The sequence below is a fragment of the Scomber scombrus genome, chromosome 18 (assembly GCF_963691925.1).
Source record: "Scomber scombrus chromosome 18, fScoSco1.1, whole genome shotgun sequence".
NCBI classification, from domain to species: domain Eukaryota; kingdom Metazoa; phylum Chordata; class Actinopteri; order Scombriformes; family Scombridae; genus Scomber; species Scomber scombrus.
In genome coordinates, this window is record NC_084987.1 from 9677173 (window position 1) to 9738560 (window position 61388).

Genomic DNA, 61388 nt, shown 5'->3' on the forward strand with positions numbered 1-61388 from the left:
CCAACAGCTGTAACAAAACTTAATAAGGGAACAATATTCATGAAAAATATGGAATTTAATTATTTGATGGTGTTAAACCAGTGACTGTGGTTGTTATCAAAGGTTTGGCACAAATTAAGTCTCGAAAGCATTAACAATCTAATGTTCAGTATTTTTCTTGGAATAAACATAAACTTTGCAACAGATTTCTGAATAATCCATAGAAGAAATGTAATTTATGTGCCAGACAGTGCCTCTCATCATCAAATTCATTTGTGCAGGTCTGTTTAATATTTGAGGTCCGGCACCTTTGACACAGACTGCTCATCTGAAGGAAGATAGGAGAAATAGTAATATTTTGTATATTCATTTTCTGCTTCTTTTTTGCAATGATGGATCACCTTTGCACAGCACTGTAAGCGTGCAAGTTGTTTTTATTAGTTTTTGGTACACAGTGGGAGTGACTGGGATCTGTAAACACAGACGGAGACCATTGAATTCGATTGTGTCTTTTCCGCTAGTGTGAAACAATGCTGGTAATAACCCAAAGATAAAAAGAGTCCATCCATTATACAGTATGATGATTATTTGAATCCATTCATCAGGACATGGGGGATATAGGAATACAGTCATAGCCAATCATAAAGAAGCTGTGTATCTTATTTCAGCTTTAATTTCTGACACACCCATTCTCCTTAAAAGGTGATTACGGTGACACTTGAAGCAGTGTTATGAAGTTGATATTAATATCTGAAAACCGGTAGGTGAATCAGTATGGAATTAGAGAGCAAACCATACACCATTTAAACCACTTTATTTTATACAATTGACATTAAATATACTGTAAATAATATATATTGTTTCACTGTTTGTTTGGGATAAATGGCAAAAATTTTCTGAATATAAATTATTTTGTACCTAAAAGACACACAGTAACCCTGAAGACTCAAACCCTTCAAGTCCTTATGATGTCTAGGTTTGATATAAAAAAATCCAGATGACTGTAAGACATTTAATTGCCTAAGAAGATGGTTTATTTAAACGTTTCTGCCAAAGTGAACATCACTTTAAATCATTAATAAACAACTTGAACTAAAAAATGCACCCATATGCCAAAAAGTGCTCTCTTTGCCATGTTTTCAAGGTTTCCATGTGAAATTACAGATAAATAATAGAAATGGCAATGACCTGTCATGATACTGAGGGATACATCCACAATAATATAAATCTAACTGCAGTAATCCAAATAAATACACACAGTCTTCTCACCAATTTCAAGCAAAAATAATTGCATGTACTCAATTCAAGAGACCACTGTTAGAGTGTGATTGTCAATTTCTGTGTATCAGCCCACACAGAGTATGAACACACAATAGACACGCACAGTATGTAGCCGCATCCAATGTCCTATACACAGACATACATTTAGATGCTTTGTTTTTAGCTGATTTTGGATGCATGCAGCAAATTAGCAAAGCCCACATATGTGGGATGCATTTCTTCATAGCAATACAATGTTTCTTTGGGCTCTCATTGATGGAATGTGTATCTTTGACAGCTTGATGTGCCTCCAGTAATTCTCTTAAATTGTCCTTTTGGAATAAAGCCCAAGACGGAAGCCCAGTAATGCCTGAACTACATTAAAACTGGGCTTTAACCCTTTGGCACTGTTTCAGGTTATGCAATAGCTAATCATTCTGAGTGCTTAAGAGTTTATTAGGATGCTTCCATACTTAGAGTAACATGACAGGACCACACTGAAGTGCACAGCTTGTGTACCAGGATATAGTGCCTTTTAAACGGTTAGTTTCTCTGTGCATGTGAACCCTGAATATGAAATCTTGTTAGAGCATAACAGCTAAATAGTACTTCTGTAAATTGAATCCCTATTATAGGAGCCATACAGTGACTTAATTATCACATTTATTGACATTGACAGTTGCTACCAGTCAAACATTTGTAAACACTTTTTCATTCAAGTGATAGAGAAGGAGTGCCCAAAATTTTGACTGGTGCTGTATATTCATAGATAAGTCAGACAATGTTTAGAGAAAACTTAAAAATGACAGCACTTTGGTCAATTGACATTTCATACTGAAAACGTGTGAGTTTAATGACTGTGGATTTGATGGCAAAAGTTTAAAGACAGGTTAAAATTACTTTCATTTAAACCATGCCAAGATACTGTCATGCTGTGAGGGCCAGCAGCAGCATGCAGGGAGACACAGTGTAAGTCCTATCATTCCTGTTGGTGGCAGGAAGTCAATTAAACGGAGAGAGAAACTACAGTATTGGGCTGCAATAGCTACTTTTGAGGGAATTTCACTTTTTAAACTGTATAAAAGTGTTCAAATATGCTCACAGTTTAGATTTCACACAGTGAGACACCAAATATCTGCTCCTGACTCACCCAATTTAACACCTGCATCCATTCGACAAAATATCATCTATATAACATAATAATATAGTATTTGTGATAATCACCTTACATTCAAAGGAATATAATAGCAATAGAACACAGACTGACATTTAATATCTTTATGTGTATGCTCATGCTGCTCAAAGTGCTTTACAACAAAAGAAATTACATGCACCAAGTGCTTCATATCAAAAAAGACATAAAATGAACATCATGTCACTGTAAAGGGTGGAAAATAAAAACCCACTTGATAATATTATGAAATATGAGATAAAATAAAGTGAAAATAGAGTACATAGCATACAAACTTCAGTGGTGGCAATTTGAGACTTTATTAGCAAAAGCTCAGCAGGTATTTCACCGCGTCTACACAATCTGTAAATCGGCGCTCAGGTCTCTCAAGCTATAAGCATAACAGACCCTCCCTTTTCCCAACGGACACAGACTCACCATTGGTTTTCATTAACTGAAATAAGCCTCTTTCAGCTTACCCCAGAACGTCTTCCCACGGGTTTAACCTCACTGTGGGTCTTATCTGTGTCAGGGTCAACCTGAAGCTGCTGTGAAAAAAGAAAGCCACACCCCTAATGGCACAGCAGGGGTTAAAAAACACACACCACAGTCTTTTTTCTCAACCACTGACCTCAGCACCCATGTAACATAATAATAAGAGTAGAGGTAAGCAATAAGATAACATATTATCACTGATTTATAAACTCACTTACATTTTCTTTATCCCATACTTTTGAGAATTTGCATTTCACATAATACAAACCGTTGAATCTGGTCAGAAGAGGCGACTGAGCCCAGAAATCTGGTGGGTGCATTCTCAGGTATTGGCCTTTACAGATAATATTTGCAAGCACACAGAGTTTTGAGGCAGAGAGGGCAAACAATTTGTGAACTGAGTTGGATCACATCTTGCTTTGAAAGTTGTTTGGATGGGACTTCTTTTTTGTACACATGTGCTGTATATCAGCCAGTATGCCAAACCCACTGGTTTACCGGTCTGAGGAAAACGAGGGAAGCTGAACTGTTTGTGCAGTGAATTCATGCTCTGTGTGTGTGTGCGTGTGTTTGTGTGTGTTTAAGTCCTTGCTTTTGCTTGCCAGAGTTAGTTTTGGGGGGTTTTGCTGCTCACTCAAAATGTCTACAGGAGCAACAATTACATATTAACTTCAGCCATAACATGCTTCTTGAGTTTATGTACTACACATAACAATCATCTTATTTTTGGTAGATTGTTCATCTTTTTTTAGTGCCATTTTTGTGTTCCTCTTCTCTGATTTGGCAGCTCTGTCTTGAAAGCCGCATGGGTATATTTTAGTAGAAGTGCTTCCCAGGTTGCAGCCTTTGACAAGAGCTTTGAATTCAAATGTCAGCTTTCACTCAGAGAGAAACAAAGATTTCTGCAATGGATAAATGATGTAGCAATGTTACATTTTGCAGGTGTTTCCACATTGTGTTCAACAAAACACAAGATTGCTTTCTGTAATTGCTACTAAAATGATTATATTTATTCATTATTTTTACTAAATGTTAAGTGAACTAGATTGAAATTAGTGGCAACATTTTTCCTTTTTTCTATTCTAAAGAAAACAAATGAGCTGGTTAATGTCTATATGGAGGATATTGTGAGAAAAATGCAGTTATATAATGTATTCTCTAGCAAATACTTGCATTTTCATTGCAACTTGAGGCCATTTTATGTTTTCATGTGTTCAATTTATGTGTGTGGGAGTTTGGATGACAGTTATGCCATGATGTTATGAATGTTCCTTTGCATCTACATTTGCATGAATGTTCCTGTAATTTTTATTTTATTAAAATGTTGAAATAACGATTCAAACGATATTTCACTGTGTGTGACTGTGTCTTACTTTTCTGTAGCAGAGCAACATTGATTTCGACTCATTTTCACAGTTTTATTGCTGTGAGCACTGTTCTGATTTCTCTTGAGACATTATATTTGAGATCAAATACTGCATGGAGAAATGTGACTTGAGCTTGGAGGTCGGATGGATGACAACTGCACAGACTTTGCCCACGCAAGTCTGATATCTTGAAACATAAAGAGTACTTTCAAGTCCAACACCATAGCAACACTTCTGCTTCTGCTTACCTGCTCTACCCACACATGACTCAGTCCATATAATCCACAACAGTAATCCTTCCTGTGATGCTAATAAACATTTCGTCAAAGAGCTGATAATATTGTGAGAAAAAAGGAAGAATTTGGAATAGTAGTTGATTTATTTTAATATTTTACTGAACTGACATTGACATCTATTGAATTGACATGCTTTGACATCCTCTTGTGATAATTAATGAACCTATGCACCCAAAAAGAGGCGAAATCACACCCAATTTGGATGATGTAAACAATGTTTTCAATGGAAAAACAGCAGAATAGTTTATCCACCCAGAGAAGTGATAAGAGGTGTAAAAGGTGCAAAAGGAAATTTCATCATATTGGTTAAGCATTTTATTCATGCATGACTTGAGCCTTGAAATCAGCTCATTGCCTACAGATGCTATCAGATTGCAGATAGCAAAGATTAATATCGCTTGCAAAGTAAATAAATGAATCGGAATGATAATAATTACAATGAGGCCGCCTGTTGATCTCCCTTGTGGCTGTGCTAACTCCTGTGGTTTCAGACATGGATTATTCATAACTGCAGTTCCATCATTAGAAATCTCTAATTAATTGTTGAAGAGCTCTGGGGCCTGAACTCACTTTCAGCTAGAGCAAAGTTAACATTTTTCTACAGCTTTCCTGGGGACGAAGTGTTGTAAAAATGAGCTGGAGAAGTTGTTGGCATTTGCCTTCGGTGGTTCTAAAGCTTTTTTGAAGGGGGTATTCAGAGGAGACTTTTAGGTTATACTCCAAGCACAAAAAATGCACTGTTACAGTAATGTTGAACACTGGGTTTTCGTGGTTGGGATTGTCAGCCCTCTTCACAAAAAGACCACTGATGGTGACTTGATTTACAGTCACACTTTTTTATTAATTAGTCCTACAATATCAGCACATGGCAACAGCTGCACAGTAAAGTGTGCTTAAGGTAGGCAATTAAAGTCTGTTAAACTCGGGGAAAGATTGTCATCAAAAGTTTTAAGAAAATTACATTAATTAAGAATTACTTGCAAACCCCAGGCTCTTGTCTTAAACTTGGAGGTGATATACATAAATCCGCCACCAAAGTATTACTCCACACCCTTAGTTTCCCTCACAGGAAAAAGCATAAAAAGTTGTATGATTTTTCTCACAATGCAGATCAGATGATTTTATCAGTTTTGTTTAATGAGTCCAGCCACCTAAAATAAGCCCTTTTTTAACTTTTTGCTCAGCACAGATGTTGCAATAACCTGCCAAAATGTCAACTTTGTTGTTGCGCTTTTATGTTTTTGGCTCGCTGCACTAGCTACTGTATGTTCTGTCATGTAATTTTTATTTTATTTTATTTTTTACAAAAAAGGACTGAAGCCCAGCAGCTGATGTCAGGCAACTCAAAAGTTTCTGTTTAAGCAAATACAATGAGTCAGTACCTCTGAATGAATCAAGATTAAGCTGTCTGTTCCTCAAATGATTGAATGGATAACATCCTTTTTACCTAAAAAAAGAAACTCCACCCAAATGTATTATCTTAGTATCAAATACTAAAGCTTAAAAGACTGCCGTAAAAGTTACATTTGAATTTATGTCAGTTACAATGTTACAATCAGCACTTACAAGTTACTTTAAAGCAGCAGTGTGTATAATGTAGTCGCACCTAGTCAAACAGACTCTGCAGAAACGGAATAAAATATTCATAAGTATGTTTTAATGAGTGTATAATCACCTAAAACTAAGAATTGTTGTGTTTTCATTATCATAGAATGAGCCCTTTGTATCTACATATGGAGCGTGTCCTCTTTCACAGAGTCTGCCATGTTGCACCGCCATGTTTCTACAGTAGCCCAGAATGGACAAACCAAACGCTGACTCTAGAGAGGGTCTTTTAGGTTTTTTGAAAGCTTCGTGGCCACTGTAGGTTCTCATACATTCTTGGAAGGGGAGTGTAAGGGAAGGGTTATTCAGTTGCAATGTGCAACCTCAACGCTAGTTGCCACTAAATCCTGCACACTAAAACTTCCATGTAATCTTCAAATCTCCTCCATCCATGCGTTAAGCAAAGATGCAGTTTGCATAAATATGGATAAAAACATGCTGCTTCCATTTGCTGCATCGAGGCTGACATGCTTTGTGCCTTAGATACCAAGCTGTCTGAACTTGAGGCTGTACAGACCGCAAATTGTTGAGCTGTTTTTATATGAAATCCAGCAGAGTAATAGGGGCCTCTTTTTGGTTTGGTGGATGCTTTATGTTTGTGGTTGTACATGCAACCAATACAATAAATTATATAACATTAACAGGATCTCAATTTCCTATACAGTTACAGTATACAATTAATTTGACAGTGATACATTGAGGTGAGTGTTGGGTTTCCAGTTTGAATTCATCATTTCCTGTTGTGTTTTATTCACATGACTCATTTTCTTCCTGCCCTCATGGCTTGAGGGCTATTGATTAAAACTGTTTTCTTTTTGGAATATAGCGAGCACCCATTACTGCCTAAAGTGGATTCTTAACCCATTCTCTTTAAGTTTATTTCATATACTGTGGCAGTCTTCATTTGAATAATTTAATAACAAAAAATGCCTTTCAGTGAAAAGTAAATTAAAATATGAGTAGGATACTACCAAGGGGCAGATAAGAACAGGCGAAGTCAAACATAATGTTCCTGTTCAGTGAGCACATTAAACTGGCAGATTTTTTGCTCTGTGTGCCTGAAGAGCTCTGGACACTGGGTACACTCAAAGAAACACAGCTTCGAACATTCAAGGTTTTTCTGGGAGTCTTTTCAAAACAGATTGTAAACCAAAGCAAACACCGCAGAGACCGACAGAGATACACACCTCCCTAACCTCATCAGCCACTACCCTCTGTCTCTTTACACCTCCATTCATGCACACACACACAAACACGCACACCAACACACAGTGCTCCATTGATGCTCTGATGCCTTTGTGAATGATGACAGGCAGTGTGCTCCCACTCTGAATTGCCCCTGCCATGTTGTTAATTTAGTGGAGCTCTAAAGGAGAATTAAAAATATGGCTGGTGGAAAGCTTGATTTGCTGAGTAACACAAAATCCCAGTATCCTAAAGCAGAACTTGAATGTAGGTTAGTGCTTACAAAGCTTACAGCACTGGAAATGTGCCATGGACTTCCTGGAATAACCAGTAACATAATTGTACTAACTGTTGCATGTAAAACAGATTTGTGCATATCTAAAAGAGACACTGAGTAATCACTGAATGTCTTAAAAAAATCCACAGGGCATGTCACTGTAATTGTCTAAAAGGAGTTTTTTAAAAGCCACAAACTGTTAAGTCTGGTGGGATAATTATGGTGCTATCAGGTGCCCAACACATCAAACACAGCTTCTAAATTCTAACTCTGCAATAGGAAATAATAAAGAACGTTGTGGTTCAATCAAAGATTCAACAATCACATGCGCACAGCAATGCAGTGAGTAACAACAGTGAAGGCGCTCATATTTATTTATTTATTTCAGTTTTATTTATATAAAGCCAAATCACAACAAAAGTATCTCAAGGCACTTTCCACATAGAGCAGGTCTAGACCAAACTCTTTAATTTAATTTAAAGAGACCCAACATTCCCCCATTAGCAAGCACTTGGCAAGAGCAGCAAGGAAGAACTCCCCTCAAGCAGAACAGGGCTGTAGGTGAGTGGCCGTTTGCCTTGAACGGTTGGGATGAGAGAGAAAGAAGGAGACAGGAGAGAGAGACAGAGAGGCACAATAACAACAACAATTATAATAAGAATAGGAGTATGACTAATGATGATAATAAACGCAGGACAGGGTCGACATCCCTGACCCCTGACTTCTGCAGCGATCAGCGACTTCTGGGGAAGTTAAGTTAGGGGTTAAGTTAGTAACATACATTAACATTTATGATATTTGGCTCTTCGAACTCCAGTTCCAACTAAAGTACTAAGTAAAATATTAGCAATTGTAAAGAGGGAGAAAGATACAATGTTTTGGGTTAAGTGCCTTGCTCAAGGGCAGCTCCATGGTGGTAATAAGGGGCAGCCAGTCAGGCAGAGTAAATCTGGTCAGTAGCCTGCTTCTCTAAGCCTCTATGCCCCCAATTTATGAAGCAGTAAAGGAATAATTTAATTCTCTTAACTAACCTTCATTTATAATTAAATTTTTTTCTCACATAAATATACATTGTTTCTTTGATCAGTACATTTCATCAATATACCTACCTATGTTTACTTATATGATCAGTTTGAGTCATTTACCAAAGATGTAGCCTTGAATGAATTCTGTGTATGTTATTGCACATACGTCATGATGTCATAAAGACGATCCCATTCACAGGCCAGCTGCACGACCATGAGTGACAACCTTCAGGAGTGAATGAGAAGAGCTCTCATCTTTACAACTGCAAATACTTGTGAATCAGTATTGTGGAACGCTTTTTCCATCGATAAATTTAGCTTTATTGTAAAGAACAAAAAAACATATAACTTTGACACAGCTTTAAGTTTACTGGAATAATTTCAACCCACTGGACTTTTATAGCCCAATTTGCCTCAGATAACTTAACAATCTGTGCATCTTCATCCATCCTCAGCATCCTCTAACCTAAGACCCTTGATTCAGATAAGAAAAAGTCCCCCAAAAAGAACTTTAACAGGGAAAAATTGTTAAACTTCAATACCTCAATTCATGAATGTCACATCAAGCATTATAAACCCACATTTATTAATAAAATCAAACTTTGATGCTAGATAACCACATAATCAAAAGTTAAACAGGTGGTAAAGATATTTTCATCACCCTCCTGTTATTCTTAATTCCCAGAGGAGTTAAAAGAAATAATTTATTGACCAGATTTATGTAACACAGTGAAAGTCCTGGTCTTAAAGTAACAATCTCAATTAAAGCCGCAAGCGGCGATGGCGGGCCCTCGCTCACCCATGCCACCGCGGGGCCTGAGGCATGGCGGGGCTGTGGCGTGAAGCAGAAAGTGAGAAAAAACCTGGAAGGAGGCCAAAAATGCAATGTTTCGTTCATCCAGTAGGGGGCAGTCACAGGTAGTTACACATATGGTCTGGTGTGGTCTGGTGTGTTCAGGGCGGCCACTCATCAGTCATGTGAAGTTTGGAGTGAATTGGACAAAGCATGAAGGAGTTATGAGAGGTTGATGGTTCATCCACCAGGGGACAGTAGAGTGTAACAAAACACAAGCGGTTGCATTCAGGGTGGGACAGTGATTACACAAGTGAAGTTTTGTGGAAATCGCACAATGATGATGTAAAATATGGAACTTCCTGTTTCCACTAGGGGGCGACACGAGTGAGATCGCCTATGAGCAAATGGAGACGTTGAGGTCGGCACCCTGGACCTGTGTACCAATTTTCATGATGATACGAGTTCAATAAAGCCATCAAAAATCCAAACGTATTTTCATGGCGAGGAATTGATGGTCGCCGCGTCGCCACACGGACGCCATTACTCGTAGCTTCACAGTCTTCATAATATAGCTTCATCAACTGGTTCTGAATGAAGTTGATGGGGCAAAGTATGTAATTTTAATGAATCTTAGTTAACTTCCTGTTACCATCGGGGGGAGCTATGAGTTACGTGGGAAGTTAATATATCGGGACGTTCAGGGCGGAGCCATCATCATGTCCAGCAAGTTTGGAGCTGATTGGATGAAGTATGTGGGCGTGAGAGCCACTCGTATGTACATGGCGAGCACGCCAAAGTTAGTTGAGCCCTGGCAGACACGCCCTTTGACCTACGGATGCGCAGAGCACAACTTAAGCTCAGCTAGGTCTGGAGATGTTGCGTACTTAATTTGAACTTGATCGGCCGAACGCTGTGGGAGGAGTTAATTTTAGGCGGGAAAAATCAAAACCAAAATGGCCGACTTCCTGTTGGGTGAGGTCATGAGGTCAAGAGGCTTTTTTGCATATGTGGGTATAATACATATGTGTACCGAATTTTGTGAGCATAGGACAAAGTTAGCAAAATTCCCTATGGGCATTTTTGGACTTTGTAGGGGGCGCTATTCCGCCATTCTGCGTCGACCATGTGCGACCAAAATATCCGAAAATATCGAATTTCGGATGAGGCCGGACGTCCGTGCAAAAGTATAAGCATTTTCGCATTTGGGAAAGGGGCGAAATTGGGGCACGAAATGTCGGAAGAATAATAATAATAATAATAATAATAATAAACATTACAATTTCAATATAGCATTTTTCCCAGGGGGTCTTCCATACCACATGATTACTTGATTACTTGATTACTTTGGGGTCACTTGCACTTTGGGGTCACTTGCACGTTGGGGCATGAACGAATTTCAATAGGGCTTTCGCCAGGCGAATTGCAGTCGCCGCTCGGGCCCTAAAAATCTATGTTTTGTTCTCTTTAGTGGCACCTAGGGCGATAAGCGGTAATTGCAGTTCTGTTTTTGGAAGCCACTTTACCCTGACTTGACCTACATCCTAGAGATCCAAACAGTGTCATCTGTGGGACGTCATGCTAGCAGAGACCAGATCACAGCTTCACACCACAAGTGAGTTAAAGAGTGAGTCTGTTGCGTTAGCTCCTCCTACCCACTCTGTACAACCATCGCTAGGTGATGGAAAATATTTCACTAACTGTGTACTGCCTTTCAATTTTACCCTGGATGACACCCAGTTTGTAATAATCACAATACTGCACAGTGGGCCATAGGCTCATCACCAATGTGTTACCTCATTCGACATTAGATAGTGACTTAACAGACGTTTGTTTAAATCTAATCTTCAAGATTATTACTTTAAATCAGAGCCCGCAGTTCAGATCAGCCCTACAGTGTGGCAAATCAGATAACATATAGCGGTAACAGAGACCAGTAATGGGATGGGGAGGCAATTTGCCACTGTTCTCCATTTCTCTCTGTGACCTTTTCTCAGGTGTGTATCTGTGTGCCTCCTGCTGTTCTAAATAATGCCAAGGCAGAATCACAGACCTGCCAGTGTACCTGCAATCAGTCTTCACAAAATGCCACCCAGTCATCAAACAGAGGCTCCCAGATTGATGAATGAATTTAGGGTGGTCCGCCTATAAAGACATTGCCATGTCACTGTAAAATATTCTGCCCATTATGTCTCGTGAAAAACAATGCCCAAATGATCTCATGTGTTCATCAAACTACACACTGAATACCAGCCAAATGCAAGATTAATGCCGCAACTGATACAATGATGGCAAGCAAAATGTAAAAAGCTTAATAAAGGCAAGTATTTAAAAATGAGGATCTTCATTTCAAATTAGCATAAATGTTATATATTACAGAAGCATTCCTATTTCAGTTCATTTCAGTTCATTCTTCTTGAGTTAATTTTTTTCTGTTGAGTCCTGACACTATTCTCGATGTGTGTGAACCACCATCACAGTGGTGATAAATCATGCAAAAATGACACACAACAGCTGCGCTGAAACACCCAGCACAACTACAAAAATGACACGCAATTTTCACTAAAATGAAGGATGCTTGTTAAGACCGCATTACAGACTAAATCTCCCTGTCTCAGCCCAAAACTCTGTTCACAATGTTTGAATCTTTTGCGAATATTCAGTGAGGACATGCAATGATCCAAACATTATGAACCTGCTGCCAGTGTTGTGCATGAACGCGTTCATTGAACGAAAGTTCATGAACTCGTTCATAATTTTGGTGAACTTGAACGAACGAACGGTATTTCTGCCTGATGAACGATACTATGAACGCGTTCATTCTGGTGTCCGTGAACGTCACGTTCACTCTTTTTAAATTTCGTTCAATAAGTGTTGCCCAACCGTTGCGTGTACTTCTTTGTCTGTGCCAGATTATGCCTAAAAAGTCCGAGAGCGCCACAGTTGAGTAGAGCTATCTGGCAACCATAGGCAAAGGCAGCCAGTGTCGCACTGCTCCATGCGTCATCAAAACAAAACAAAACAAAAAACAGCATGGAAGCAGCATGGAAGCGACAACAGCATGTGGACATAAGGAGGTCTCATATAATTATCTCAGCGATTTTTATGAGAAAATCGACAAGGAAGGGAACAATCTAACGTTTATGTGCAAACTCTGCCCACCGGCTTTTTCAGTGTTAAACTAATGAAATAATTGCTGGCTGTGGCAACAGTTTTAAAAGAGTATAGTTCGCAACGTATTGAAAAAAAGAACTGAACTAGTTCATTTTTTGGAGCTGTGAACTTAGTTCATAATTTGGAATTATGAACTATGAACTGAACTAGTTCATTTTAAAATGTGTGAACTATGAACTGAACTAGTTCATGTAGAAAGTGAACTTTCCCAACACTGCCTGCTGCCACGGCGGTCTTCAAGACCACATCTCTGATTAAAAGGCTTCTTTGTCTCCAACAAAACCGTTTCTCTCCCCATTGTACACAAGGACAGGTGACAGATAACCAAGCTCCCTGTGACAAGCCTCCTCCCAGGCAGCAATACTGACTACTGAAAAATTGAGTGCTGTGCAGCGGCTGATCTGGGCAGGGAAATTAAAAGCACCCATTCTCACAGAAGCCGCAAGTGTTGTTTTATTCATTGATTGTTTTGAGGTTCAACTCATGTTGGCTGAACCTTCCGGCTGCATCGAGCCAAACGTATAGCAAATGGAATCACTTCTTCACATGAAGCATTCAGATCTGAATTGCCTGCAAAGAGTAATGCATGGGTGAGAACTCTCATCTCTCTGAAATATGCATATCATGTATGTTTTGATCCAACATGAAATACCATCCCGTCCCCTGCCTGGATGGGAAAGGTCTTACAAGATACAGTATCTTGTTTTATGTTCTTCATTAACCCCCACAGCTCTGCTTTTTTGTGTGTGTTTATAACTGAATCAATCACATTGAATTATCCTTTTCTAGTGTCAGATTATAAAGTAGAGAGTTTCAGAGTGCTCCACATTTTAATGGTCCTCATTTCCTACCTCTTTAGGGATTTGAAAATGTCTCAGCATGTTCAATTAAAGGCCAAGTCATTAAAATATGTAGCCACCTTCATACAGGGTCCTTAGTGAGCTGCTTTGGATTCGCCTCGTGTTTCAGTGTACACAAATCAAAGCATACACTGCTTTAATTGTCCAGATTCTACAGGGATATTTGCAGTAACAATTAAAACAAATGTAGACTGTGGAAATTTGAGCCTGTGCCTAGAAAATGTAGACCAATTATAACAGTTGCAATCAAATCAACAACAACGACAAAAAGAAAATAATAATAATAATAACGTGTTCTTTTTTTCTTATTTTTTTATGCCTGAAGAATAATTTTAAGAAAGCAGTATGAATATAAGAAAACATCATGCTGAATAAAATGCTGAAGTTAACTTATTTAAACAAAATACAATGTTGGTACTTACATACTTTACCACCATCTTAGACAACTTTTAATTTAAAATTATTTCAAGTACTGTATAATTGAGAAATTTCACTAAAAATACTGTAACTATCACACTGGCAATTAAATTTAAGTTGTACAAAGGTGTAATGTAAAACAAACAAATCAAAGTTTTGTAATGCATCATCCCTTTCTCTAAAAAAATGCATAAAAAAGACAACGTTTTCTCAAATCTCTGGTTATATTTCAATCTCCATTCTTGCAGGCACACAAACATGGTACCAACCCGGTGATGAGGCACAACAAGTTCTGAAAGGTGCAAAGAAGGTGAGAAAATCCTGCGACTTTCAAGCAAGTGTTTTTCTCTCCAACACGCAGCTGTTGACATCGGACTCTGCTAAAGAGATTTCTTTTTGTAAACACATTCAGAGTTCACTGTAATGACAGCAAATCCAACTGCAAACTGCAAATGATTAATCATAATTTCAACACAGGCCTGATCTGAACCGTGGATGTTTAATAAGAAGCTCAGAACGCTTTGTTTGCAAAGTCCCGTTAACTTCTCCTTATGTCAGGTAATTTGTGCAAGACCACAATTGGTTTGCTTGCATGGGTTTTTAACGTTGTCCACTTGCATATTAACATCGAATTTGGAATTTGAACAAAGAGTGAAAACATGAAAAAAAATTCCACCCGTATTGTTTGTTTATGTAGACTTCGAAGGTGGCAGAGGTCTAACGAAGGACAGCTTCCAGAAGCTGGCCAATCAGAACAGAGTGGACTCATCGGGAGCAGGCCTTAAAGAGACAGAAGCTAAAACAACCTGCAGTGGTTCAACTCTGATGCTGTTTAAAGGACAATTATACTTTTTTTTTTTACTGTAAATCATGCAAAGATATTCCAGCAGGGCTCCAGAATATAAATATAGACCTGTAAATCTGCCACTCTGCTCTGTGCAGGGGCAGGGTGGAGTTTCAGGGCTTTGCCGACTGACTCTGACAGCATGTCAGGGAGAGACCGAGGCGTGACACGAGTCATAGAAAAGAGAAAAGTAGACAGCGAAAACAAATCAAGAATGCTTAGCCTGTGTCTTGACAGAGAGTGTAGTGTTGGCAGCATGTTTAGCAGATCATTAGCAGGAGTGTCTACACAGGAGGCGTTCAGGTAAATGGTTAAGCGTAGGTCACCCATGTTTTGGAAGCATTGAGTCCAGTACACAATGACTGTAGCTATGCACATAAAACAAAGTAAATAATTTCCACAGGCAGTTTAAAACCAGTTTGTCTCATATGTTGAGAACCAGTACAGACCAAGCACACACATACCCACTCAAATCTGAACTGAAGGCACAGAAAAGAATGATCTAAGAGCCCCAAGATCAATCCACTTTGTTTTAAGATGTTTCCATTATGTTGGGCTTCTTGAAATGAGAAAATATCATTTATTCACTGTTAGGGTATTTATTATTTTTAACATTTGTGTATAATAGAATTCTTTCTTGTTGGTGTATATACTCATTTACACCTCAACTGTATTAATTTTTCGAACAGTCACATTTTTAACAAACACTGTGCTAGTTAGATATAAGTAGCTTTCAGCAATGAATATTGCATATTTGGGTCTGGAATCTTTCTTATTCAGAACACAGACAAATGTAAAGTCTCATTGAAATGTTTAATTTACTGGCAAAACCCCTTGTAAAAAATCACATTTTGATCAGGTTTCAAAGAAAAAGGAGGACATCTTTTACCTGTTTTCAATCATACAGGGAAAAATCCACTGTAAGAGAGCCAGAGGTGTAGCTTCAGGATGCAGTCACAGAAAAATGCTGTGTTTTAACCAACAGTCATATTTCAGACTTAATCTGGACTGACCAGCTGTACAGTAATTACATGATCATACAGCCACCTTTGATTGAAAGCAATAACTTTATGTCCGTTCTCCTGGGAGCTGTTGCAATCATCCTGGGAACCGAAGAACATCAGTCACTTTAGTTAGAGGAGGGAGTTACACTAACATCCACTAACATGACAGACTGATAGTATCTAACAGTATAAGAATAACATGCTTACATATAACATATGCAACTCATTATTCATTCCAATTAAAATATTAATGAGTGCACAAATTAAAACATAATAACTTTACATTGCTCCACACATTCATAACTATCAGTTAGAGCCATTGTCTTCCAACAATAATATAAATAGTTAATATTACATATTTAACCATCATGTCCTAAAAACTAAATTTCAAGAGGATATGTGTATTTTCTGAGCTCCTTGATGCATGTTGTGGAGAATTTGATGCAGCACACACATTTTCACAATACAAGATTGTTTTCTAAACCGCAGGTGTGATATGGGAGGTGTGTCTGTGTGTGTGTGTTTGTGCACGCCTACAGTTTTTCCAGGAGCCCTTGAGTGTCCTGGTATCAATACAGTCTGAAGGTGTGTGGTGAATTCTCCATGGGACTACTCAGCGACATTGTGGAAAACTAATGGATGCCATTTGAGTCAAGTTCCTGAGGCATCAAGGAAAAAATAACTCTTTCCCATTACCATCTGCGAAAATGCATGGGTTGTACTTTTATGTACTTTTTCTACATGCACTTTTTTATACTTCCTCCCCTGCAATTTTTATGTTGTCCTCAAGAATAAGTAAGTGCACTTTATTATGTCAGCTGTGACAACTGGAGTGCATTGCTGGTGTAAAATTATAACTTCTTTTCAGGTTCACTGTTTCTTTGCAAGAATTGAATGGAAGTTTCAAATATGTTTCAGTGCACGTTTAATAATTCAATTAGGAGCTGTGTTGCTTCACATCACGCCTACTGAATATCAATATTAATTGTTTAGAATATTTAATTTCTCAGTTAGACTGCGATGAATGCCTTCTGGCCGGTCTTATCTAATGAGGTGCTGAATCACAGACCAGGCAGATAATCAGTGGCACAAATTAACAAAGTTATTGGAATTAATCAAGTGACACATTTGTGTGACAACACTAAAGGGCATGCTGCTTATGTTTCATTTACATGCATGTGTCAAGCAGCCGTTGAATCTGATTACCGTTAATGAACTCATCAACCAAATTTGCTCAACTATTTAGACGGCATCAGAGAAACCCCAGCTATATCTCCTGATTTTGGTGACATTAATTCCATCTTGTGTTAACTATTGTATTTTCATAATTGACCAAGTGTGGCTCTCAGCCTGCATAGCAAGCATGCCTGGACATAGATAAAATAACTTAAAACCTAATGAAGGTCGTTAGTGAAGATGAATGACCACAAATACAAGACTGAGGACGAAATACTGCTGTTTAATGTGTGAGAACAATGGAAATTTGAAGCACTTAATATATTAAGCACCCCTGTGATGAGGGCAATTTGTTTAAAGCAAAATATTCCTTACTTCTGAACATATTCTTGATCAGAGGTGAAAAATGTGAAGCATTTGCAAATACTGTAATGCAGAGGAGGCTAACAATGATTGCTTTGTAAAGTATACATCCACTGTTGAGCCGAATACTGAGGAATCTGAAGGTGCTGAAGGGTTACCAGTTATATAACACCTTGCACTTGCAACCAGGTTTCACTTTCAACATGATGGAAATATTAATAGTGCTGTTCCCACCTCCACTCTGGTCTATGGATCTCAGTGTGGATACTTCATAAATTGATACAATACTTCAGCAACAATTCTTACTCATTTATCAAATGGAGATTTAATTTAAATAAAGTTTACATTCATGTGTTTTTAGTAATAGTTTTGGGGATATACTAATTTATTTATTTACTTTTGCAACAGGGCTCTTTCTGTTTTTGTGTAGAGTACTAAAATCAACTTCCACATCTGCACCACAAATTACAGCACAAATCTATCACAAACAGATGATTTGACATAAAAACTAAATGACGATGTATGTTTTGCATACTGCTTCCTACCTCTCTCACCCTGCAGTTTTTTAAAGGATACATTTTTAAGCAGCTTTATCTCAATATCAAGAGATAGCAAATTTTCTTATCCTGAGGTAACAATGTTATTATTACATTTGAGTGATATGTGTATATATCATTGTAAAACTGCTGTATACTACACAAACCATGTAATAACCTATAAAATCTGCATGAAACACGGCATTATTTTTTAAGACAAGTTGTCTGTCCAGATTTAATTACATACATGAAATTAAATTAAATAAACATGATCCTGATGAATATTTTATTTATACACCACAAAGTCTCAGACATGCACATGTTTGTGAGTACACTAGACAAACTGTTAGCTGAAAGTTATGTTATTTGAAAGATAGCCTAATCGGATCATAGTTGGATTAAAAGATTACCTCAGCATGCTGCGTTTGTTTCCTCTGAAGTATTAACTTCATTACACCTTGAAGTATTAATGGCTGCGGTTGCATCGGCCTTGGGGTAGCTTCTACAAATTGGCTACTGGTTTTTATACATTAGTAAGTGCAGGGCCGCTGCCTACTGCTACTCACAAGAAAAGAGGAGCAGAGGATATTCCTCTGTAATAAAGACATAAAGAGAAAATTAAAGAACTAGAATTTGCTTTTCTGTCTTTAGTATCCTCAGCTTCAAGCTTGTGTGCTGCAGATGAACATCAACACTGCAAACGTACTTGAACCATGGTTAATTTTGTTATGCAGTTGTTAAACATCTTTTTTTTTCTCTCTGCAGTAGTTTGATGTCACCTCTCTTCTTTCATCTTTAAGGAGTAATTTTAACAAAGCATTCAAACATCAGGCTAAAAAGCCTTTACTGAAAAATGTTCCAGTCGCGATTTCATGTGTGCATTTCTGGAGCGCTGTGAAGAGCTGAGATGAGACAGAGTGGGAGGTATCGTTTGCTGCTTCTCTGATTCTCCTCTCCTTTTCCGAAATATTTGGATCTGTCTGCCTGTCAGTCACCAAGCCATGAGACAAACTGTACTAGAGCAACAGACCTCTTTTGGCTACGCTGTAGTCTGCAAAACATAAGAAGCTGGTAACCTTGACCAGGTGCAGCTTACTGAAATAAGTCACCATCTGCTTTTTCAGCTATTGGATGAAATGTTTTGCAGTGCTGAACACTTGTTTGTTATATTCATGTTCTGCCATTGGATGGAAAAACACTTACAAACTGCCTTTTAATTAGTCTGATGCACATTGATTTAGATTTTTTATTTTATTTCCCATGGTCAGATTAGATAACCCAAACTCATGATGAAATCATGAAACCATTACATGCTGGCAGAAAAGGTGAATCACAGTCACTGAAGCTTTCTAACAAGTACTCTGAACATGTTGTTTTTTTCCCCTTCTGGTTCGTCTTTTCCTGTATTTAAAAAAAAAAAAAAACCCACACACTTAATGGAGACTAGCCTCAGTGGGTAATATCATGTGGCATGAGTGCAACTTTCAAATGTCATGGTAAAGTTGCTTTTGAGCTCTATCTGTAATACAGCACAGCACTCTAGTGGCCACGAGGGTAATAATTGTCCGTCCGTGTGTGTGTGTGTGTGTGTGTATGTGTGTGTGTGAGAGAGGGAGAGAGCGAGAGAAAGTGAGATATACAGTGACATGAAAGTGTCCGTCCTTGCCACCATCCACCTCCATGCACTCATTTTAAAGAACACATGTGAGGGAGATGTTTCAATTGATCTGACATTAGTGATATTAATATAATATTGAGGTATTTAAAAAAAAAAGTAGAGACAAAAAGAGCCTGCATGATATATATCCCGCTTGCTTCAAAGAGTTTTGATGAGACGCAGCACATTTGAATGTGAAGGTGAAATGCAAAGCGGCGATGGGGCAGCTGGCAGGAACTGCCTCATCCGGCAAATAAGATATTTTCATCTGGGATGACATTTTGACACAGTGTCTGTTTGTGAGACAGACAGAGAAAATGGTTGAGTAGTCATACAGACAGAGAAATTGGATTTGTTTGTAAAACTGCGAACCCTTAAGCACCATCAACTCTTTTGGAGATCTGTCACAGTCAAACTTGTTTTTTTTTTAGTGTGACGCCAACGATCGACTTTGGAGATGCAGCTGGCATCAGTATTTTTACTGCCCAAAGTAAGATCACAAAACAACACCTCTCAAGGATGTCTTCGAAGACAGTCTAAAAGTACATCTGGTTCCTAAAATCAACATCAACATGTCATCCAAAGTGCATGTCACCAAAATTAAATGCCTGTGATTCTTACAAATATAACCCGAAAAAAATTCTCACGTCAGTGTCATCCTGCCATAGATGCACATTTAGCTGCAGGACTAAACATCCTTCATGTGAGGTGGTTTTAGGGACATCAATGTAGCAAATAGATGAAAGGAAGAGTACAAAACCTCATATTACAATGAATTAAAGTATTTTAATTTTCCCTGGAAATACCTCAAAGACCCTTGAACTTGTGGAACAGCCACTCTAACCATTAGTGTGACTCTACAGTTATTCATGATGCACAGTAAGGCCTGTGTTACTCACAAAGAAATATTTCATATTGAATAACTAATGTGAAAGTGGAACTCATTAAAATGCCTCAATGGTATTTCTATAATAAAAACTTACTCATTACTCACTGGATAAACCAAGAAAGGAGATCTTTTTCTTTGTTCTGTGAACAGCATTTGTGAATGTGGACATTTTCAACCAACCGCAATGATAAAGGGAATATGGAAAAGAAAACAGTGTGCAACATATAAACAACGTGTTGGAAACAGCTTAAAACACATGTTTGTGTTTTAAAGCTGTTGTTGATTCATTCTAGTTTGTCTTAAACTATAATGTATAAAAAGTCCCAAGGGGGGCACGCTGTTTGTCAGGTTGAATGTGGAAATTTCTCCTCTCATGTAATAGTAATGCATATTCTTTGCGAGGCATAGTATAATGTAATCATTAATTTTACATCCTCATTACCTCACTAGTGCCTTGCCTTATTTTAGAAAAATTTGTGTTGGCTGCTAGTTCACAGGAGCATGTCTGCCTGCCTTACATGTTTAAAAAATCTGAAATTTCTCCATTTTAAACAGAACCGCATAAGGCGTGACCTTTAATTAAAGAGAAGAACATGACAGCATTTCCCGCAGAACTTTCCGACAGAGGTTCTTGTCTTAGCGTATGAAGAATGTCAGATATAAACAAGAAAGCTTGTTTGTGAACAAGAAAACAAAATCCCTGGTGGCCATGAACTTGAACAAAAGTTTTTCCAAGATGTCAGAAAGACAACAGATATGGATGAAGTTGCTTTTTTAACCATGAATATGAAGCTGGCTTTCAATTATCATTCTGAAAAGTTTTATTAATTTTAAGGAATCTTCTCAACAAGAAAATGTGCCCATATCCACTCATAATGTTATAGGTCTATGCTTTTAAAACTTCCCCATTTCTCTTTTTGACTCTAGCCTCACTGTTAAATCATCACAGAGCCTGAAACTCTGATCTTTCTGTCCACACTGTGGATACAGCGGGTGATTTCTCACTAGCATAAATACAACAGACACAAGGCCAAAATAAGTCCATACATTAATGCAGAAATATTGTATATTGATATTTGCATTACAATTTAGGTAGATCAAAATGATCAGTCAAGGACACAGATGGTCAGCCAGGGAGTTTAGAGAGCTGTCCAACCAATTTCATACCTACGGCTGCCTACTCAGAGTGCATAACAATTCAGCTGAGCGTGTTCTATTTGACATTGTGAATGTTGTCATGTTCATAGGAATGGCTTCTTTTGGATCAGCCTGATGCAGCACTGGCAGACTTCAGTGGAGCCTCACATCCACCTGAAAAAAACTGTCACGCAAGCATTTTTGCAAACAGTGAAAAATTCTTCAACTTGCTCGTCTCTCCTGTAGCTGTGAACGCAGATGTGACTGCTGTAGTTGGCCAATCTGTGGCCAGAATTCAAAGGTCTTTACTAAATTGTCTTTGCCTGCATATTGCATTTGTATGCAGTTTAAATGTCAGGCCAATGTCACGCTGTGGGCCCTGAAAACAGTTTTTCAGTTGCTTTTCGTACACACACACACACACACACACACACACACACACACACACACACACACACACACACACACACACACACACACACACACACACACACACACACTCACTCACACACACACACACACACACACACACACACACACACACACACACACACACACACACACACACACACACACAGCACCTGTCAAAAGTTTGGAAACACTTTCTGACTCAATGGAATGAGATGAAATGAATCTCTAAACCTTTGAGTCGAACTCTATGTAAAAACCATTCATGCACTATTTATACATCCAATTCTATCAATTGGAATTGACCTCTTCAATGAAATATGGTCTACTTTGACAGCTGTCATGGCTCCAACTCCCTCCCCCATCCCCCCATCTATTGTGTTCCCATCATGTCACAGGACTATGGATATGTTCACATCTCGTCCAATAAACAAATGGTTTGCAGCCTGACGTGTAAAGCCACTATTTAATGAAATTGATGAATAAATAAATAAATAAAAAAGCATGACTTTATCTGCTCCTGCAATTGGAGCTCTATTGACAGTTAATTAAAAACATCTTGCTTCTGTGATTTCTTGCTATGGGGGTTTGTTTTATGTTCACTAATATTGATTGAAGTGTACCAGGGCAGAGGATCAACTTATTTATGTATTTAAAGACATTTACTCATAATACATTATTAAAGCCCTGGTAAATCATCCTCACTTCATCACTTCTGGGATTTGACTGTACAGAATTAGTATGGTCATGCACTGTGAAACACAAAGTCTTTAGTTAATCTTCAGGTCTCTGGAAACTTTGGGCAAAAACAGAAAAGTCAACTATATTTATCTTTTTCCACAGCATATTCGTGGTGAGACTGCAAAGAAGTATTTTTGTGAGAATAATGCCAAGGTCAGAAAGAGTCAGTTATGAATACAATTCCAAGTGCAAGATCTAGATCTGCAAATCACAGACTCTTATGGTAGCTTACTAAATAATAAATACCCACTCATCTACAGTGGATTTAAACAGTCTTGACACATTGTTTTTGCAGCACTTTCAAAATAGATTAAGTAAATATCAAGAGAGCAATAAGTAGCTTATCAAGTCAACAAAGCACATTCAATCATGTTTGTTACTTTGCCAATAGTATTAGGATCATATGGATCCTGAGGTCTTGTAGCAAGTGTATGAATAATGAGAAAATGTCCCATTTTTATTAAAAGCATTTAGCATTATATATACAGATAGGTGACAAATGAAAGGAAAAACCAGTACAGGTCTGAATGCTTGACCATTACAGTGAGAGGATCTGGTGGCTCTGTTATGCTGTGGAGGGCATTTTGGTTTGGGTCCACTTGCCCCCTTAGGGAAGCATCACTACAAATCAATACAAAGTTGTCCTGAGTGATCACCTAGGCTATCCTGTGATTAAGTATTTCTATTGTAGTGGGGGTGGTCTCTTCTAGGATGACAATCTCCCATCCATAGGACACAATGGGTCACTGAAGGTTTTGATGAGTATGAAACTGATGTGAATCATATGTTATGACCTTCGCAGTCACTAGCTCTCAACCCAATTGAACACTTATGGGAGATTTTGGACCGACATGTTAGACAGAGCTCTACAACACCATCATCACAACACCAAATGAGGGAATTTTTTTTTTGCAAGAATGACGTTCATCCCTCCAGTAGAGTTCAGAGACTTGAATCAATGTAAAGGTACATTGAAGCTGTTCTCGCAGCATGTGGTGGCCCAACTCCTGTGTGTGTGTGTGTGTGTGTGTGTGTGTGTATAAAATATAGAAATTGTAATAATTTCTATTAGATACAATTATAGTCATGATTTATATTATAGTCTAGTGATTTGTTATATTTCAATTATAGTCAACAACATATCGAAAGCAATTTCCATCAATGTGATGAAAAAAAAGATCCTGTAAGTCAATATAATGAGACACTATCTCAAAATAATGACTTAGTAACTAAAAAATAATGACTAATCTCAAAATAATGAGATACTATCTCAAAAATAATTAGATAATAATTAGTCATTAGATTAGTCATTATTTTGAAATACTAAGTCATTATTTTGAGATACTAAATCATTATTTTGAGATACTAAGTCATTTTTTTTGATAAGGTTTCTTATTATTATGAAATACTAAGTCATTATTTTGATAGGGTTTCTTATTATTTTGAAATACTAAGTCATTATTTTGAGATACTAAATCATTATTTTGAGGGTTTTTCATTATAATGACTTAAATAATGTATTATTTTTTTCATCACATGGCAGATTTGGGCTTCCATAACAACACTGACCTGAGTCTGAACCACTGGAAAGTTAATTTGCCTAAATTGCAGACACATAAATCCGCGATGTAATCATGAAGGGACAATTTGAAACTCCGTCCTGTAAGCGACTTTACCTACGTCATCACGCAGAGGTACGTTTGCGCATGCTCACTAACCAAACGCGTTTGTTGTCATGTTGGAGTAGAGCCGGGTTGAAGTTTACAGAAAGTGAAGCGTCTCAGTGAAAAAACCGAGTGTACAGTGAGAGCAGACGAAGTCAAACGGTGAGGAGCTGTTTATTTTACGCAGACACTGAAAAAATCTGGTTGATCTATTCTAATGTGTAAAGTTTGCAGCGGAAGCTAACATTAGCTGTGTAGCTAACACTAGCCTCCGCATGACAGCAGCTTCTTCCTGATGAGCATCGCCTGAGCAGAAGAGGGAAAGAGAAACGAGGTGTCTGCAGGTAGTGTGATGTTTGTCTTTATGAGGACGCGATTCTTAAACACGTCTGGCGTTTGTGTATAAGTCTTATGCCATTTTTAAGACATATTTCGTCAAAACTGCAACGTAGTGTTTTAATATACAAAGCTGCATCTTCAGCTGTCTTGTTTAGTTCGACCAACAACCCAAAAACCCATGTTACAATGAAAAATATGAAATACACATGAGCAGCAAATTTTAACACTTGAGAAGCTGATAAGATAAGATATGATGTATCTTTATTGATCCCCTTTGGGAGAAATTCTAATTGACACAGCAGTATAGTGTAAAAAAGTAGCAGCGTAAGGGGGAAAGTGATTAAATAAATAAAATAAAATAATTGTATGACTTAACTTTATCTACTAGTCTGTGTTGAAGAGAGAAATAAATAAATAGTCAGGGCTGAAAATAATGCTTAATTTATTATTGAATAACATAATTAATTATTCATGTTGTCTCCAAAACATCAGAACAAGGTGATGAAAATGATGATGGATTTCAGAAATTCAAAGTGCCCTGAGCCCCTAGACCTCTGCATTTGTGGTGAGGAGGTAGAGAGGGTACAGAGCTTCAAGTTTCTGGGAGTCCACATTTCTGCAGATCTCACACCGTCTGTTAACATTGATGATCAGGTGAAGAAGGCCCAGCAGAGACTTTACCTGCTCATGAAGTTAAAGCAGTCACACCTGCTGATGAACTTTTATTGTGTAATCATACTGGTGACCTGCTGACCTACTGCTGCACCGTGTGGTACGGCGGCTGCACTGAACACAACAGGAAGCATCTGAGGCGGGTGTTGAGGGGAAGCTCAGTGTGTGATTGGGACCACGCTACCATCCTTAGAGGACATTTACGTTATAAAGGACCCATCCCACCCTGGACACTGCCTGTTCTCCACCCTCCCCCACAGGGAAAAGATACAGAGCCATCAAATGCAGAACCAACTGATTAAAAAACTGCTTTTTTCCCAAAAAGCTGTAACCTCTGTCATCCCAGCTATAGTATGTCTGAAGTATTTGATGATAGACTTGCCTCTAATCTGGCTACAGACATGTTGCTGGCTGCTGAAATGTGATACCAGCTGAGACAATCTGAGAAAACAAATATATTGCACATAAATAATCTTAATGCGTTGTTTTTTCTCTGTTTTGCTCTTCCCCAGGATTAACAAAATGTCTTCCGCTGAGCCTATCATCCGATCGAGACAGACAACAAAAGAAGTCAATGGCATTTCAACACAGGTCGTCTGTACAGAGTTCAGCAATTATATATTCATAGTTATCACTCAGTACGGCAAAATCGGGACTCTGATATCTATCACACCCGACTCCAGATCTAATGACATCAGCACTCCGACGTTCTCCACAAAAGTGCTGCTGGGAAAAGAAGAGGTACGCTTTGTTCACATAAATGTTGTATCAGTGTGATGTAGACTCGTTCACAGGATGTCGGAGAGAGAGACTTGTTGCAACACATCATTTCATGCTGTTGAGGGGCAGATGAGATTGGTTCTGAACTGCTCTGGTAGACGGGGGAGAAATTAGATCTATGCAGGCATTGAATTTCACTGGGCTGTTAAAATTTGCACAAGGAAACCTATTTCATCTTTGCCCGACCATGTCATTTTCTAACTGACATACAGTGCTAACATAATTCATCATTAGAGAAATACATTATAATAATGTTTGCTTGAGGAGATTATAACACATGCACACCTTTTTTCTTTTTTTTTCTGTTAATTTTAAAAATACAATATTTGCACTCTCTGTTGTAAAGTGTGCATTTGTTTCAGAGTGAGAGGGGAGATGCTGTGAAGAGGCATCGTGACACAGACTGAATGACCATGATTAAACAGTGTTATGCAATGTAATTTGGCTTTATGTAAACAGTCGAGTCTTCATCTCCGTTATTGTCTATTGCACTTGATTACGCAGCAGACGGATAACCGGCTTCAACCACATCAGGGCTTTAATATAACAGTATCAAGACATTTTATCTGATATGCTAAAGGCTTCTCATTTTGGGAGTACTTCACATAAATGAAATACTTTTCAGACGTGTGTGAAATACAGTCTAATAAAGCTGCACAGCAGTAAAGGCACGCTATAACTATTTACCACATATGCCATGATAACAGTACATATTGTGAACAGAGAAGTATTTTTGTTTTCTTCTGGACTACCTGTTGATAGTTTGAAAGTGGAAAATGAACCGATACTTGGATAAACCTTCAGTGTTTGAATATATGGAAAAAAATATAGTTGGCTATACTTTACTTGATTTTCCTGTCAAACAAAGAGTAAAGAGATACGGATGTGGTGAGAAATGTACTGCATTTCCTTATTTTATCAGTGACATGACACATGAGAGGCCCCTGCACATTTTAAAAGGCTCACCATTCATTTTCATCTGTCATAAACATGCTACACTGCAGCTTTTATGTATTTAATAATCTAACGTCTGTGTCTGTTTCCAGGCTCTGACACATGTCTGTGCCAAAAACCTGGCAACGTTTGTGTCGCAAGAAGCCAGCAACAGGCCTGTCCTGCTGGGACTGGCACTCAAGGATTCCTCTATAGACGCAATAAAACAAATAAAAGAGATCGTCAAAAGTTGTCAAGTCTGGTAGGAAGTCAACAAAGTGGACGTGAAGCTGAATAGCTCGGTGAAATAAGAGCCTCCTGGATGGATGCCCCATAATGTCACAGTTTATTTTGTATCTTTTTAGACTGAAATGATTTTGCTCTTTCCTAAATGCCAAACTTTAATAAAAAAACTTGAGAGGTGTGCTCTAAGATATAAATGTATACATCCAATTTAATTTACTCTGATTGTTTTGATTTGGTGAGACTGTGAGGAATGTTTTCTGGAAAATACTTTACCTGGTTTCATATTTGGATTTCCTGCAAACAACTGAGCTCTCAAAAACTGGAATAAAATAGTTTGCAAAATGATGTAGTTCCAGTCCCATCACTGTACAAAATCTTTCTTTACATTACTTTGTTTCTTTTGTAGTTTGTAATGCTTTATACTGTTGTTCATTTTGTACAGTATAATACAAATGTTCTAAAACATGTGGAGAAATAAAAGTTTGCTTCTAAAAACTTTGTTTTCTGTCTTTGAAACTTAATCACTCCAGCCCCAGTGAAGGAGAGTTTGAGCTTTGCAATGGATAAACATTTTAAGCATCGTCAAATACTCCCATTAAACTGGAAAATTGGGCGAGACCTTTTCTAATCTTGTTAAGGTCTTTGCTTTATTTATCAATTATAGCTGTATTACACTGGCTGCAATGCAGTTAAGCACTCATTTAATGTCCTGTTCAGCAAATGTCATGCCGTGCATAGCGTGGTAGCCATTTTTAACTCCGGAGGAAAAGCAGCATTGCAAAAGGTCCACAAATCTGACTTTGAAGATCAACTGTGTAGAATTTTGCATATTTTCTTTGAAGTATCCTCAGAACTTTGTCGGTTTTGAAAATTAAATAAATGAAAGTGACTCACTTTTTGAGCCAGGCTTTGCTAAAATAAAATGCCTTTATAATATTTTGGATTTATATGGAATACGTATGCACTAATGAATGTAAAAACAACGCATGTATACAGATTTATGTGAATTTGGAAAGGGCCTTATCTTTTAACAAGTCTATTTTGGGTCTTATTCTTGTTAACATCCAATTACTAATTCATAAATCTACAGCATTATTTTTATATATACTCTTGTGAAGCTTATTCAGTGCGTGAGAGGTGTTGAACCTATTATGATTTCTGAGTTTGTGGTTTATAGGAGTGCAGCAAATATAAGTAAATTTAAAAAATGCAATATTTGAACATCAGTAATGTTGTAGTGCTGAACCTTAGGTAAACACCATAGACTGTAAACACACAAAGACAACGTGATGACGCCTCACGTTAGTCGTGCACACGTGACCGGTTCACCTGTGCCCAACCTGTTTATCTCTGCCGCTCCTCTCACTCGCAGGTCGAGGATAAATCCAGGTCTGCGTCGTTTACTCTAAAAGTTTGACTTCTCGCTGGTTTCGCACAGTAAACCCTTCAGACTACCACCGTTTATGATTTTATTTTTTACTTTTTTTTCTGCAAGAGGATTTGTTTGAGTAGTTTTCGGTCGACTGTGTGGACTTAGACCTCGGTGAGGTATCTGTCTCAAACAAGGAAGTCTAGCCTATTGAAACCTGCGTTGAGGAAACTGACAGGCCCCTCTGTAAATGACGGTAAATGCTCGCTGTGGACGATTCTGAAAGGCGATTTTTATCATCCATGTTGATCCTATAACCTTGGCTTGTGGCAATCCTGGACTGTTTTGTAGACGGTCCCAAGTAGACGGGATAAGCTTCCACCCTCCCCCGGTCCAAGGTGAGCTGAGTGTCTGTTGACGGTAAAGCAGGTGCATATCTAGATTAAGATCAGTTGAACACCATTTATGGCACTCTGTCACGTTTTAATACAATATACTGCTCTTCAAGTGATTTTAACTCTTAAAACTAGTTAAGAAATCAAATGTACTTTATGTATGTACTATTGTGTAATTAAATTCTACTTACTTATAAAAATGTTGACATTACAAAGGGGGTTACATCTGAAGTCAGACCTTTAAGATTTTGCTCAGGAGGAGGGTTTTTTCCTCATTTTTTAATATTTAACATGTTACTGAATACATTTATTTCTGTTTATATTTCTTTGAAATCAATATATTTTTTTATATTTAGTAAATAAATCATGGCATGGGCTTAAATGTTGTCACAGTACTGATTAAGTCAATGCCAGACTTTTGACTTTTTTCATGAAATATCTTTATTTTAGCTTATATTCCAAAATCTACATGAACTAATGAATACATTTTTAAATGAGAGATAAATCTTACTTTATAAGAAATGATCTCCCTTATAAATCATGTCAGTATCCATGAAAAACACCTGAACTTAGATTTTTGGTGGACTTAATGGGAACACTTACCCTAACAGCTGAAAACATTTGTCTGAAAATTTGAAAAGTAATCAAATGTAATAGGTTACCTTACTTTGATTAAGTAATTGAAATAGTTACATTACTTATTGCATATTAAATAGTGTAACTAGTAATCTGCAACCTATTTCATGTGCAAAGTAACCTTCCCAAACCTGATGCTTATAAACCCCGTATTGACTTTTTTCTGCTTTGTGTTTCAGATGAACGTTTCTTTCGAGGACATGGATCCATCAGCTGAAAATAATTCTATTGTTCACCTGGCTGCACCAATTCTCCCAGACAAGTCAGACTTCTCCAATATGACCATTATACGAACAAGCAACGGGTCAATCATAGAGGACCAGATGTTCTTAAACACGGTGCCTGCTCAAGCCCTCTCTGGGATATTTGTCTGGTCTGCCTTGCTCATAACATGCCTCCAGGTAAGCCTTGGTCATTTCGCAAGATATTTTAAAAGACCCCTGCTTAATGTATCTTAAATCACTGCAGTAACAAAGCTTTAGTGGATATGCAGCTCATGGATATGCAGCCTCAAAGCTCACACAGTCATTTAAATTTGTAATTAGAGACGGTTGACAGATTGCACCTCCCCTGCCAGAGGACAAAAACAAATTGGTCAATGAAGGCTTATTATTACCCCACGGTTTACTCTGGTGAATTCAGTGTCTCAGGCCCCACCACTTATTTTCATAGTCACACCGACACTTTTTGATCTTATCTATTCATGAAGTATTTCTTTCCCTCCAGGCAGTCTTTATACCTTGTGATTGCACTGCCACACGGCACTGTGGGACTGTTTTTGTTACTTCTTACCATTTACAGAGACTATCAGATTAAAATGAGAGAAAATCCTTTAGCTGATTAAAGGACAATGCAAACACAGCAAGTGCTCACTGTGTGTGGGAAAAGATGGTCAGGCAGAGTAAATGGCTCAACGCAGGCCACCTTTACCCTGAACGCATTTGAGCGCTGTTGTAAATGAATGTTTCCCTCTTGTGTGTGTGAGTTACCCACTGCGCGCCGATGATAGCTTATCATTATGGTTTTATCATTTTACGGAGAATGCAGTAGGGTGCAGTGTATTATCAGCAGGGAAATCAATTGATATTGAGATAACATTTACAGCCTTCTAAAGGATGAGGGTGTTGTTTTCCTATTCACTGCGGGTTTAATGCTATGCAGCTGTAATAGTTTCCTGATTTGATTGATGATTTTTCACCCATCCAACACCCTCAGACTCGAAGTCAAAAGCCTGATCATAACTGTGTCAGCTGGGCTTTTTAATTCATTAATAAATTATTATTATTTGGGTAGCTTCCTAAGCTTTTTAACTCCCCCACAAAAGCATCAACATGTTGCACCCTTTCATCCAGAAACAATCAGGGATTTGTGACTCGGCATCCAGTAAATTGATTTCTATCTTTTTAATATAGTACTTGTTTGGTCAAACGTTTGGCAGCAAGACTTTTTAATTGAACAAATAAATCGCAGATGTACCACAGGGAGAGTGGAGCAGGTTTGCAACAGGCATCCTTTTTGTCACATAGGGAGGATAAAATGGTCTGCGGGACTTTCGTTGCAATGCTGCTGGTGTTTCATCTCACTTGGCTCCGGAGGACTGCTATAAGCTCACATTCTGAATACCAAACACAGATAGACAATGACCTCAGATCCTCTTCCCCTTAAAGGTGCAGTGTGTAGAATTATGTTCTGTGGCATCTAGAGATACAAAACTAGAAGAAATGAAATATAATATTCGTAAGTATGTTTTATTTAGTGTATAATCCCCTGAAAATAAGATTTGTTAAATTGTTATGTTTCGTACCTTTTAGAATTAGTCCTCTTCTATGGAGCCTGCCATGTTGTACCACCATGTTTCTACAGTAGCCCAGAATGGACAAACCAAACACTTGCTCTAGAGAGGGCCTTTCACATTTTTTGCAAGTTTCGTGGCCACCGTAGGTTCTTCTACCCGCTTGGAAGACTGAGATGCCACTAAATACTACGCACTGCACCTTTAACCCTAATCATATTTTAACTGGCATTGACTTTAATGTTTTAGACTTTGTCAATTAAGTTGTTCTTTGCTATGTTGGTTGTTTGTTAGATTTCTGTATTCTTTGGGTTCCCAGGGATCCCAGTCTGTAGTTCACGTATGTTCATGTATACCAATAAGTCGCCAATACTTTTCGGACTGGTAGCCTTTGGAGTGTGGCTCATTTTCTTGGTGGGCTTATTGGTCCCTTTGCAGGTAGAGTCAGCTAGGACGTAGGTTTTCCTGGCTTTTAATGCAAATGGAGGATAGCGTTCTGCTTCACTTCACAGTTAGAGATGGCCAAACGCGCCACAACCAACCCCCTCACAGTAATCAGGCTTTACTATGCAGCCTCTAATGGGCATTTAATCAAGCTGCACGTGTAGAGCGGACTGAGTCTGTTGGTGTTGAGTGGTAGCAACATTTAAACAAAACAATGTTACAAACCCAAGAATGAGTGAAGCTACCTTATGCAGTTATAAAAACAACTCAATTAGGGGAAGTTTGCAGTTCCAAAAGTTTTAAATTAATAATTGTTTCTTAGTATTAGTTGTAACAGCGCAACACTCTAGCACATTCACAGATATTTATGATTCATAAAACAAAGATGATGTTTGTAGGGTCATGGCTAATGCTCTGAAAAGAAACTGCCCAGGATTGTTTGATGAGGTAACGCATGAATATGGTCGTTATGTGTATATATGTGTGTGTTTCCTACTTTTAAGAGAGTTATTAGTCAAAAGAGTTTTGGTATGATTACTTGGATTGCCCCCTCAAAACTCATTTAGTTGACTAATGGGTCGTTAGCATCTAGGTCGACAGAAATTTTGAGTTGGTTAGTCATTTTTTAAAATGGCCTTTTAAGAAGAATGAGTCAGAGAATTGCCACGTCTCTGGCATTCCTAATATGCTTTAGTCTTTAATCAGCACTACATTTTACAATTAGTATTCTCTGCATGACTGAATTCATGTGTAAAGGGACAATAATACTGGAGAAATAAGACAGCATAATACATTAGCATTAAAGTCAACTATTGACAGACTATCCTATACCCGTTTGGATCAGAGATGCTGTGTGGTTGCAGCAGTTTCCCAACAGCTTATGTTGATCAGTTTGTTCACAAACATCGGTTTGATAACCTGCAGTCATCTGCCAGCAGAGATGTCTACTGAGAGCACTTAGAGGGTCTGTTTAACTGTACTTTGCTCACACTGTTAAACGGATCTCCCCCCGCTGACATACAGATCATACTGTGCTGTATTTTGTTGAGATCAGAATGGATTCTTCAGCCTCGCTGCAGAGGCAAACAGTTCATTTCAGTAGTGATTCAGAAAACGTATTCATCATTTAAATGTCGCTCATGGGTGTAAAAATTGTGGGATGAGGTGTTAGTCTGGCATTGTCTAAACACAAAGGATCACTGAATAGAATGATAATCACATCATCTGCCATATGCTGCGTATATTCCCCTAAATTATGTAATCTCCACTATATTATCTTTGTAGAAGCAATAAAGGGCCATGTGGGAGAGTTGTGTGAAAAAAAAATGCACTTATTTTTATCAGGTCAGAAAAAGTTTATTCACTGATCCAATTTTCTGCTTCTGTATGAAGTTGAAGCTTTGTGATATCAGGTGTAGACAGTAATTTTAATGCTGGGATGTTTTGAGAGTTCATTAAAATGGGAGTTGAGCAATCTCTATCTTTGTGCTCTTTATTCAGCAGCTAAACCTGCTGCTGCATTTCATGGCAGATCTTTACACAGAAAGAGCTGTCAGTGCGAGATAAAACATAGCCGTGAATAATATCAACCAGATAACAAACATATATTTTAGTATTTGCTCTTAGCTCTCAGGAGGGTGACATATCACACTGATCACACCCATGTGAATCACTTCAGTGTTAATGCAAACAATGTATATGTTCCTAAGCTAAAGGGAATCCAAATAGAGAATATTTTTTCGTAAAAGCAGGTAATATTTTTCATGGCAGTCTAGGGCTGGACAATATATATCGATATCATGATATGAGACTATATATCGTCTTAGATATAATGTGGTGATATGGCACGTGTTGTCTTTTCCTAGTTTAAAAGGCTGCATTACAGTAAAGTGTTACCAGACAGTTCTAGCTGATCTATTATTTGCCTTTACCTCCCACTTAGTCATTATATCCACTTTACTCATGGTTATTTGTCAAAAATCCTGATGTGTAAGTATTTTGTTAAAGTACCAATCGCTACAATATTATTGCATTATTGATATAAAGGTGTAAAGGTAAAAATATCCTGATATTTGATTTTATCCATATTGCCCAGCCCTGTGCAAGTCTTTACTTTTCCATATGTAGACTGTATCCTATTGTATTTTAATCTTATACATCCTCACCCTTTTTCCCCCAAATTTGTAACAATGCTGGACATAACCAAGAAGAGCAAATTTGAGAATGAGCTTGTTTACTGATGTTTTCATGCGCTTTGTTTGTTTGTTAGATCTACGCACATCTCAAATCCTACAGCATCCCTAATGAGCAGCGCTACATCATCCGCATCTTGTTCATCGTGCCAGTTTATGCCTTCGATTCTTGGCTCAGCCTGCTCTTCATCAGCAACGACCAGTACTACGTCTACTTTGATTCTATTCGAGACTGCTATGAAGGTAAGTCGAGCCCTCCTTTTTTACTTTCTGAGGGTGTCTTCTCCGGACTGTCACAGCCGTTTCGGTATCACACTGTCAGCTGTGAAGCAGGTGCCCCCGCCTGCAGGTTTCAGGAAAGAAAAGAAACTGACCAAACTAGTTTTCTCACACCAGCTATTGTTCTCATGTTAGTTGACCCTATTGTTTAAGGTGTTACATTTCTAGGAGGAGCAATTTAAGGCACATCCTTTCCTGCAAGCTAGTTTATAGTATTTCCCAAAGGTAAAACACCCTTTAAAAAACTCTCCTTTCAGATTGGATCATTTATTTTAAAACTTGTTTTTTTTTTTAATTTGTTGAGTGTAATATACATTCAAATATTGTGTAAACCTTGTTCTGCAGATTATACTTTAATTACCTTTGTAGTGTGTAATTATGCCTTCAAGTTATAAGACCAAGGCACTTCACCAATGGCAAAGATGAATCATATGCAAAATTGATTACAAGTAATTTGAGAAAGGGAAAAGCAGGAAATACATTATTCAGGAGATTAGTTTCCAGTTTGTGGGCCAATTTTGTGGCTGATTGATAGTGAAGCGCATCAGAAAGCAGGCAGGCTAGAATACCACCAGCGGCCACGGCTAAAACATAATGAACCTTCTCTTGACTGGACACCATCTGCATTAGCTTCATTTAATCCCTCCTTAAATAGCAACAAAGGATTAGGAAGGGATTTCCAAGACACAGAACCCTTGGAAGCTTCTTAATGTAAGGACTGAAACATTTATTGTTCCAAACTGTAGGACTAATTATTTTTTATCACGCGGAAGTTTTCTCCTCCTGAAATGATTGACCTTTTTTTAAATGAAGTAATATTTGAAGGTGATGAGAAATTATTTTACAGCTTAAATCACACACATGCACAGTACGTTGTATAAAAGAAGTAACTCCTCTCTCTCTCTCTCTCTCTCTCTCTCTCTCTCTCTCTCTCTCTCTCTCTCTCTCTCTCTCTCTCTCTCTCTCTCTCTCTCTCTCTCTCTCTCTCTCTCTCTCTCTCTCTCTCTCTCTCTTTCTTTTTTGTTACAGCGTTTGTCATTTACAATTTCCTGAGCCTGTCCTTTGAGTACCTGGGAGGAGAGAGTGCAATTATGTCCGAGATTCGAGGGAAGCCCATCCAGTGAGTGCTCTCATATATGCACATACATGTTTGGAGGATTTTTCCAATAATGAGTTGAATCAGAAGTAGTAAATAAATCACGCTTTTTTCATCTTCACATTCTCTTTAGCTCTACTTGAGCTAACTGTGGTATGGTTTCGGCTTCATGTTTATAACCACAAAGAGTGAAAGTTGCATTTCCTGCCCCTGAATTAGCATTTGGCTTAAAATGAAGAGAGTGAAAGTGCTGGCAATATATAATTGTGCTGTTAATCTACGACAGTTATCCTTTATCTCTGAGCTTTTGACCGGCCCAGATAGGTTGTGTTTTATGGCTAATTCAGCCACAGGGCAGCAGCTCTTTGCCAGGTTCTTAAGACAGTGGAGACACTAATGTTGTGCCCTGATAAATGATGGCATTGTTTAACTCCAGCCAGAGGAGACAAAGCCATAAATTCAAAATCTTGCTTTTGAATAGTTCACTGTTCTGCTTTGCTGTTACGTAGTCTTCAGGATTTCCATAGAAATCCAATATTTCTTTTGTCTTAAATCACTAAAAACTCAACAAATAATTTGTATTCTTTTGAAAGCAATTCATACATAGCATTATTTTTATTGACGGAAAAAGATAACTCATGCTGTTCAAAGTTCAAGTTCAGTATATTTTAATCAGTAGCACGTGAGAGGAATGAGATTAGTTTATTGCATGTTTATGTGTATGCCATCCTCACAGTCTTCTTACCATGCAAGACCATTTTAATAGCAAATTAATCCTATTCATACTGTAATTCATATTCATATCTACATTTCATTACGTATGTCATGTTCCCTAAATTACATCGAAACTGTTCTATGGAAATCAAGGCAGAAATCATTAAAATACTGTGACTACTTTCACTCTGCAGGCAAATCTCATTTTATTTCTCAAATTCAATGTGACTGAATGTCCATGCAGTGTTTTCAAATGATCAGGCTGTGTTTGAGCACTTGGACGTCTGTAACCTGTTACATGTTGTTGGAAAAACAGGATGATACTTTGCACAGTCTTGATGGTTAGCAGCATGAAGAGCACCTTAAGCACCAGTTGTAGCTGCCCCAGACTGATAGGGAGCTGTTATTTAAGACAGGGCTAAATGAATCAATTTAATTAGTCAAGTTAATCTTTCTCTCTGCTGCTACACCATTGCAAAACTGCCTCCTAAACACAACACAGCTAACCCAAGACTATCTTCAGGTTCGGCGAAAATAATACTGACAAATAATAGGAGAGAAGATTTTATAATACAGTGTATTTGCACTCTTCAAGAAAATATCTAACCAGTCTTCTTTTGTCCATCGCCCCAATTTTTTGTCAGACAAGTCAAGTTTGTTGTTGATGATAATATGATAATATTTGGATTTTGCCGTGAAATTCACCTTGACCTCCTGTACATTAGAATCATAACCGGCTTTATTGGCCAAGCATGTTTATGCATACAAGGAATTTGACTCTGGTGTCGAGTGGATGTCGATGTACTAACACACAAGAACATTGTTCAGGAAAACAAGTAGACATGCAGCTAGAACAAGGACAACAAAGCTGAACAAAGATTAAAAAAACAAAAAAAAAACATTGTAAACAAGCATTGTGCAAGGCGTGCTACAATAAATATTGAATGGGCAATGTTACTTTACTTTTACTTTCCTTTTTTGAACATACAGTACATGTTACATTTCTTTTTTTCCCCTCTATGGATCTGTTCAATGACTGGGGATAATTGAAATGCTTTAATACTGCAAATCTCAGTTTTCTTCTTCAGAATATTAAAAACACATTTCTATATATTGTAGTCAAATACAGCACCATCCAGTAATGTACCATTATAAATGAGTCAACACACAGCCAACTCATTTCAACATATGTGTGTTTCCATACATATACGTATATTTAATCTTGTCTCAGTTATATATGGTATATATATATATATCATGTTTCAGTGTTGACATGAGTTCTGTTGAATAGTGAATTAACTCCTGTTGTTTTCGCAGGTCAAGTTGCCTGTATGGTACCTGCTGTCTCGTTGGAACGAGCTACTCCATCGGCTTTTTAAGATTCTGCAAACAGGTGAGCTTCAATCATCCTCTTATCTTGACTCTAGAGATGCTCCTTTAGGCTACTGAAATAAATTTACACACATTGAGAATACGAACACACCAAATTGTCTTGACAAACAACAACAATGCTGCGCAGTAAATTACCATTTTGTCCTGATCTCCAGACTCCTTAAAAATGACAGCAGTTATAATTGGCTGGGTGCTTTTCAGAGAATAACATCCACCGCTTAAGGAAGAAAAAAGGAAAACAAAAGCAATTGAGGCCAGGTGAAACCAGCTTGATAATAACCACAGAGAGATGATATGAGCTGTTAGTGCAGAGCCCCCAACCCCCTCCCAGTGTCTTGGGATGCTACACGAGCTCCCAGTCGAACACTGACGCAAACTGGAACTGAGAGTTATGTCTTCCAACAAAATATATGCTGAAGAGATTTTTTTTTTTTTTTTAGTGCCGCAAGTGATAAACACTCAATGTACCTTGACAGGAATCCTACGTGAAGTGTTTTAAAAGGAAAACCTTGCATGTACTCTCTGGTGGCATTTCTGAATTGGATCATAGTTAAAGGATAATTAACTGCCAGAGCACAATTGAAGAGCAAGGCAGCAGATTTCCAAAAAGTGTATTACATTGTGGCATTTTAGAACACCCCCCCAAGCAGTTTCTTTTTATCTTCAAGTAATACCTTTTTTAAAGTTAGTGGACTCTTCTGCTTTTAAAATGGGCATCCTCATTATCATTCATTACACAGAAAATTTCGGAAATCAATAAGTCAATTTCTACACTTCATGGTTCATTAAAATGAAATTATTTAAAATAACGATTTAACGTTGTACATATTTATTTTGAATAGATTAATGAAGTGCACCCTGATATTGATCACATAATGTTGTGGCTTGAAGTTAGAAAACAGAAGTGAGTTCTCTATGAGACAAAACTTCAGGTGACACAAAATGATCACCCTGGGCTTGGATAAAATATTTACGGACGTGTAGTAAAAATGAACAGATAGGTTTCTGGCAGAACACAAGATCTGAAAGGCCATGATCCAGTTTTTAGTAAAGAATATAAAAAATGATTTGCACAAGCTTGAGTTTTTGATTAGAAGAGGCGTTAACAAATGAATCTGATATGGAAAAGCAGCCTAGAGTTATGGTGGGTCTTGGAGATAAGGCTAGAGGATAAGCTGTTCTTGCATCCTAAACTGGTTTTTGACATTTCAGTTAAGTCTTTTATCATATTGTAAGATGCTTTGGGCCTTTTTTTTCTTTAGACTGGGCACAATCACAATCCTGTGGAGCCTTAGGGTAGCTGTTGTGCTAATGGGGATACAAATAGATAAACAATAAATAATCTCTTACAAGTGCATATGAGTGTGACCAACTAGTTTTTGCAGTTTCGGTGGAACAAACCAGGCACTACTGTAGGTGATTTTGTATTCGGCAGAGACAGCAGCTGAAGTCAGGTTGATTGACAGATTAAATGGACCAGAAGAAGGAAGTTCATCTCCAATAAGCACCATAAAGTCAACACAAATGTACATTAAAAGAAAAAAAAAATGCTATCAATGGCAGAAACTACATTTTTATTATTTGTGTTTATGACTCTGAAAGAGGGCTGTAACTTCACTAACATGTATTACAATAAAATATGTTTCCAATATTACTCTGTTACCTTATCTTGTTGATATTTAGAGAACTCATCCTGAAAACAGCAAGAAAAGAGCCAGGAAAATACCAAACATGCACAAGTACAAAAAAAATAGACCAGGCACTAATTAACAAACATTTATAGCAGCTGTGTTTGCACTACACCAGACTTTGCATCAGCATTAAAAAAGGCTCCTTAATATATTTGGCTTTTTTACTTTCTCTTATTGCCCAAAATGCTATTATCAAGCAGTGGCAGGAGAGTTTTTGTAATTGTTTTCTTTTTTATTCCTCTGTGGTGGCAACAATCATGCCCAGAGGCATTATGTTTTCGTTTTGTGTTGTCCATCCATCCGTACATACGTCTGTCCCATTCTCGTGAATGTGCTATCTCAAGAATGCCCTGAGAGAATTTCTTCAAATTTGGCACAAGTGTGCACTTGATTAGATTTTGGTGGTCAAAGGTCAAGGTCACTGTGACCTCACAAAACAAGTTTTTGGCCATAACTAGAGAATTTATTTGCTAATAATAACAAAGTTTACACAAATGTCTAATAGGATAAAATGATGAAATGATATTTTTTTTAATCAAATATAGTCTGTAAGTGAAGACAGCATGTTTCTCACAGGAAATGATTCACTAAAACCGTACATGTCAACATAGACATTTGCCAGAAAATACACTTAATACCTTTTTATCTAATTCGCTCTTCACTACAGATAGTATGAGTCTGGACAGACAACTTGACTGGTTGGTGGAGGCATACAACCACGACGCAGTATTTCTAGTTTTTTGTCGAAAGGATAGAATACACAAGCAATTAATTAAAAAATATATTCATATATTTCTAGATGTTGAGCAGAGGTTTTATCAAAAGTGTCTCAGAGTTTTGTTCTGGAAATTAAAGATGCAAGTGTAGACAACAGCACAAAGGCTGGGAGAAGTGTATAAGGCAACAGGACAATAAAAACAATGCTCTTGTGTATATGTTTATGTATAATGCAGTTCAATTTAAAAGGATCAGCTTTGGAGAATGGTGTTATAACACACAATGTAGAGAGCTGTTAATTAAAACTCAAGAGAATTAAAAATCAGTTTTGTCGATAGTTTCCACCAGTGAACTATTGCAATGAACACTGCAGTGAAAGTTACAAATTATAAAGAAGAAAATGCTTCAGGTCATTTCTTTAATGGAAAATACCAGCAGGTTGCCAACATAAAACAGGAAAGTCAAATGTGATGAATGTATTAAACGTGCAAATTACCCTGATGTCACATTTGATGCACTGCTTTGTGCAGTTAGTCAAGCTGGTGACAAGGTAGGCTAATATCTCATGCGTGTTATAAAAATACATGTAGAATTAACATATCTTCTTATCTTAATTTGTACTAAGGAATGTATGCTGACACTGACTTAACATGTAGCTTAGTATTAAAGTCTATATAGAGTTTGCATGCATGGATGCAGGTACTGACTTTAAATTAATTTGAGGCAGAAACCATGGTTGACTTTTAATCCACTGGCATTATAAATACATATTATGTTTTGAATATCAAGCGTGTCAGGAAGTATCATGCAAAATAATTTTCCTTGAGCATATTCACAGTGACAAGCTGGCACTAGAACAGGCACAGGGCGAGCAAAGACTGTCTGTACTAAAAGCTTCAAAGTAAATCAGTAATGGAAATTATTATTGATGTCATTTTGTCAAACCCACCACCGACTCCGGCCAATCTAAGAAAGCCTCCCTCTAGCTAATCAAGTTGAACTCTCCTGGTCTGTTGCTTTCAAGTGTCGCATCAGTGATGGGAGGTTAGAGCAGCCTCTGTCAAATTGGTTGGTTCAGGCTTCAATTCACAACGCAGAGGACACTTGTCCTTCAGTCTGATATTGCATGCAGGTCTACACCCACCCCCCACCCCCACCCTGCGTTATCCCATTGACATCACCATTATGACAGCAGCAGTAAGACGTCAGTATCGGATGGTTTACTTTCTGGGACTGAAAGACTTTAATTAAGTCTTATAAATGAAGTTCTCATAATTTAGCTCCCGTAATGATAAGATAGAGATGTCAAAGCATTGTATTAGGTGACAAAATTAATGAAACTGCTGAATAGTTCCATATATTTATTGGTAACAAACAAACAAATAAATGCATTGGCATAAAGGTGAAGGGGAGACATGGCCTCTGGTTACATTAGAAAGACTGGGAGAAATGGACAACTGCTTGTTACCGGTGAGCAGTTACAGTTCTTTTTCATCTGATTAGATGTACAAACAGGTTCAAACGTCCTTCATCCTTCAGCCTCCTCCTCTTTCATAATGTCATTGCATGTTTGGGTGTCTCATTCTGCATTGTAATGTGTTCTCCAGGCGACTCTCCAATTCTGCGTTGTCAAACCCATCATGGCCGTCATCACCATCGTCCTGCAGGCCTACGGCAAATATCACGATGGTGATTTTAAGTGAGTTGTACCTGTTTGTTTTTTGTCCTCGTTTCATTTGTCATGTATCTTATGCATCTGTGTCATTGCCAGCGGGCTTTTTTTGCTGTTTATGTGCACATGGAAACTGGAGATAATTATATCACCTCTTCACAGCAGGCATGTTGAGAATTACAAGTTTCATTTCAAGCAGAATTTCTGAGGTCAGACTTGTGTGAAGGTACTTTACTGTTATCTCAGGTTGTATCACTGTCGCAGCAATAATCACAGCATGGATCAGGCTCTTTATTATCATATTTTAGTAAGAATAACATGGGAGTTTTTGAAATATGGATTAAATAATTTAATATTGCAGATTTTTCCCAATTGTGGTAAGTATTCTGAAATGAAGCTCCTGAATTCTTACGGTATGCTTAACCCAGTGAAGCACATTATAATAAGGGGAGATGATTTGTTTCATTTTATACTATTACTTTAGATGTCAAGTGATACAAAGGCTGGGGAAAAACTGCAGACGACAAATGTAATTTTAGTGTATTTTCAATCGCGCCATATGAGCCTCAGAATAGAATATGGAGAGGGTAATATATTCAATTAAATTGTCTTTAGCGTGTAATCAGACGCTGTAAAATAAACTCTGCCTAACTTTCAGGAGCTCTTCTCCACCTCTCACGTCAGCGTCTCTTGCTGAAGGTTCGGCAGACACACAGAGTTCAATGAGTGCTTGAGACAGTCGTTTTCAATCAGCTTTGTGTCATCACCCTCTTGCTGTCTAGCTGAAAGACAGACACTCATAAATTTTTCCTGCTTAGTACTCTGTAGAGTTCAGCGGCAAAATTAGCTGGGAGAAATAACAGTCTTTATTTTTTAATGTCTTTCTTTAACCATGATGATTCACAGATTGTTTACTTATACGCTTTCAGCCAACCGTGCACTCTATACTGCATGTGAGTAATTAGTGTAGTCACAGCTGAGTCCTCAGAGGCTCTCTAGCATGCAAAGAGAGTAGAAAGGCAGACTGACAATGAAAAATATAGACAAATCTGCCTGTTTATCAGAAGCATCCTGAAATAAGAAGGCCATGTATAAACAGGCTTTATTAACTGCTCTTTGAAATACGAGGTCAAAAAGGCTGCGTTTACTGCTGCTTGTGCAATAAGGATGAAATATGAAATAAAGGCTGCCAGTCTTTTTCACTCCGTCAGCCCAAAGTAATAAATGGAGTCAAAGCATGAATAAATTCTTGCTGTTAAAAATTTAAGAGACATCATCATATGCAAACTAGGGATGCAAATTTTAAGCAATTACCTTAAGACACATTAACCATTAATAGTCAAATAATTGTTTAACCACTGACGTGAGCTGTGTTTGAGTCATAGTCAGAGTACATAATTTAAAGGACAGTTTGCGTAAACACCAAGTTACATGGATTACATATTAAATAACAGAAAATAATGACTTCTCCCACTCCCGTCTGTTGCTATTCAGTGATAAGCTTGACAAAAGTATTAAACTTAGCAAACACAAATGTGCATCTTTCAGCTCATTGGAAACAAAAACATAATGTAAGACTAGATGTGTTGGACATACCTAACAATTAATAGACATAGTTATTATAGTGTCTGCCACTCAGCTCCCCCGCGATTTTTCTTCTTCATTGGGATCCATGGACATGCATTTGTTTTACAATTACAGGCAGTCAGCAAGAATACTTGTAACGCCATTGTACATTTCTGGACAGTTACACCACTCGTCCCTCATCTTCTGCAATATCTGTTTATATTTTAAACTATTGACAGCAACTAATCAATAGTTGGCATCCCTAATGTAAAAGCTTGTCACACTAATCACAAATTGAGAATCTGTCATGATTCAATTTTCTAAATATGAACAAATGTGTCTTTCCCAACTCTGTTTCTGTGCAGCGTGAATGGAGGATACCTGTACATCACAATCATCTACAACTTCTCAGTCAGTCTGGCCCTCTACGCTCTCTTCCTCTTCTTCTTCGCCACAAGTGACCTGCTAAGGCCGTTCGAGCCAGTGCTCAAATTCCTCACAATCAAATCTGTCATCTTCCTATCCTTCTGGCAAGGTAAGACCTCCATTCTGTTTATTTCATCGTGTATTCTGCTATCTCTGAATATAAACGTATAATGTGATAAAAATGTTGATGCTCTCTAGGAATGGTCCTCGCCATCCTGGAACGCTGCGGCGTCATTCCCAACGCGCTCTTCATCGACGGGCAAGAGGTCGGCGCCGGCACCGTGGCAGCAGGCTGGCAGAACTTTATCATCTGCATCGAAATGTTCTTTGCTGCTATCGCGCTCCGATACGCCTTCCCCTGCACCGTCTACCAGGAGAAGAAAAATGACGTGCCAGGTGAGCGCTGTAGTGTGTGAAACTATGAAAATGTGTTCCAAACCTAATTGTCCTTTTCCCTCACAGAATGATGACTGACACAGGCTCATTGTTAGCAGTTTTGTCGCCCAGTCAGACTAACTTTTAAAGTTAGATTTCACATTCCTTCCCCCTTGTTTTCTGCGTTATACACAAGCATGTGTGCATATTTACATATTCCTACTTTTTAATATAGTGCTGTTGTGAGCTGTGCTTGTCAGGTTGGAAGTCAGAAGGGTTTGCCATCGGCCTAAGGGCATACATTGTTACTCTTGGCTCAGAGGACAGTTGCCAGTAAAGCAAAGCAGAGAAAGATCAGACATTCAAAGCCTGAATACAGTAACAAGCAAGGAGCGAGCGGTCCCCTTTGACGTCAGTGCTGCTTGCAAGTAAAAGACAAATGGAAGGCAAGGGAAAAGCCTTCTGCAGCGATATCAATCATTCTGCCTTTTTTTTTTTCTCCCCTGCTATAGGAAACCCTCTGTCCCCTTGAGCTACTTAACATGCAGAAGTGCTGGAAGTGATGATGAAAATTGAAACATTTCCATATGAACTTGATATATGCAGTTATTTTTTTAAATCAAAGAAGGTAATGATGAATAAAATTACCGTTTTTTCATCCTCTTTCCCATATAAAAGATTTCCACTACTCATCTTGTCACATTTATCATCCAGTTTAAATTATGATAGATTGAGAGCTGATTATTACATTTCCTGTTTGTGATTTGTTTTATTGCTTCAAACATCCTGTCCCTTCATGGAACTGAAACTCTTTGGCACTAGTCTTAACGCTCTAGCTCTGATGCTGCACCCCCACCTGCAGGTGTTGATTTGTGTGAACGCAGAGGTCCAGAAACTCAGCAGACCGTGCCTAACCACCCTGTACCCCCCTTAACCCACTCCGCTACCAACCAACCCACCTTCTGCCACCTCCATAAGCCAATTCAGACCGCACTGCCAGTGACCCTGAAACAGAAGGCTGTGGATGTCTGTCGGCTTTTTTTTTTGTTGCTTTGGATACCCTTTTAGAACAGGGATTAATTCAACCTAGGTCACAGCTGGGTGCTAAGGGACCATCAGTGGAGATGTTGTATTCTGTGCAGTGCATTGATTTACTGTTGCGTGTTGTATTCAGGGGGCCCAGATTGATTGTTTCGTTTCAGGGGTTTAAAGCTGCACCATCAGTCAAAATGCATGATTGTCTAACCATGAATCTCCCACTGTCCCTGTTCCTGTGTTGTTCCCTCAGAGAACAGCCCCCCTATGCAGAGCATCTCCAGCGGCCTGAAGGAGACCATGAACCCGGGAGATATGGTGCAGGATGCCATCCATAACTTCTCCCCAGCGTACCAGCAGTACACTCAGCAGTCCACACAAGAGGTGGTGCAGCCACACCAGAACGGAAAAGGAGCCGCAGGCAACAAAGGCTCCCGCAAATCTGACAAAATCATGCTGATCACTTCTGATGATGAGTTCTAGGCATGTTTCCAGCGAGATCCAGGTGTTTGTGTCCTTGCCACCCGTAGCTCTGACCCCCTGGGGAAACAGCTGTATCGCATATCACAAGAAGCTGGATTGAATCCAGGTGTTTAATTCTCATGATATAAGTGTTTAAGATGGACTGCTTATTTCTGTCCAGTTTTCAATGAATAATTTAAGCTTCAAGAAGAGGATGAAATGAATAATAGTTTTAAAATTGATAGCTCAGTGACCAGTGAACTGATCTATCTCCATCTCGGCACTAATAATCACAGGGAAATGACATGTCACCTTCACTGTATCTCAGAAGTCTAGAGCTGCAAGTTTTCTGTGAATGACGCCACCGGATGTTCAGAGCTGTCCCCTGATCTTGATTCTGTTTCTGTCATTATGTCAGCGCTCGCTCTCTGGCCGTCTGAAGTGTTTTCCGATTCATGCCAGTTTCAAAGAGGAGATGATTAATATGTGACTCTAGGTGGAAAGCAGGGAAACCAGCGATGGCTGGGAATGACACTTCATGGACGGTCTCTCGCATCTGCTTGTTTGAAGTATTTGCTGAGCATTCCTCTGCACGGTTTCCCGACAAATGGAAGAATTCATTCAGAGACACATTAGTTTTGGAGCAGGCACTTCAAACTGCAGACTATCGCACTTCTGAATCCTTTGTATCTGCCGTACCATGGACAAATTGGATTAACCTGTCTCCTACAAAGAGGGAGTTGTATTATTCTCATTATTTCTCCCAGCATGCTAAAAGATTGTAATTCAGTGCAACTACACAGCATTTTTAGCAGCTTCAAACTGTTGTAAATTGTCTTGTGTTAATATCACTATTTGTTATAATTTCACATTCCAGGGATTCTGAAATTATAAAATATGTACAGAATTTAATTGGTGTAATGTTTAATTGCGGTGTTGAATATGTTCTATTTGTGTTTTTAAAAAGTGTTTGGATTATGAATTGAAAACATGCTTAATATATATAATTTTTGTAGCTGAAGAATAGTCAGAAGAAACTGAAATCTGCTAATGTTTATCAATTGAAATTTTATCAACTCTGTTTATATCACATGAAACCAGTAGTGTCAACTCGTAGTTTAAGATACCCACTTGTGCCAATGATTGCTGCCTTTCTGGGAAAGCAGAAATGAACTTACAGTTGGGTACACAGTAATATTTAAAAATGTTTTAAAATAGTTTTGACTCGTGTTTCTTACTCTTGTTTGACATTCATGCAAAAATAAAACAATTTTGCTTGTGTAACAATGTCATATGTTGGAACTGAGTAACTGTGCACCTTTCAGTGAAGGGAAAAGCTTTATTTGAAAGTACAAAAAAAAGACACAGCAGACCTATGTATAGGAATAATTTACCATACTAAAAATCAGAGCAGAGACAAATACAGATTTTATTTGTACATGAGGGTAGTTCATTGATAAAACATGTAAATAAATGAATGTAAAATAAAAAATAATTTAGGTGTTTTTTTTAATAAAATTACACAAATGAAAATAAATACAAAATATATGAGCAGAGTAATGAAAAGTTGTGACAGGTACATACTCCGTTTATGCTGCCTTATTACTGTCCTTACTGACAGTCATTCATTAAGTCTCAACAAATTGCCATGAGACTAAAACAAGGAAATTCCATTTATCTCTAAAGTACAAACTTAACATAGAAACGGCTGCTGTTAAACTAACATTCAATGTATTTCATCCATTATTTCACCCATATATTCACCCCATATACATGCTCAACTCCTATAATAGAGCTTTTTCTGAACTCTTCAATCTACTATACTAAAACAGACCTACATGCCTAACGTTATATACTATAGCTTTTAGGACTGGCTAAGCTTGAGTGTGGAAGCTTATGAACTCAAAGACATGTTTTCAGGAACAACTTTTAAATTAATAAACAAAAATACCTACTCAAGATATACTAGCGACTGGCAACCTCATTTTTATACATTTGCATTGCTAAGGTTCATATCAAAATGTAGGTCTGCTCTTCCTTATTCTATCAAAAATGTGGCTTGCAGAAAACAGAAATGATCACATCTGGCAAATCTTAGCTTGTAGTAAGTTTGCAACATGTGTGTAAGAGGTTGAACGGACCTCTGCTGGGTCACATTTGTATCATCAATAAAGTACTTAATTCACCTGGAGAAAGGTTTGTCTGTTATTACGGCATAGCACAGAAATGTATACATTTTTGTAATTTTTTTAAGGTGTGCTGCTAAAAAAGAGCATTCACCCTAGATCCAAATACAGTAATAAGTGCTTAAATTAAACAATGCCTCATTAAACAGTATTTGGCTTTGAAGGTTTTTTCCACAAGAGGTCACTGTCATGTCTTAAAAGTTTTGTGAGAGCTCACTTGAAGCAGTTTTGTCTTGTAACCGTAATATTTGATGTAAAAATGAATTATGTAAACATGTAATATGGATTTGTATTTTCTTCCATAATCTTCACACAGGCTTTGAGCAGACCTTAAAAAAATACAAGTCTGAATGGACAGTCTTTAGCAGCTTTGGAATTATTTTCAGGTAAGGTTTCTTAGCGGTTACAAAAGCATTACCATCATCATCTTTATCATCATCATCATTACTTGAAACTGTCAACTAAATAAATTGGCATATCAGAAAAGTATGTCAAATCCATCTTTGAGTCCGTGATAACAGACTAGGTCTGGAAGCAAGTTAATACTCCATTTTAAGAGCTCATTTTCTCTTACTTTAACTCGTTCTCAGCTCGCCATACAGAGAACTCAACATTTGGTAAATATTTTAAATCTGATCACATCAGACCAATGTTCTCAAGTTGTCAAGTTGAATTATGTACTTTGATTTCTGTGCTAAAATTTCAGTTAAATGATCCAGAAATTGTTTCGTATTTGTGAACTTTAAATTCCCTTGCATTGTTTTACTTGCAACTTCTTATTTCATTGCATTTAAATCTGTAAAATAAAGTAAAACAGGATAGATGTGCCCTTCACTAATAACGTGAACCGACATTCTGAATGTCATTTTCCGTGTTTCTTAACAGTTAATTCTTGACCATTAGAGATAATTAGCTGCAGCCTGTATGTAACCTTAGTCACTGTCTGCCCAATTTGTGGATTAGACAAATAGTATATGTGCTGAGAACAACTATTCATGGGGCATAAATACTCACAATAAAAGCCTTAAGTTATGAGAATAGTTTTCTCATTGTATATGTGGATACATCTGTTTCAGAAAAAGGTCATTATCAACATAATTGGACTTCAAAGAATGATTACATAATCACACCACTCCCAGGATAGTAACATAAATATAGAAAAATATGTAATATATATATATTTATATACTGTATATGCATATAAAACTAAGTATCAGAAAGAGACCATAGGATGTATCAACATAGAAACCAAGTGAAAATACAAAATTAGAGTAAGAACACAGCAATGCCCCTGCTTAAAAATCACAGCAGGTTGTACAGCAGCAAAGTTCCCCATACTGTTCTTTGCAGCTATGGAACAGGGGAAGAACAGTCATGTCCTCTTAGCCAAGAGAAAATCCTGACATGAACAATCTCTATTGACTTCACTCCAAATTAGGAATGGATCCTCGTTAAGAACGTCTTGATTTCAAGTGAATAAACATATTTAAATATCTCAAAACGCACAACAGGAGCAAGGCTTTAACTGCATTTAGTTGTCATGACACCACTGTTTCTAGAGATGGGTGTCAGGAGTTCTCTTGCAGAAGAGTGTGTCAAAAGCAAAGTAAATAGCTACTGTTTCAGAGTTACCAACACCGGCAGCAGCACTTCTCGTGACCCAGCAGTAGGAATGATTTCTATTTGGACGGAGTTCTCAATGTAAAGTGACAATGGAGGAGGCAGTGGGAGCTTTATAGTTTCTTCTCTCATGATAAAAAGTGAAAACTGAATCTGTAATATACAGGTAGTAAGCTGAACTGCATTTCACTTGTAAGGACCTCTCATTTTCACTATATCCAATATGGATTACCTACCAAAGAGTGGCATATATAAAGGAAAGAGGCAAAACATAACCCAATAAGTGCTGCGATATACATGTCAGAAAGTGTGCTATATGTAGTTACATTAAGCTTGACCTTGCAGTAAGTGGTCATACCACACTCAATCATCATGCAATTAAGCCTCAGTAACTTCAGAAATTCAACAATAACTTCTGTTAGCCCTCTGAATCTTTGCCATATCTTTTTTTATACTGTAAATGTACAGTTTCCTCCTAAGTGCTATATAATAAGCAATATTACACCTGAAACCAAAAAAATCTGGCTCAAAACCTTCCAAAGTCAAATTATAGTGTACCAAGAGTCTTTCTGGTTAGGATTTTTGATATTTCTGAAACAGAAATTGTGGTTCATTTGTTGAGTCAAAAGCTAAAAAGATCGTATCATATTCCCAACTGCCTCCAATGTCATAGACAACATGGATAACTTTTTTTTCTTTTTTTTTAAGGATTAAAACATGTTTTTGGACAAACATTTTTTAAGCACCACCTGACAAACTGAACAGCTTTTCTGCCCAATACTTACAAGTAAAGCATTCAATGGCTATCATGACACCAAACATAAGATGCAATGGAAATGCCTTTTTAAAAACTGATCGACCAGACAAGACTGGGTATATTCATCTTTTCACGTTTGCCAATATAAGAGAAAAAGGCACAAACTATCCTCCCTAATTGTATTTTAGAAGTGGAGTCAATATATCCCAGCAAAGACTCCAGGCTTAATGAAGGAGCTTTTAAAGTTTTAACACAAATTAAAAAAGTTACTTCAAAACTACCAATTTAATATAGAAGTCATTACTGGAGTGTACTGACTACTGTTCTCTGGCAAATACTGTATTTGACATGACCTAACACCAATAGACTACTAGAAATATAAACAAGTGTATCGCTAGTGTAGCTTTTTTAACGTAAAACGATTATGAACTGCATAGTGCACTGCTCCACAAAGAGCAAACAAAGAGAGCCACATGTATGCAGGTTTTCACTCCAACCAAACACTAAATTGGGTGATTTTTACTGTTTAGACCTTTCCAAATCTGAAGAGGAACTAATCAGTGAAAACATCTGGTGTTGTGTTTGGCTGGCTATTAAAGGCATCTGGTTAGAGACTACTGCTGACTGTGGCTATGAAAAAGGTGTCCACCTGACCTTAAAGCTGGAAAGAGAACACCTCAATCTGTTGAACTGCATTTGAGACTTAGAAAATAATTTGGATTTATCACTCATAGATCCTTTTAAGGCAACGGTTTCAAAGGCTCAAATTACATTGAGACACACTTGTAAATATGTGCTTCCACTGTCACATACGTACTACTTAAATCCCTCGTGTTTTATGCTTAATAGCGATAAGCATAAGAGCTGTACTAGGCCAGTGCTGCCACAGTAAGGCATGTAAAATACTTTTTTTTCCACACTGGAGTAAAAGCAAATCTCTGCTATTAGTCATGGAGGTCACAGAGGCCCAGTACCCTGCCGGTGCTGGGGGTCGGGGAGCCAGCTTTGCACAGTGCACAGACAATGTAGGTTGTGTAAGAGAGACAGAAGGAGGGAGACAGAGTTGTGAATGCAGCATAACATCACATAGAGCTTGCCACCCAATCCCATCCCACCAGTCTAACTACTGAGCTTCCTCTCAGTACAGGATGAGTGGGTTCAGGCTGGACCAGGCAGGAGAAGGAGAGCCCAGTCCTATCAACACAAGGAAGGAGCTGAGAACGGGGTCGGGCTGGAGTTGTTGCGGTTGGTAGACTTGACGATGGTGATGACACTCGTGGTGGCCACCTTTCCTGGCGAGAGGGGCCCGCGGGTCACAGTCCGAGCAAAACACTGCAGGGCCTCGTACTTGGCTCGCAGGGCATCCAATTCCAACCTCATGCTAGCATTCTCGCGGGCCAGCTTGTCCACCTCATGCTGTAGGTCTATCTTTTGTCTCTCCAGCTCCTCCTTTTGGGTGACGCGTTTGATGCGGCAGCTGGCGGCGTAGCCCCGGTTTTTCAGGGTCCGTCGCCGCTGCTTCAACCGCACGACATCATCCTTGGTCAGCCCACGCAGGTGCTGGTTGAGCTCCCGCACAGACATGGCCACCAGCTCATCGTCGCTGAGCGCCGGGGCATTCTCGCCCGCCTCCTTCTTGACCTGCAAGACATGAGACATGATCAGTGGATGAAGAAGAGCACCAGCAGCAACAATGTCTGGATGCTGAATCCATAAATCTGAGGCCAAAACTGCATCTCATATTTACCTTTAAAGCTTTGCTCGTCTTGAAATTAGTCGTCATTCCCTGCATGCAGGCAACTGGCCAGAATCTTGCAGAAGACACTCTGAGAAGTGAAAAAAAAGAAAAGTCAAACACTACATATTATAAAGTATACATTTTCTCAAGTACTAGACTTCCATTTAATACTACTTTATACTTCTACTCCATTTTAACTTTACACTTATACAACATGTGATCACTTGTCTTTATATCCTTGTGTGGGCACTCACATAATGCTGACATGTTTTCACAAGCCCCTTACCCTAACCTTAACCATCACAACTAAATGCCTAAACCCAACTCCTACCCTACACTGAACCTAAACCCAATTCTAACATTAACCTTAAAACCAACAACACACTCAAATTGTTGTCTGAAGTTGTGAGGACCGGCCAAAATGTCTTCACAACGCTGGTTTTCTGAAATTGGTTCTTTCAAAGATAGAATGGAGCCTTTTTGCTGCATAATGAGCATTTTTGCTTTTGATACGTATATTTTGCTAAGAATACTTAAGAAAAAAGGACTTTTATTTATAATGCAGTATTTTTAAATTCTGGTATTGATGTTTTTACTTGAGTAACAGGTGTGAATACTTCTTCCACCTAAGCACATTATTGTATACTGCAGGCACTAAGTGTGATGTGGGAGCTAAACACCTTACATCGGCACTCCACCCCATAAATTCACTGTACAGACATCACAACAACATTCCTCAGTGACGTCATGTGTCAATATTTGTGTTTACATGTCAGTGCCACAGATGCCAGCAGAGGGCAGCATGACCCCATCAAGCACCAGCCTTGGGGAGCACCTATATATTTACTTGTTGCAGGAGGAGGGCCCTGGCAATGTAGTTCACTAGACCAGGCCAGATTAGAAACAGGCAACCTCTCTCCCTCTCTTCGTAGAACTTTGCATTTGAGCTCTCTTGCCTAAGCAATTTTTGCCAGGGCAGTTTTTAGAAAAAGCCTCCCTGCGCTCATTACAGTGAGGCACATGCTTTCCAGACTGCTGCCATGGCCAAAAAAAGCGAAGAGCGCTGAGCTGTGATCCTGTGAGAGGCACACATCCCCCAAGGCTCCATTTCAGGACCTGCAGACCGGGCTGACTACATGAGTGCACTGTTCCATGCTCGACTGCTACCATGGAAACGCCCTGCCAATGGGTGTGGGAGTGTGAGTCACATGGTCACCAAAAGGGTAAACAAGGCTCATTCATAACCGCAACAGATCCTATACATAGTACAAATAAGAAGCACATACCCTTGCTAACTTGTGCTGATAACTTAAATGCAACCCATGTACAAAATTCCCCAATTTGGCAATGATCTTCCTCTTTATCCTGTTGCTTCCCCTTCATCCAGTCTCATGCTGATTTTATTTTTTTAGTCAGTCCACACCACTCTGCCTCCTCATCACAGACATTAAAACAGACCATCGCATCAGCATAACATTTACAGTTATGCTGAACTTTACAGGGCAGCAGATACGCATGTGGAACATTCCTGGAGATAGAGTGTCACAGAGAAATAGTTTCCTTTATAGTCACTGGTGTATTTTTGCTATGAGACAATGTACTCTATCGATTTAGGGCTGCGTCTCGCTGGTTGGATCCTCTTACGCTGGGCTTTCCTGAGCTGCTCTATGCCCTTATTTAACTCTGGTGGATATATTTAGCCCACAGTGCTGACACAAATTTCTGCCAACTAAACAATTTAAGTGAGCTTGCGATAAGTGATACCTCAGTAAGAGGGCAAATATTCTCTGCAGTCCTGTTAGCTGCAGCTTTCGTGGAAGAAAGTAATCTGGGTGTGGCTGTTTTCTCTGAGATGTTAATCTTTTTTTCACATTATAATTATATAAATGAGACTAATACAGGCAATTGTTCATTTACTGATGCTGACTGAAAATAATAGTGCACAGAAAATGAAAAAAACAACAACTGCTTTTTGTCTTTGAAGGAACCCAAACATAGCCATTGTTCTTATAATAGCTTACATTCAACATTACAGTCTGCAGAATGTATTTCAGTGTTTTTGTCACAAACAGACAAACCACAAAGAATCCTAACTTGGAAGAAAAAAGAACAACAAATGAAGAAACAGGCGACAAATACACCAAACAGCTTAACCCAGAGCTACACAAACTGCTGTTTACTGTCTCTGATGTCCCTCATTCATATTGCAAATCGTGGCGCAATGGATTGCGTAATTGTTTATTTCAGAGACATCAAATAAAGATGAGAAGAGCTTACATGTAACATTCCATGACAGCGAGTTGGCTTAAAATGTCTGATTTAAGTGGTATTGCGTCAGTGGGGGTCCCTGGGTATATTCCTTGCAAAGATCATGGAAAAGTGGTGTGGGGCCTCCCTCTCTTTATACAAGAGGCCTCCAGCTTGAACCAAGAGGCCAGATTGTTTCTCTGAAATTCTTTAGGCATGTGCTTATGTTTTTGCAACCGGCAGAGAGACAAGGTTGTCCTCATCAAGATGCCCAAGTTTCTTCAGAGGAAAAAAAGCAATTATATTACATTACAACAAATCCACTCTTTGTTATTTGGTAATACAAACGTGACAGGCATATTTCACAACAGATCAAGGATTCTCAGTACAGTTAAGAAACAGTTCCTATTAGGGTTTTCACAATACTAAGAAAGGGAGTCTGGGAAAATACCTCAAAGAAAAGCACAGATGGCGGGTAGAGAACAAAACCACATTCCTGAGTGAACACACATGTGCAAACCCTCACATGCAAATCTTCACTGGAGAGGGAACATGCAGTCTGAATATGTCCTGCGATGCACTCGGCTATGGGGGTGGAGTTCATATGATCCCACTTGTAAAACAGAGGCTACAAAATTCACAAAATGCCTGGAATTCAAAAGTGTCTCACATCTTTCACTTGCCCAAACAAATCGAACACAGCCTGTGTGCACCTGTGTGGAAGTCAGGAGCCCAAACACGTTTCTTAGTAAGGGACATGATGGTGTATCTTTCATTTGCTTTTCTTACCATTCTCAGATCTCATTGCTTAAACATGTACTACTTACTCAGCAACAATGTAATCACTCATTTATGACAGAGCTTGACTGATAAACTGTCACAAAGATGTAGATACGAAATGCAAAAGAATGAAATTAGAGTAATTGTGTGGCTGTCTATTACAAACACTGCACACACATCAGGCTTTGCTTGTTTGTTTAGCCGGTGTCCCATTTGTGGAAAACAGAATGTTTTCTGGTAAAACCTGCTACAGTGGGTGTACACATCACTAGGAAGATGAACTGACCCTTTCAGGGCCATTTCAAAAGTTTTGAAAAACACAGAACTAGGAGAAGTCTGAATTCAACACGCCACAAACCAACAAAGTCAGTTTTGTGCCATTTGTACAAAACATTTCTGCCATTTGTTCACTGATGCCATATGTTTATGTTTTCAGTGTCAGGCATCTGGTCAAGTTCAAGGACATACTTCAGTTACAGCAGGTAACTGTGGGGCCCAGTCTAAAATAAACAGCGTATCAAAGACTTGTGCGCTCATGCTCTCGTGATTATTGCAGACTAGGCTAGTCTGGACTCTTTGTTGTTCTTTTATATTTGTTTCACTTTCGGAAAATGTTGAGCAGAAATTAGACTTGTGGCTGTTCTTGACAGACAGATACGCTCCTCTGTGAAAGCTCTTGCTTTTCTTGCATTTTTCTCAGGGAGGAGGAGAGGTTTTTCTACAGACTGCATGGGGCACACTGCACTCTGCTCTGCTCTGCTCTGCTCTTTCTCCAGCGCAGCACATTTGGTGGGATATTATGTGAAGGAAATGGAGAGCATAGCTGAGCAGTGAGTCATGCTGTTTACTGGTAAAAGCGACGACCAGCGGCAGGGAATCACACCCTCCCGATCTGACGTTTCCTGGAAAATCCCGTTGTTTCGTGGAGAGGAAGGAAAAGTACAGAGAACCTTGGAAATGGTTGGCATGACCACCGGAACTTTTCCACGGAAAGGGAGGAGAACTCGCAGAATATCTGAGCTAAGACTAGGGACACTGGGATTCAAAGAAATGACAAGAATGCAAAAAAAAGGACCTGCCTATCCTCCTGTTTAATACCAGTTATAGGAGAAATATAGATATTCTGCTTGCACAAAAAGCATATATTACATCATATCTCTCATTTTCAAATAAGACATACCAAAACAAAGCAAGGCTGCTCTGTGGAGAATAATATTCATAATAATCCAGTGCTTTTCCCAATGTTTGATCCAAATTTCATCCTTCTCTTTCAAAACAGCTAGCTGAGGCACTGGCACAAGGACAGACGGGATGTGACTGCAAAGCATGCATTTTGAATGTCGCAGAGCCATAACGTGTTTGTTTGTATTGCTGCCAACATGTAATTTGAGTCACAGTGGAATCAGGAAGTTGCCAAAGAAAAAGATCTTTGAATCAGTAAGTCATCCCCAACAAGGAACTCCCAATAACACAGTCCCACTAAATAAATAAATAAGTAAACTTGACACATGCCACCCCTCTGACCATATTGAGGCGAGAGCAACAGAATTGAGATCCAGTCATTCTGACAGAAAAGCAGGAGGCAAATCACTGTGGGTGGCAGAGTGAGCAGGAGCAGGAGTCACTTTAGATGGACGCACCACAGGCCTGTTAACACATTCATCTTTTATTGCCTGTATACACTCAGTTTGGCATGTTCAGCTGTGTATAAAATCCCTTGCTTCCAGAGTCAATAAGCAAAAGTCGACATCTTTTTTCCAGTAAGGGGAGCAAAACACATCATAGCTAACGTGTTCCCTGTGAGTCATCGGATCCCTAACCACAACTATTTCACTTTCACAATACTTCACCACAAAAGTGTTTTGCATATACGCCACTTTCATCCATCAACACTGACCAGCAAAATGAGAAATAGTATATTACAGTTAAACTATATCCTGTGTCATCAGGGGAATTTCTCCCAATCTGCTTTGTCACTGCCAGACTATTAGTGGTTGTGAAATGAGTCAGCCACCCGCTTACTTCTGCATCCAAAGAGGACATCATCACTTTGGTGATTGAACCACATGTTAACCTCATGACAGAGGAGAGCACCCACTCCCACTGCCTCTATGGAAGCAGCATGACACTGAGCACCCACCAGAAACAACAGTGATTTAAAAAAAGCCTCCCAGATAAAAATCGGTGACAATCTAAATGGAAGGAGTTACTCAAAGACACATATTTTCCATATAATCAAAACATTGGCCATAAAAAGGTCACAAGTCCATTTCAATAAAAGACAAAGGGCTAACATCCAGTATCCAGTGATGTAGTTACAACCAAAAATGTGGACATACAAATCAAAGTAAAACATTTTATTATTAGATAATTATTTATAAAAAAGCTTCTTTTTTTAAAACGTATTTTGTTGTATTCTTAAGACACAGTTATCTTTACCCAAGTCATGAAATGATGAATGATCAAGATACCTAAACAGAGAGATAAGATAAAGGCTTTTATTCTTGTGGAGTGATTTATTGTTTGTGGAAATATGCGCTCCTCCTGCTTGTTTCTCCTGTGTAGGCCGGCCAACCCTGGTGGTCTAACTTCACATTGTGCCCTTTGTCCCACATGTCTAAAATGCAGACCACGTGTTTTTTCCCCAATGTCAAATGTAGGCTGGTATTTTGCATCATTGCAGCCTATATTTAAAGCCTATGTTGACATGTACAACATGAGCCCCAGAATGAAAGGGGATATGAAAATGTATTATATGACATTCAACAGGCTAGTCAGTTTGTTTCACTTCCATTTTCTGCGAAAACCTACTCTTGTAACAGAAAATAGTCTATAAACAAACCCGGGCAAACACAAGCCACTATTTCTGTCTTATAATAATCACGGTTTTGTGGCGCGCTGTAATATATAACGACGTATTGTAACAGCAAACAATCGGCAAAATAATGTCTAATTTTTTACTTTAATCTTGTCATGAAATGTTCTAAATATACCCACATCTTCAATTTTTTGTGCTCGACATAGACTGAAAAAAATAATCACATTTTAAAAAGAGTAGACCCATAGCTGAAAACTCATTGTCACAATTAACCTGTTTCAATACATTTTTGAAATTACCTGGCTGATTCAAATAGCTACAATTCAGCAAATAGGTAAACAGAGAAAGTAAACAAATTAAAAAGTCATTTTAAATTGTAGTATCCCTAAGTTTCTAAATTATTTCTCCTCAATTCCTTGGCTATAAGTGAATATAACAAGCTATGAAACACTTTCTGTAGCATTGCCATAAGTTACTCCAACACAACACGTGTCCGCACGACTGAAACTATCCTAACTCAAAAAAAAAAAGTCAACATCAGCTTTCATAAACAAAAATAATCAAAAGTTATCCTACGTGAGGGGTCGAGTATCATCAACATGAGCGTGTCTGCATGCGCCGATAGTCTGTGTCACCATGAGAGCTTGAGCAATTTAGAAAGGAATGTCAAAACATCTTCCCAAAAAAAAAAAAAAAAAAAAAAAAAAACCAACAACAACCAACCTCACCTCTGTGGATATCTGTGTAGACCGGAATGCGTAAAACTGACGGAGTAGGTTTCCGATACAAGAGACGGGGTAACTTGACACAGTTGGTAGAAAGCGTCCAGCAGCAGACGGGCAGCGGTGTATCCTCGTACTAAATTAACTACAAAACAACAACAATGTACCAACATTCCACGCTCTGCTTCCGCAAGCACTCACGTCACCAATTCCTCGTGACCGCCCCCTCCATTCATGAAAATAACTTTCTGCTGACGTCAGTCTGGGAAGGGGGGCCAGGCGGAGGGAGGGGTGGTGGTGGTGGTAGGGGAGCCAGAAATAGAAAATAGATAGTCTACTGCTGGCGACTGCTTTTGCTTACTTTACAAAACGAATCTGTACAAAGTCAGAATGAATGTGGTCAGTATTAGCCAAAAGGAAATACTCAATAAAAAAAGCTTCAGTTCCAAAATGAATCATCTCTCTGGCTGCTGAGCACCCCCTCCTCTCATAAGCAAAGTCTCTGTCGTCAGGTCTAAACTACAAGGTATTCAAAAATGTGCATTAACTGGGGGGAAAAAAGCACTGACCTCCTCCCTCCGTCTGACTTGGAAGCAGCAGCATTCCATTCCTGAGGAAAGTATGCAGTGTAGTAGCCCAGCAGTCACAGGATTTCTCTTATTTTAACTGCACTGCTGCCAGTAACGTCACAGGTTATTCTGGGCAATTAAGTACTGAATGTAAATATGTGAAGTCAGGAGCCTTTTAAGGACTGCACTCTCGTATGGGTTTCCCTGTTCGTTTGTTAGATATCAGAAGCTCTGGAGGCTGCTTCAGACTGTGGTACCTGTTAAAAACAGATGCAAAGTGTTTACACTATAAACACTGCGGGCTGCACAGTTTAAACAAGACTAAAAAGAAGAGGAAAAGTCACTTTTCCATTTTTTTTCTGCTGACTTGACCGATATTAATCACATCAGATTTCTAAAGACTGAAATGTTTATGTGGAACTTTGATACATTCTCATTTCTTACAAATGTCTGAGGTAGATTTTTATAATAAAATAGTCTATCCCTGACATGTTGTGTGTATGGGATTTACGAGATGCAAAACTGTGTCTCAAAATTAAACACCCAGTGTAGACCACAGATGTCATCATCTTCATAAAGCATGCATGGAAAAGTTAACCATCTGCATGTGGATGTCCTGAGCAACAGGGCTGATGAAATTAGATATGAACTGTGGTCACTTTCACAAAGAGTCATATCCATTTTTAAACCCAGCAGTTGGTAGATGCAACAAACACTGAATTAAAAAAAAATAAAAAATGTAATTATCAGAAATTCCATCATAATAAACTGTTATGGTGAATTTACCAGCTATGTAGACAAACAACAATGTGAATTTAGTCATTGTAGGACTTACAGTTTAAGAGTTCAAGCTTCTTATCTGTCCTTTTCAGGCCAAACGCAGCTTCATTATTGAATCTTTTTTTTTTCCATGATGGTTCTGTTTAATGGGGCTATGTTTAGCCACTAGAGACACAAAAGAGGAAACACAGACTCACAAATGTGGCACATACACTGTATCATATGCATGATGTCATTTTGACCTTTAGCTAAAGTGTAACTTGTGAATGACATTAAATGTTAAGTCCTTTTTTTTTTTACAGTGTGACTCTTCAGGCCAAAAGGGGAAAAAAAGGTAGAGCACTTGGTCTTTTTATTGTGTGGAGGATTTTACTTACTTTGCTTTAACTGTTTTTCCAAAGCATTGACATTTGACAAGAGACGCTGAATATTGAATATTCTGAGTCAAAGGGGGACTATTCTATCACACAATTCACAAAAGCCCACTTCCAGCAAAAATGACTAACTCCTTAGATTTCATCTCCTCTGGTTGGGCTTTGTGCCAAAAATGCATGTTAGTGTTGATGTTGGTTACTTTCATGCTTTACGGCTAGTGACTCAACAGATCAACTTCTTCCTCTGAACCACACGTGGTATCAATTAATTTACTAGAGATGGTGTGCCTGATACTTTCATCTGCACCCAAGCATGTTTCGAGGAAAAAGAACATAAACTTCATCAGATGAGTAACCTGCTGCATGTACTTGTTTGTGGCCCCATGATGCTGACCACATGCAACAAAACACCCATTTCCTTTGTGTAGCCTTCCTGTAATGTGTAAAGTCAGGCATCATTTGATGCTCAGATGCAAAGAGAGGCTACTGTATTATAAAGCCTCCAGATGTTCCCAACTTAGACCATGTTTTTATGTTGAAGCATTCGTTTGGTGTCCAGGTTGGTTGCTGAGGCAACTTGCCAAATTGTGCCATTTGGCTTTTTGGTTGTTTGGTTCATGTTTTTGGTTATGTGTTAATATCCATCCAGGTGCTAAATTGCCTTTTTTAGTAGGGGCTGTATTGGGAAGGGGGATCATTTCAAGGTAACATAAGAAGCCAGAATTCTAAGAAGAGATGAGATGAAATGAGATAAAATTGGATTAGACTATAGATAAAATGTGATGGGATAGAATTAGATGTGATTACATTAAATTACAACAGATTTTTGACGAGATTGCATTACAGTAGATTAGGGATGAGATTGGATGAGATTAAATGAAATGAGATGAGATTGTGTTATGTTAGATTACAGTATTAGTAAAATATTACATGAGATGGGAATGGATGAGAATGAGATTATATTTCATTAGATAGGAGGTGAGATGAGATGAAATTGAATGAGCTCAAAGGACGTGAGGTTATATAAGAGATAAAAATTATATTATATTATATTATATTAAATTAAAAATGAGATTATATTACATTAAATCAAAAATGAGATTATAAAATAGGATGAAATTAAATGAGATTAGTGATATGATTTGGTGAGGTGGAACCAGATTTGATGAGAACAACATTAGATTACATTACATGTACAGTAGGTAGATATAGATGCAATTAAATTACATCATATTAAAGATGAGGATAGAT

At 38.3% G+C, this 61388-nt stretch overlaps 3 protein-coding genes across 4 annotated transcripts; 2 read left to right on the forward strand and 1 right to left on the reverse strand.

The window, feature by feature from the left end:
• The first annotated feature begins 24362 nt into the window (after positions 1-24362).
• On the forward strand, positions 24363-27810 carry psmg3 (proteasome (prosome, macropain) assembly chaperone 3). 2 transcript variants are annotated; one of them, XM_062439035.1, is made up of 4 exons: positions 24388-24485; positions 24609-24667; positions 25847-26075; positions 27161-27810. In XM_062439035.1, exons 3-4 carry the CDS (start codon positions 25857-25859, stop codon positions 27311-27313), a joined length of 372 nt encoding a protein of 123 aa, XP_062295019.1. In that variant the 5' UTR covers positions 24388-24485; positions 24609-24667; positions 25847-25856; the 3' UTR covers positions 27314-27810. The 2 variants fall into 2 exon arrangements, with proteins under 2 accessions (XP_062295020.1, XP_062295019.1); XM_062439036.1 differs by lacking the exon at positions 24609-24667 and having other exon boundaries at positions 24363-24485.
• Positions 27811-28622: 812 nt separating this feature from the next.
• tmem184a (transmembrane protein 184a) lies at positions 28623-46825 on the forward strand. Its single transcript, XM_062438110.1, has 9 exons — positions 28623-29060; positions 29873-30094; positions 34199-34364; positions 35430-35520; positions 37528-37603; positions 41618-41709; positions 43614-43783; positions 43873-44070; positions 45338-46825. The coding sequence occupies exons 2-9, from the start codon at positions 29873-29875 to the stop codon at positions 45565-45567; spliced, it is 1245 nt and encodes a 414-aa protein (XP_062294094.1). The 5' UTR covers positions 28623-29060; the 3' UTR covers positions 45568-46825.
• Positions 46826-51058: 4233 nt separating this feature from the next.
• On the reverse strand, positions 51059-58587 carry mafk (v-maf avian musculoaponeurotic fibrosarcoma oncogene homolog K). Its single transcript, XM_062438409.1, has 3 exons — positions 58421-58587; positions 51857-51935; positions 51059-51750 (listed from the first exon to the last, which is right to left on the reverse strand). The coding sequence occupies exons 1-3, from the start codon at positions 58585-58587 to the stop codon at positions 51307-51309; spliced, it is 690 nt and encodes a 229-aa protein (XP_062294393.1). The 3' UTR covers positions 51059-51306.
• Between the last annotated feature and the right edge of the window lie 2801 nt (positions 58588-61388).

What these genes read in the sequence shown, in the direction of transcription:
- psmg3 (XM_062439036.1), top strand. Translation starts at nt 25,857, where the DNA reads ATGTCTTCCGCTGAGCCTATCATCCGATCGAGACAGACAACAAAAGAA. An exon ending in TGCTGCTGGGAAAAGAAGAG is followed by an intron (nt 26,076 to 27,160) that starts GTACGCTTTGTT and finishes GTCTGTTTCCAG; the next exon opens with GCTCTGACACATGTCTGTGC.
- tmem184a (XM_062438110.1), top strand. Translation starts at nt 29,873, where the DNA reads ATGAACGTTTCTTTCGAGGACATGGATCCATCAGCTGAAAATAATTCT. An exon ending in TATTCGAGACTGCTATGAAG is followed by an intron (nt 34,365 to 35,429) that starts GTAAGTCGAGCC and finishes TTTTTGTTACAG; the next exon opens with CGTTTGTCATTTACAATTTC. An exon ending in GAAGAAAAATGACGTGCCAG is followed by an intron (nt 44,071 to 45,337) that starts GTGAGCGCTGTA and finishes TTGTTCCCTCAG; the next exon opens with AGAACAGCCCCCCTATGCAG.
- mafk (XM_062438409.1), bottom strand. Translation starts at nt 58,587, where the DNA reads ATGTTGGTACATTGTTGTTGTTTTGTAGTTAATTTAGTACGAGGATAC. An exon ending in CTACACAGATATCCACAGAG is followed by an intron (nt 51,936 to 58,420) that starts GTGAGGTTGGTT and finishes TTCACTTCTCAG; the next exon opens with AGTGTCTTCTGCAAGATTCT. An exon ending in AGACGAGCAAAGCTTTAAAG is followed by an intron (nt 51,751 to 51,856) that starts GTAAATATGAGA and finishes CATGTCTTGCAG; the next exon opens with GTCAAGAAGGAGGCGGGCGA.